The 71,928-nt window shown below is 33.7% G+C and overlaps 1 protein-coding gene and 1 long non-coding RNA gene across 2 annotated transcripts; one reads left to right on the top strand and one right to left on the bottom strand.

The window, feature by feature from the left end:
- The first annotated feature begins 12,672 nt into the window (after positions 1-12,672).
- LOC136033362 (uncharacterized) lies at positions 12,673-32,099 on the top strand. Its single transcript, XR_010618909.1, has 2 exons — positions 12,673-12,856; positions 31,880-32,099. It is a non-coding gene; the product is annotated as an uncharacterized LOC136033362 (long non-coding RNA).
- Positions 19,855-30,839, bottom strand: LOC136033321 (uncharacterized). The gene is made up of 3 exons (XM_065714115.1): positions 30,065-30,839; positions 27,076-28,480; positions 19,855-20,532 (listed from the first exon to the last, which is right to left on the bottom strand). Exons 1-3 carry the CDS (start codon positions 30,109-30,111, stop codon positions 19,855-19,857), a joined length of 2,130 nt encoding a protein of 709 aa, XP_065570187.1. The 5' UTR covers positions 30,112-30,839.
- Positions 32,100-71,928: the final 39,829 nt, after the last annotated feature.

A 71,928-nucleotide genomic window follows, 5' to 3' on the forward strand; every position in this document is an offset into this window, starting at 1 on the left:
ACACCTTAGGCAGGTTGGAGGTAAATTATAGTATAAAGATGCATGTTTTTCCCTTTGGTATGTAGGCTAAGTAGAAGATCACTTGTACCTGATGCTGTCCCTGTTGTTTTTAGTTGGATTGGAAACATCCAAAGAAAGTTTCCTTTGAAAAAGAAAGGTGAGATTGCCCAAAAGTGAGATTGAATTTGTCAAAGCTTGGAGGTTTGCCCCTTCAGTCTGTTTAAAGGAAAATGGATTCATAATTGAAGCTTTGTTCATTTCAATCTTAAGGCTGACCAATATTTGTGACAATTCATTAAATGGTTGTAAAGGGATACTTTTGTTTATTCATTAGTCTTCTTTGTTTTCTAACAGTTTTTTTTTTTAATCTTTAAATTGATATCCATTTCTTACAAATTTTTATTGATACCAGAGGTCCATTTGCAAGTTTTCACCTACTTTGTAATCCCTGGTCTCACAATTACATTTAAATTTACTGAAGCTAGGACACACAGAACTCCTATCTATTTAAAGAAAATCAATGGATATAAGTAGGTTTTATTGTATTTAAGCCCTAGGGCCATGGCAATTAAAAACAAAATAAAGGAGATTAACTTTAAAATACTTGACATTAAATAAGCATAATAGCCACAAAGAAAAACAAATAACAAAATTATACTTCTGTGTTCAGTTGCCAACCTGAGCAACTGTCATAAATTTTTAAATCTTACAGAACATTCACCCCCATTACATTCACAAGCTATCTCTCATGACCCACAAATTTGTCCATACATCCACATTTCAGGGAAATGGAAGGACCATCACATTGGTATTCTTCATTTCTACTTATATTTAATGGGTTTGAAAGAAAGTTTCTATGGCTAAGTCAGTAGGCCAGTAAAGGACCTGGTGGTCCTTTAGCCAGTTAGTGCAATAGGAAGCTAAGGACCAGCCAGCCTATTCTCTTGCATGCCCTTCCTCCTTACTGTCCCTAGATTTCCATCTGTACTCATTTAAAGTTGGGCCAATTCTAGCTGAAGTTAGTCATATCACCAACCCCTATCCAAAACCAAATAAACTGGCAATGCCAGGAATTAAACCTATACACCTTGGACAAAGCATTCCGACCCAAAGCGCCTACCACTTAGCAAGGAACACAAATTTGACCAGAGAACAATAATTATTTGAAAAAAAAATGCTATAGTTGTCCCACTACTGTCCTATAAATGCTATAGGCCCATTTTATTTAGACAAATCAATTTAAGACAGGTATCAACAAAACTCCATCAGGTATTGTATTTGCTTAAAATACAATCAAGCTATGTGAATGCTCAGCTTTGTGATATTCTAGTCTTGAAATAATAAAAAAAAGAGAAAATTTATATTTTCTATTATTTTTCACCAACTCATTTGTGACAGCCAAATGCCCATGGTTGGCTTAGAACCTCTCTAAATGCTCTGAAATAGCAGGAATTAAAAAAAATTATACTAATCAGCATTAAACTGTCCCTTAAATTTGAACACGTGTATTTAATTTGAAAATGATGCTACTGCTAGTCAGGTTACTGTGCTGTTCCCACTGGCTCTACTGCAGTTAAAAATGGGCAGTTACCACGCAGTAACTGCAGTTACTGAAAAACCATCAGCTGGAACACACCCATAAGCAATTATATCTGTATATTATATCAATTATATATCTTATATTATATTATTATATTATATATATATATACATAAGCAATTATATCAATTATATCTTATAGCAATTATATCTGTAAAGAATATACAAAAAGGCATCAAGTAGTATATTCACTTTATTTTTAAGTCAAAATATGAAAAAAACAAAAAATTTACTCCCGACCTGCCTAATTTGCTAATATACAGCCCAAATTATAAATTTTAAATGTATTTTGCCACCTTTTAGCCTACTTATTTTTCTAGTTCTTGTTTTGCCACAGTTGCTTCAATTATCAGGTACTATGGTTGAGGCATAGATTGGCAGAATCAATAGGAAATATGCAATTTCAGCCTTAGATTTCCATATTAGGAGGGTTGGTGCTAAAGTAAAGCAGAGCTGCATGCTTCTCTAGTGCTTAAATATGACCCCTTAGCAATATTGACAAGAAATGAGTAACAGAAAAAATTCAATTTGGACTAAATGGCAATCAGGAACTGGATACAGGCTAAAGGGGGCCAAAAACAGGGCTGTATAATTGGAGTTCAAAGAACTCCAATTATACAGTGATTTAAAAAAAAAATCACTGTATATAAGTGATTTTTTAGTGAACTAAATGCTTCCCTTGCTAATTTAGGACTTTAAATTGATTAGCCTACTGGAATTTACCTATCCTATGCAATTGAAATATTTTACCTTTCCAGAGCATTAAGACAATCCATCACAATAAAAAAAAAAAAAATATCCAAGGCATCTTGAATGGAATGACTAAAAGAAGACAAATGAAAATCACAATTTGCAATCTAACAATTAAACTTCTGGCCACACAAATTGTATTAGGATACCCAGCTCTGAAATAATTGCTCAAGTAGCTTTGCAGTAACTTTAACTAATATTGCAATAACTTTATAAGTTTTTTCTTAACCATTTTATTATCTACCTATCCCCCCACCCAGTAAAAGATAAAACCCACCCACCCACACAAGAAAAAAGCCAGTTTTAACAAGGATAATAACATAGTTTCTAAGTCTGTTTTAGTGCAACCTACCCAAAAACAAAAAATCTGGCTCAATAACTCACCACACTGGTACACAAAAGTGGTGCCTTCATCCTGGATCCATCTGAACACATACTCCATGATTACCTATAATTGAAACTTTTGCCCTCTTTCCGAGTTAACTTGAGACGAACGTACAAAATGTAAAAGTTGTTAAAAGTCAATTTTTCATTAACTTTCAGTCAACTTTTACAAATCGAACACTAAAAGTTAACTCGGAATCACAAATAAAACGTCAGAATTCTGGTTTCGGTCAACTTGGAATGTGATTCGAACGCAACTTTACTTGTCCGATTACTAATCTGATTAATCCAAGTGTTTTTGAGACACATATGACGTCAGAGGTTAGTCGGATTATCCCCACAAACGCTCAGGATTACTTGTCCGAGGGCTGGCACTTTATAACCCCCAAATAAAAAGATTATTTGAGGATTGTGATGTCAATGCTATATATTTTTTTAAATGGATAAACATGTGAAATCGTTAAGTCTAGAGAAAAGACAAGGAAACTGTAAATAATAGAAATAATCTTAGCTTTTCAGTGACCTGTAAGTAATATTATGCATATTGTTTAGTATCTAAAGGGTTTTTGGTGTTCTAGGCCTGTCTTGCATAGGCTAAGCTTCATAAGGAGTCAGAAGAAAAGTTTTTTTGTTATTAAAAAGGTTGATTCTTAGGGAGGCAGCTATCACATTGGTGAGTTAGTCAAATGTTATTATATCAAACAGGCCTAGTTTCTAAACCATCCTATAATTATTAGTTGGAAAAAATTTAGAATGATTAGGCCAATACCTATAGCCTTTTATATAGTCTATATTTGTTGAGATTGCTATTTAAACTGGATTTTTAAGATACTGTAGGGGTAAAATTTTACTTTAGCTACTTTTGGCTATCTTTGAAAGAGGTTAGGCTAGGAAAATGAAACTTTCAGGGATGTGTCTATAGGCTAAAGTATTTCCCAGGAAGGTATTTTGAAGTACCTACTTCTACTTCTTTTCCCTCTAAAGGGTCCTGAAAATTTTGGGTGCCTTATTTTTTGGTTATGAGTTTCTTTTTCTCTGGCCTTAGTTCTTAATTATTGTGGCCTTAGACAACTCCTGTTGATTGAGCAGAACTTTAAGCCATAACACTGTTTTTTTCTAATTCTAGAAATAATCTTTTATGCCACCTCATTATAGGTTAAATATATGGCTTATATTATTTATTCTCCATGAATTTTTGTTTTATTTGATTTCATTGATGTCAGTTGCTTTCTGTTAAAAATATATTTATTTTTTTACATCAAGCTTCTTCTTTTGTGAAAAAATTTGAACTGTTTTTCTTTTTATATATTGTATAAAATGTAAAGGAATACCTGGCCCTTCATTTCACAGATTCAACTGAAAGTATTTGAGGCATCTTACATCAAAATTCATTTGACACATTTTAATGGTTTTTTTTTTAGATGACATAGGACACCATTAAAGTTTTGCATTTGCTTTGCTAAAAATTGTCTTAAAAAGTGCCAAGTTTAAAGAGTTATGTTAATATTTTTCTTGCTGATGAGTATAATTTTTTTTTTAATTCCTTCTGTTTAAAGTATTTTAGAGAGATTCTGAGCCAACCATGGGTATATTGTTGTTACAAATGATTTTTCTCAAATGGGCTTGTGGGAAACAAGTAGAACATATAATTTCTCTTTTTTTATTATTTCAAAACCAGAATATCACAAAACTAAGCATTAATATTGCTGATTGTACCTTAAGTAAATACAATCCCTGATGGAGTTTTGTTGATACCTGTTTAAAAATTTATTTGTCTTAATAAAATACATGTTGTTTGTGGAACAGCAATGAAAAATGGGAGCAACTATGACTTGAGTTGTTTTTTTTCAATATTTTCTTTTTCCAAATAATCTTTGTTCTCTGGTGACATTTGTGTTCCTTCCTAAGTGGCTGGCACTATGTTGAGAATCCTTTATCCAAAGGGCACAGGTTTAATTTCTGGCATTAGCAGTTTATTTGGTTTGGGACAAAGGTCAGTGATGTAACTCTATAAGTTCAGCCAGAATTGGCCCAAACTTAACAGGTTACCTAGAGAAATCTGGGGTCAGTAAGCAGGAAGGACATGCAAAAGCATAGGATGACTGGCCCCTAGCTTCCTATTGCACTTCTTGTCAAAAGGATTACCTGGTCCTTTACTAGGCTTCTGACTTAGCCATAGGAGCTTTCTTTTAAACCCATTAAATATAAGTACAAAGGAAGAAATATTAGTAAGGTGGTCCTTCCTTTTCCATGAATTTTTGATGTACAGACAACAGTGTAGGTCATAAGAATTGGCTGGTGAATGTTTTGCAAGGTTTAAAAATTTAGGGCAATTGCTCAGGTTGGCAACTGAGCACAAAAGTAAAATTTTGTGAATGGTCTTACTTTGTGAATGTTATATTTATTTCATGTCCAGAATTTTAAAGTTAATCTTCATTGTTTTTTTTTTAATTTCCATGGCCCTAAGACTTTAGTGTATTAAAACCTACCTATGTCCATCCATTTTCTTTTAAACAGAGAGGAGTTCTATGTTTCCTAGCTTCAATAAATTTATATGCAATTTTGAGACCAGGGTTACAAAGTAGGTCAAAACTTGCAAGTGGAACTATGATATGACTAATTAATTTGTAAGAAATGTATATCAATTTAAAGATTAAAAAATTATGTAGAAAACAAACAAGACAAATAAATAAAAGTATCCCTTTACAACCATTTAATTAAGTGTAACAAATGTAGATTATCCCTAAGATTGAAATGAACAAAGCTTCAATTATGAATCTGTTTTCTTTAAACAGACTGAAGGGACAAACCTCCAAGCTATGACAAATTCAATCTCACTTTTGATCTCTTTCCTTTTCAATAGGAACTTTCTTTGGATTTTTTTTCAACCAAGTAAAAACAGTAGGGACATGATCAGGTATAAGTGACCTTCCACTAAGCCTACATACCCAGGGGAAAATTGTGCAGCTATACTAATAATTGGTAAATTTTTTGTTGTTCATATGTTTGATTTACAAATAAAGTGAACATACTCCTTGATGCCCTTTTTTATTTTTTACAAACATAATAAGTGCTTCAAGTACAAGTTTTTGAGCTCTGGAAAATGACCAAAGTATACTCAAATAGTTTTTGGGTATAAGAAAGCTTAAAACATTGGTCTCAAACTTACTGTTTCATTATTAATCCATTTTTTACATGTTGTATAATCTATGAGCACTGATTTTCCACAATTAAGTTGGATTAATAAATTTTACAATATTATGCTGTATTTCTTCTTCTTTGATGCCAAATTTTCAATTAAGGTACGTGTTTTTGGTCATTTTTGACAAAATAATGTATGTTTTTCACTGCCAAAATTTGTTAGGTTAAGTAAGGTCAAAAAGTGCTTAAACTTGAACTAGCAAAATAAGCAATTATTATATTTGTAAAGAACATACAAAAAGGCATCAAGTGGTATATTCACTTTATTTGTAAATCAAAATATGAACAACAAGAAATTCACCTCTAACATGCCTAATTTGCAAACATATAGCCCAAATTATATATTTCCAATGTTTTCTGCCACCTGTTACTTGTTTTTCCAGTTCTTGTTTTGCCACAGTTGCCTCAATTAACAGGTACAAGGGTTGAGGGATAGATTGGCAGAATCAATAGGAAATATGTAATTTCAGCTATAGATTTCCATATTCGGAGGGTTGGGGCTAAAGTAGAGCAGGGCTGCATGTAGAAAGCTATAATTATTATGTAAATTACAAAGAATCATCTTTTTTTAACAGGTTTTCTTCTATAGGTCTACAGGTCCTTCTCTTGGCTTATACCACATCAAGCATTATATAACCAAAGAAGAATAAGTAGCAAAAAGCTATATATACATAAGCACATGTTATTTAACAATGACTTCTCTAGTGCTTAACTATGACCCCTTAGTAATATTAACAAGAAACAAGGGTAAAACTGGTGCAAACAGTATTACTGGCTTTCATATAAAGTGAATATACCACTTGATGCCTTCTTATATGCTCTTTACAAATATAATAATTTCTTCTACTGCAAATTCAGATTTAAGCACTTTTTCACCTCTTGACATCTTAAAAATGACCTATAAATGGAGTCATTACAAATCTGTAATAGTTTAGAAACAAATTTGGGCTATATATTTGCACATCAGGGGGGTGGGGGTAAAGCATAGCATATATTTATACGTAAACTAACCATTGCTGTTTTTTTTTTTTTTTAATGTGTTTGTGCACATCAAATTTTTAATGAAAAGAGAAATCACCAGTGCAACAGCACACACATAAAAAAAATTCAAGCAATGGTTAGTTTACATATTTAATATATGCTACACTTTACCCCCACCCCCTGATGTGCAAATATATAGCCCAAATTTGTTTCTAAACTATTAAAGATTTGTAATGACCCCATATATAGGTCATTTTTAAGAGGTCAAAAAGTGCTTAAATCTGAACTTGCAGTACAAGCGATTATTATATTTGTAAACAGCATTACAAAAGGCATCAAGTGGTATATTCACTTTATATGAAAGCCAGTAATACTGTTTGTACCAGTTTTACCCAATGGTAAAACTGGTGCAAACATAAATAGGTAACAGAAAAAGTGAAATTTAGTGTAAATGACAATCAGAAACTGGATCAAGGGGGCCAAAAACAGGGCTATATAATTGGAGTTCAAAGAACGTGGTGATTTTTTAGTGAAAAAAAAAAAAACACTTCCCTGGCTAATTTAGGACTTTGAATTAATTAGCCTACCAAAATTTTCCTATCCTATGCAATTGAAATAATTTTCCCTTTTCAGAGCATTAAGACAATTTATCACAATAAAAAATATCCAAAGCATCTTGAATGGAATGACTTAAAAAGGCAAATGACAACCACAATTTGAAATCTTACAATTAAACTTCTGGCCACACAAATTGTATTAGGCTACCCAGCTCTGAAATAATTGCTGAAGCTGTATTTGCCTGTAAAATTTGAAACAGGCCCAAAGTCCTAGCCTCTTCAACATAACAACATTGACCAATGTTGTTATTATTCGCAATTAATCTTGCCGTTTTAAGTGACATTTGGCCAGACAAGTATTTGTTGCTATCTTTTAGGGGTTAAACCTTGATTAGTAAAAATCCCATTGGACAAGTAAACAAACACACCCATGGGTTTTGTAGATAAGCTATGTTTATAGTGGAGTAGTATGATTAATATTTCTAAGGAAGCCTATCAAGTCCCTTGGGAAGAGGGTGGGATTCAAGTTCTATTTGCAGTTGAACTGTCTATTGAGTTTGTAAGTTCAGTTCAGAAATTTCAGATGGAATATAGGCATACTGACAAGACTTATAAAATTATATGCAGAGAGCATACTAATACAGTTATATTGGAGATTACTTCAGATTTAGGAGTTTGTAAGTAGCATAATCTTATCTGTGCTTATAAAATATTAAGGTTTTCTGGAGAGCTAGGCCTAGCTTTCAAAGGCCAGTAGGCTAGGCTCTGATGCACAGAACAAAGGTTTTTTATCAGTTAGAAAGGTGTGTTATTAGGAATAGAGCTTGGGAATGCACATTTCCTATTACCATTGTTTCTTATTTTACCCTAAATTTTCAATTTAAACAATCTCAATTTTAGATGTATTTTTCCCTCTACTCATTACTTTTCCTAATCTCTCTCTAAGATAACAAAAAGTAGCTTTTCTAATAGTTTACGCTATTTAAAATTTTATGATCAAATCACTAATGGGACAGCTAAGAAATAGCCTAGACATAGACCTATATTTAGAATTAATTTCATCCTGAATCCTAATATAGACCTATCATTTGTTTGTATCAGAGAACTTAAACTGCTCCCCCCTAATCTATATATATATATATATATATATATATACATATAGGCTATATGTGGTAAAATTCTAGTTGTGTGATGACTTTTTGCTATCTTGAAAAGGGGTTAGATTAGGTTAGGAAAATGAAACATTCTGGGATGGGTCTACAGGCTAAAGTATATCCCAGGAAGATATTTTAAAGTACCCACCTCCACTCCTTCTTCCTCTAGAGGGCCCTGAAATTTGCCTACATGACAGGTCTATACCTATTGAAATTTTGACAAAAATTTTTTTACCTTAATTTTCAGTTACCAGTTGCTTTTTCTCTGCCTCTGAAAATGCAATCCCTGTTATTTGAGTAGAATTCTGAGCTAAAATTTTATGACTAAATCACTAATTGGACATCTATGAAATAGCCTAGATGTAGACCTACATTTAGAATTAATTTCATCCTGAATCCTAATATAGACCTATAATTTGTTTTTATCTGAGAACTTCAACTATTCCCCCCCCTAAGCTATATACATATATATCATGAAAAGAAGAATCACCAATGCTACAGCACAAACACAAAAAAAAAAAAAAAAAAAAAAAAAAAAAAAAAAAAAAAAAAAAAAAAAAAAAACAGACAGAAGGAGAAAGGGAAGACTGTTTTCCTAAATTAGTGATTAATATAGACCAGCACTTGAATGAGGCCTTAACCCTACTCATCCATACAATCACATAGGTCAAACAGCATAGCCACACACAATCAACCATAAAGAATAATCCATGGACAGGCAGTCATGTCGTCAATAAGTATAAGTCGTCATTTACCGAACAATAGAAAAAATAATATAGACAAATAATTCAGAGGCAACACCCAACATAAGGGCTCATCAGGAGAATACACTGGCCTATATAGGGTTTCGCCACTCTAAATTCTCTACCCAGCACAGTGTTGTGGCTACCACAGAATATCCATGGCATCCCCGCGTCAGGTATCACCCCCAAAATACATCCCTATGAAAAAAAAAACAGCAAATGTAAAACAACCAAGTAAAACCAAAACAAGCTTATCCTGTTAATATATCCCTCCCTTTAGCAACAATAGGTAAACTAAATATTATAAATTTTACCAAATCACAAATATTAACACATTGCAAAAAACCTGAATGAACTAAACAATTATAGAATTCATCTTTACCATGTGGCTAATTTTTTTAAAAATCCGCTCAATTAGAAACACAATTCAAAATAAATGGCGCTGTGACAACATTTCTCGAACCTCCGAAATTAGTTAAAAATTTCTTTAAGTATTTCTAGATAATTCTTTTGATATTTATTTAAAAGTTCGTTATAATGAAAACTAAATTTTTTAAATTGCCAAGTTAATTTATTTGCAGAAAAACCTCTTGATATCAATTTTTGGCTTAAGATTTTACATCTATTTTTAAAATCAATATAATTACTACAAATCCTTGCATAACGAAGTAACTGTGAGAAAAACGCTGAATATGTGATATTTGAGTGTATATTACTTTCAGGGAATGGGAAACTAATCACTTCAAAATCAAAATCATCCGTTTTATTATACATTTTAAAACTTAATTTATTATTATCACAAATATTAATATTTAAATCTAAGAAATGATCTTCATGACCAGCGCCATGACTAGGCTCAAGAATAAGCTCTGATGGATGTATATTTTTAGAAATATCAATGAAATCCTTACAATTTAAGACCAAAATATCATCTAAATATCTTTTATTATTTGACAAAGCATGTTTTAAATTAATTGGATTATTCTTATCCATCATATATTTATATTCTAGTTGACTTAAAAACAAGTCAGCTATAAATGGGCTGGCATTCCCCCCCCCCCATGGGAATTCCCATAATTTGCTTGTACAAATCACCCCCAAATCTTATATAAGTATTGTATAAAACAAATTCCAATAACTCAAAAATCATATCCAAGCTGTAACATCTCAAGTTAACTGCAGTATTAAAGCAGTTTGTCCATATGGCTTTTTTATTATAACTGTCTATTTTTAAGAACCTTTTACTAGATAAGAGGAAAGATTTCTTTATAACAGTTTTTAAATTATCAAACACTAAATTAAGTGATAAATTAGTATACATTGTCGCAAAATCGAAAGACTCAATTCTTTTAGCTGAAACCATTGTTAAAGAATCTATCACCTGCAGTGAATTATTAACACTCCAATATGGATTAAAATTCGAAAATTTTTTAATGCCAGAACAATAGGTTTAAGTTTATTTACAATTTCCTTTAAAATTAAAGAGAGGTCAGTAGCAGCTATGCAGGTTGGACATTTAGCTGCTCCAGCAATAAACCGTGGTTTAGGGGGATTCTTATGAAATTTTACAGTCCAATATAGGAAAGGGAACTTTTTATCATTGTCATTTATTTTAATATTAAAATTTTTAAAAAGTATTTCTTCAGTCTTTTCAATTAAATTATCATCCTCTATATTTACCTTTTCATAAACATTAGTTGTGCATAACTCCCTTTTTAAGATATCACAATACAGCTTCTGACAAATTATGGCAAAATTATTATTAGCTTTATCCACTGGCACAATTACAAATTCATTCTTTAGATTAGCAATTGCTTGTTTAATCTTTGCATTATAAAATAATGATTTAGTGTTACTATTTTTTAAGTTAGAATATATTTTATTTCTTACTCTACTAATAATTAAATTCTTCCAACTTTGAAAACTCTCTTTATTTTTATTTTCTTTCTTACACCACTTATCAATAAATAAATCAAAATCATTTTCCAAGCCATCAAGAACACTCGATGGTTTCAGATGATGAGAAAGACGGAAATTAGCCCCTTTATTCATTATAATTTGAAGATCATCTTGCTTTATTATTGACAAGTCCCCTGTTATAACATGTTTGTAAGTAGGATTTACATATATATATATATATATATATATATATATATATATATATATGGTAAAATTCTAGTTAATTGACTTCTTCTTATCTCAGAAAGGGTTTAGGTTAGGAAAATGAAACTTTCAGGGATGTGTCTACAGGCTAAAGTATGTCCCAGGAAGGTATTTTGAAGTACCTACCTCTACTTCTTTTCCCTCTAAAGGGTTTGAAATTTTTGGGTGCCTTATTTTTTGGTTATCAGTTTCTTTTTCTCTGGCCTTAGTTCTTAATTATTCTGGCCTTAGACAACTCCTGTTGATTGAGCAGAACTTTAAGCCATAACACTGTTTTTTTCTAATTCTAGAAATAATCTTTTATGTCACCTCATTATAAGGCCAAAAAGTGCTTAAACTTGAACTAGCAAAATAAGCAATTATTATATTTGTAAAGAACATACAAAAAGGCATCAAGTGGTATTTTCACTTTATTTGTAAATCAAAATATGAACAACAAGAAATTCACCCCTAACATGCCTAATTTGCAAATATATAGCCCAAATTATATATTTCCAATGTTTTTTGCCACCTTTTACTTGTTTTTCCAGTTCTTGTTTTGCCACAGTTGCCTCAATTAACAGGTACTAGGGTTGAGGGATAGATTGGCAGAATCATTAGAAAATATGTAATTTCAGCTATAGATTTCCATATTAGGAGGGGCTAAAGTAGAGCAGGGCTGCATGTAGAAAGCTATAACTATTATGTAAATTACAAAGAATCATCTTTTTTTAACAGGTTTTCTTCTATAGATCTACAGGTCCTTCTCTTGGCTTATACCACATCAAGCATTATATAACCAGAGAAGAATAAGTAGCAAAAAGCTATATATACATAAGCACATGTTATTTAACAATGACTTCTCTAGTGCTTAACTATGACCCCTTAGTAATATTAACAAGAAATGAGAGTAAAACTGGTGTAAACAGTATTACTGGCTTTCATATAAAGTGAATATACCACTTGATGCCTTTTTGTATGCTCTTTACAAATATAATAATCGCTTCTACTGCAAATTCAGATTTAAGCACTTTTTCACCTAATTTAAGCACCTTTTTCACTTAATTCAGGGTGCATTCCACGTCGAGTGATTGTCCGAATCAGTCCGAAAGCTGTTTTCGTCGTTTGTTATTTGAAGCTCAAATCTCTACTCAACAGCAACTCAATATTAGGAGAGGAAACAGAAATCAACCATCAGATTGAAAACAGATTCTATGTAGCTCCTAATCACTTTGCTACTTCTGCAAATTAAAGTACTGGACATGCTTTTGCTCTGTCTGATGGAGGAGCAATTTTTCTTTTACAGATAATGCATGCACAATTGTCAAGATTTTGTATAGCTTAGGTCAGACACTGGGTATATCTAGCATTTACCATAGTCTTTGGTAGGCCTATGCCTAACAATAAGTAAGGCCCAAGACTTTCTTATGATGTCAATCAAGATCGAAGATCATCACTAGATTCAAGGATCAAATTTTCTCTGACCCTTGAAATCTAGTGGTCATGCAAATTGGGTGATCATTAGATTTGTAACATAGTGCATATCCACTTATATACTAAATATACCTCTAGAGAAATAAAATGTAAATGTCTCCATAACCATCTAGACCATATCTAGTAGGCTAATAGAACTGAGATTGTCCATTGCCAAGCTGCTGCTAAGAATCAGAAACACAAATAATTCAGAATAGAAAGTTGTTGTTTTTATAGGCATTGATTATTTAGACCATTAAGATCTGTCATATATTTCACCACCTTTTAGCTGAATTCTTATGTTTTGCATTTGCATTGCTAAATAGTAGTCTTAAAAAGTGCCAAGTTTAGAGAGTTATGTTAATATTTTTCTTGGTGATCAGAACAATTGTCTTAACAATTTTTTCTGTTAAAAGCATTTCAGAGAGTTTATAAGTGCACCATGGGCATATTGCAGTCTCAAACGAGCTTTTGAAAAACAAATAGGAAATATAATTTTTCTTATTTTGCATTATTTCAAGACTAGAATATCACAAAATTAAGCTTTCATATTGCTTATTGTATCTTAATTAAATACAATTCCTGATGGAGTTTTGTTGATACCTGTCATAAATTAACTTTGTCTAAATAAAATGCATATTGTTTATGGGCAGCAACTATGACTTGAGTTTTTTCAATATTTTCTTTTTTCAAACAATTGTTGTTCTGTGGTCACATTTGTGTTCTTTCCTAAGTGGCTGGCTCTCTAGCTTGAGAATCCTTGTCCAAAGCGCACAGGTTTAATTCCTGGCATTACCAGTTTATTTGGTTTTGGACAGGGATCAGTGATGTGACTCTGTCAGCTTGGCTAGAATTGGCCCAACTTTAAAAGGTTACCTAAAGAAATGTGGAGCAGGAAGGGCATGCAAAAGTATAGGATGGCTGGCCCCTAGCTTCCTATTGTACTTCCTGGCTAAAGGAACACCTGGTCCTTTACTGGCCTGCTGACTTGGCCATATAAGCTTTCTTTTAAACTTATTAAACATAAGTACAAATCAATTTAAAGATTAAAAAACAATCATTTAGAATTCAAACAAGACAAATAAATAAATAAAAGTATCCCTTTATAACAATTTAATGAATTGTCACAAATGTAGGTCACTCTTAAGATTGAAATCAACAAAGCTTCAATTATGAATCTGTTTTTTTTTTAAACAGACTGAAGGGGCAAACCTTCAAGCTTTGACCAATTCAATCTTACTTTTGGGCTCTTTTCAATGAGAACTTTCATTGGACTTTTTTTTTACCAACTAAAAACAGTGGGGAAAGCATCAGGTATAAGTGACTTAAGAGACTTGACAACATTTAGAAAAAGCTACATGCAACCTGATCTAAATAAGGATGCTATTGTAGAGTATCAAAGAGAAGTCTACAGGTATATCCCAAATACAGTAAAGGCATATTACAAAGAAAAAGAACAGGTTCATAGAATACAATTGAAGTGGTAAAGAAACAAGAAAATTGCAAAAATTGAGATTATAAGATTAACAAGAAACTATAAAAATTGCAAGTCCAGTACTAGCCTCCTTCCAACAGGATAAATAAGGGGATTCACACCCCAAAGCTCTGACTATTTTCAATCACACCTTTAGGAGCCAAAAAAAAATTAAATACATTTTTTCACATATGTCAAATATGACAGTTGACTCAGGAGTTCAGGGTCAGGGATTCAACACTCTGTGATGCCACAAATGGAAGGACCTTTGCTGTCATAAGCATTGCTAATCCTAGCACACATCCACACTCAAATATAACATTCTGTAAAATCGTAAACATCTTAAACAGCAAAAATAAGACTTTTTTTTATTTTTGATAAATATTATTTGAAAAAGGACACTACAAGGCAAATATCAGGTTCATCAGCATGCTAAATTTGATGTGTCAATGATAAGATTTGTTAAATCTTTTCTGGGATCAAATGTGTTAGCTATAGATAACACAGACATTGCAATATCTATTTATCCATCCCTCTGTTTGATTGAGATTCTGAGACTATGACCCTAAGTCAAAAAGACTAAGGCTTTTAAAGTTTTTTTCATTTACCTTAGATCAAATAGGAAAAGAGGAGGGGGTTCTATAAACAAAAAGTAGAATTTTTTGTTGATTTGCTGAAGTTAGTGAAAGGAGTATCAAATTTAAATGAAAGATGGAATAAATGTACATAGCAAAATATCACCAAATTGGATCCTACTAGAATTTGTCAGAATAATAATGGATCCTACTAGAATAATCTAAAAGCTGCTGATAACAAATGATTGTTTTTTTATCTGAGATATTCTTAGCCACTTACAATGGAAGTTTTTGAATTGAAGTGGATGATTCCTCCTCTCGTCCTGCAAGGACTCAGGAGGCTTCTTATACTATGATCACTGTACCACTTGGTTCATATAAGATTTATCCGATTAATATCCTTTAGAAACTTGCATATCAACCTAAGTCCATCAGCACAATCACTGTTCAAGCCTGATCCGCTTAGTATGTCACTATTCTGTCGAATTCTGTTTTCCCTAATAAATTGTCTAATATCCTTCCTCCTGTCTTCTGTTCCTTCAAAATCGAATAAAAGATGTTCTACCGTTTCCTCATTTCCACAAAATGTACATCTCGGATCATCATTATAAAAACGGGCTCTATATGCCTGAGTTCCTGCAAGACCTGACCTTAGTCTAAATATCACCCTGGCTTTAGATTTACATAGGGCTCCATATATTTTCTCTTCAAATCGCCTTTCTTTCTTTTGTATAATTAATTTATTTGTTGAGAACGCACGAGTGTCCTTATTTTCAATTTCTTTATCACTTCTCCAATTTGATTAACCATCCTGGGCGTAACAATTGCAAGTGGTTGCCCGTCTTCTATGGATGCTTGTTTTGCTGCAGTGTCGGCCATTTCATTTCCACTAATGTTCGCATGTCCAGGTACCCAATCCAATGCGATAGTTACTCCTTTTTCCAGTAGTTTCTGTAATTCTTCATGGCAATAAATCACTTCGGGAGCTACTTTATTTTCTACATAAATATTCTTTATTGCCTCCAAACCACTCTTTGAATCCGAGCAAATTCTATAATTTTCACCTGCAGATGCAGAATCTATTAAGTATCTCACTGCTTTGGCTATTGCAACTACTTCTGCTTGAAACACTGTAGTTATGTCACTTAATTTGAACAATTTAACTATATTTTTGGAGGGGATTAAGGAAGCAGCCCCCACTTTATTGTCCACTTTGGATGCATCTGTGAAGATATCTACAGTGTCAAGATATTGCATCTCTTTTGTCATCTTGAATGATTGATCACAATCTAGATTATCCCACTTTTCAAATTCAGTATTGCACTGGTATGGAATGGATTCCCACTGAGGGGTTATGAACATATTGGGCACTCTCAACATTGATGTTAACTGACAATCCATTTGAAACTCTTCCATTATCTCCTTTGCCCTCACAATACCGAAATGTTTTTTCCATGAACACCACAATCTTCCCTCTTTTAGCATTCTTGATTTAATTGGGCTTGACTGGTCAGCTATCCATGTCTTCTGCAAAACCTTTAATGTTGCTATGTCTCTCCTGTTGCCTAGCTTTTCAATTCCACTCTCTGATTCCAGAAAGCTCCGTGGAGTTGTCTTTCTTGCTCCAAAAGCTGTCCTTAAAGCGTTGTATTGAATAGTTTCCAGCTGCTCTAACAACGACTTTGACACTGCCATATAAATTATTCCTCCGTATTCTAATTTTGCTCTTATGTATTTTATATAAAATTCCATCAAAAAGTCGGGTTTTGGGCCAAAATTTGCTCCACTTAACATTTTCATAATATTTAATCTTTTGGCACATGCTCTCTTTAACTGTCTTATATGAGTTTTAAACGTCAGATTTCTATCAATTTTAATTCCAAGCCATTTGAATTCATTCACGATTTCAATTTGCTCCCCATTTAGAAAAAGGAGAGGAGTCGAATACTTTTTCCTTCGCGTGATTATCATTGCTTTTGTTTTATGGACCGAAAACTGCTCACAATTTACCTTGGCCCACATTTCCACTAATTTTATTTTCTCCTGGGCCACCGTTTGCCCCTCCTCAATACTATCACACACTATCCACATTCCAGTATCATCAGCGAAAATTGCAGCTCTATCCTCTCTTGTATCCAATGGTATATCAAATTCACCTATGTTGTAATAATCAGGCCCCAATGAGGAGCCTTGTGGAACACCGCGTTTTCTCAGTACCTTTCTTTCCGAGTATGCTTTGCCCACTTTTACTGTCACTTCTCGTTCTTGTAGATAATCATAAGAAAATCGTAGTAAACGTCCTCTAACATTTGCTGCAATCACTCCTTCTAATATATGTCGATGAACCATACTATCAAAAGCACTACTCACATAGAAGAAAACTACTAAACAGATTTTCTTATTTTCCAAACAATATACTGCGTCATTTACAAACATTTGTAACACTTCTGTAGTAGATCTATTCTTTCTAAAACCACATTAAACATCTTTCAAAGTGTTAGTTTTTTCCACTTTCCATGTAAGCCTCTCCTTAACCATTCTTTCATAGACTTTTCCTAAGACAGGTAGTAGAGTAATCATCCTTAAGTTTTCAATTTTTGAATTATCTTTGCCTTGTTTAGGAATCATAGTCACTACCCCATCCTTCCATTTTTTCGGAAATTTTCCATCTTCCCAGGCCTTGTTAATGATTTCTAACAATGTCTTTATCCATTTGTCACTTAAATGTTTGATATACTGTGGGTAAATCATGTCTAACCCTGGTGCTGTTAATGGTAACTTTCGAATCACTTTGTTTATCTCCTCTACTGTAAAATTTCTATTACAATCTATATCATTTTCTATTTTAGAGAGTCTAATTACCTTAGCAAATGTAAGTTGTTCCTCATCATTAAAATCGTCTGGTCTTCCAATCACTGACTCTACAAAATCTAATGCTTTATTCGCTTTCTCTTGTTCTTCCACTATCTCCTCTCCATTAACGATCAAGGGTGGGTTACGATATCTTCTTTATTCCCTGAAATCAGTTTTTTCACCGTTGAAAAACTCTACTTGCAGGTTGTCTAAAATCTAACTTCTCCAGAAATTCTCGATACGAATGTTTCTTTGCTTCCAATGTTTGGCGCCTAAAGGCTGCATATCGACTTTGACACATTAGAAAGTTTTCAAAGTTTGGAGCTGCCTGTACCTTCTTCTTGCTTCTAATAACTGTTTCTTTGCAATTGTACATTCATTGTTCCACCAAACACTCAGTTCGCGGTGAATAGGAGCTCTTTCACTTTTTGGAGCCAGTTCTTGTGCTATTTCTAGGAGTGAATTTTGAAATGTTTCTATTTTCCCATTGACATCTTCATAACAGTTCACTCGTGACTGAACGTCTGTCTCTTGTAATTTATTCTTAAAAGCTTCCCAATTAATCTTCTTTAAATTAACTTTACTAGATTCTTCATAATTTGCGTATATACTATTATCTTGAGAAATCTCTACCAAAATAGGAAAATGATCACTATATAGGGTAGATTCCTTATCACTTGTTATTGATACTTTTGATGCTAATGAGGCTGACCCTATGGTCACTGATCTTCCTGTTCTGCTATTAATTCTAGTTGGTAAATCCTTTGGGGTAAGCAGGCAGATATCTGAGTTTTTCATTAAAAATTCATAGGTTGTTTTTCCATTTCTATTATCATTTCCATATCCACACCAAAGACCGTTGTGTGCATTTAAATCTCCTATAATCAATACTTTCTCCCCTCCAGGCACTGTATCTAAAAAATTTTCTAGACCACGATCACTTAAGAGTAGGTTACTGTCTGGTATATAAATATTGAATATATTCAGCTTTACTCTATTTTTAAGATATAGTTTACATCCAACAACTTCCATTTGGTAATCCTCCTGCATTGACAAATAAAGTGGGGTATAATTGATTTCCTTATTAATTCCAATAATCACTCCACCTCTCTCTTTATTCCATCTATCTAATCTCACTATTTTATTATCTCTTAATGATGGATTTATATATGGTTTCAGATAAGTCTCTTGAATGCAAAAAGCGTCTATATTATTCTTAATGCAATAGTCTAGTACTAGATCCTTATTCACTTTAACCAATGATCTTGCATTCCAAGACATAATTGTTGTTTGATTTAACAGTCATTTATTCATGCACTGATTCAAAATATGGCTGCTTTTCATTTGCATGATTCCCAAACTTTCAATAAAACTACAGAGTTTATTGACTTTTTCTCTGATAGGCAGGTTCTCTATGCTTAAAATTTCTGGTGGTGACAACACTAGACCAATAACAATCTTATTTATAGTATTACTCACTATTCTTTGCTGCATCTGACTATTTTCATTATCCCTAAAAGGCACGTTGATTTTTGCTTGTTCTTTATATGCTTGTTTGTTAGTCACTTCAGCATATGACCTATAAACTATTTCTGCTCTTCTAAAACTCATTTGACGTCTTTCTGCAACTTTTAGAATCTCAGTATTCCTTTGCCTGACAATACATTGCATTGAAGTTGATGGATGGTTACCATTACAATTGATGCATTTGTATAGTGATGTTTTATTTTGTAGATTGTTGTTCTTCATTTGACACAGTCCAGATGCATGCTTTCCAGCACATCGTAGGCAAATTTCTTCTTTTGCTGGGCAATATTTCTTTACATGTCCATATCTTTGGCACTTATGACATTGTAGCAATTGTCTCTTATATTCATGAACAATCCGCCTCCTCCCCCCCATCCAGACCACTGGAGGAAGGAAATTATTTTCAAATGTTATCAATATTGCTAGACTGTCTTCCATTTTTCAAGTCTCTCTGCTAAATCTTTTTTGCCTTTTGGCCCCAATTATTGTAATTGGGCTATCTAAACTATCTAAAACATCATCCTCTGAAACATCAAGGGATATTCCCTTGATTATCCCTCTTACTGTCTCACCTCTTCTTTTGGCTTCTATTGCCAAACCACACATTTGACTTTGCTTCAAAATTTTCTCAGCTGCCACCTCATTTTTTACAAAAATAACCATTTTCCTTCTTTGTGCAAAAACTTCAAACTCAAACTTGTTTTCTTTTAATAATTCTTTCATGCACTTTGAAAGTCTGGAATCTTCTGGGAATCTTTTTGATTCCTCTTCCTCCTTTACTTCAATGACCATTCCAATCTTGAAAAGTTCTTCTTCTGGTATATCAAATTCTTTATTAATATTTAATTTTGTTGACACCCACTTTCTCTGGTTTGGCTCCATATTTATCCCTTTCTTTCCATCTTTTGGAACCTGGGATGAGAGTCCATCCTTATTAACTACATTATATTTTTTCGATTGAGGTTGTTGACACCCAGTATCTGTAGCTCTTCTTTTTGTAGCTAATTTGTTGTCCATTTCAGTGTTCACACCTTCTACAACATAAGGGTTAACACAATCAAACATGTCTATTTCCTGTTCACTATATGCTTCTCTGCTTCTTGGTAAGGGTGGGTACTCCTGATCAAGTAGTGGGCTCTATCTATTTTGCGTGGGTACCATTGGTACATAGGATGATACAGTAGGCAAGCACATGTTATTAGGGATATTAGAAGGTTGGATTGGTATAAACATTTGCCCGTACTGGTTAATCACAGGCACTGTTGTTAGTCCTTGCATATTTTGGTAGCCATAGGGGATTTTGACTGGAGCCCCTGATGGCTCCATTATTGGTCACTTTCCTCTTCTTGCAAAATATATTCTTTAAGTCTTTCCAATTTAACAATATTTAATTTCATTGGAAGTTTTTTTTTTATCCCACATTTCTGGAATTTGAAATCTCTCTGGAATCAGATCTTTCTTCCTTATACTCTGGTCTTTCTTATGCTTTGGATCGCCACTATCTTTCTTTAGTTTCTTCTGAAAAACCTCAGATAAATGCTGCAATTTCGTAGAATCTTTCGTAGGGTTTTTTGACGTCATAACCCTGCGATAATTATAGATGACATTCTAGTCCAGACTGAGAATTCTTCGAAGAATTACAGAGGGATGCGAAATTTATTCTGCATACTTGAGCTTTCGGACACACTCCTTGCCATTTTAAGTGACACGTGGCCAGACAAGTATTTATTGCTATCTTAAAGGGGTTAAACCTCGATTAGTAAAAATCCCATTGGACAAGTAAACAAACACGGGGACCGTTTTAAGTGACACGTGGCCAGACAAATATTTGTTGCTATCTTTTAGGGGTTAAACCCCGATTAGTAAAAATCCCATTGGACAAGTAATCGAACACGGGGTAAAAAACAAAAGCAAAGGAAGAAGTGAGTACGTCCGATGCTATAAAAAAAATAAAAGAGTGAAACTAGGGCAGTTAAACTTGCTCAATGAGCTTCTCCTGACAGACGATGATGAAAAATTCATGAACTATACACGCTTTTCTAGAATTTAAATAAAAAAAAACCATTTTTTTAAACTGAAAGTAATGAGCGATATTAAAACTTAAAACGAAAAGAAATTACTCCGTATATGAAATTGGTTGTCCCCTCCACAATCCCTTGCTCTTTCCGCTAAAGTTTTTAATTGTTTGAAAAAGTAGAATTGTGGCAAAGATTCAAACTTTAGCGTAAAGAGCAAGGGATTGCGGAGGGGACAACTCATTTCATATACGGAGTAATTTCTGTTTGTTTTAAGTTTTAATATCGCTCCTTACTTCCAGTTTAAAAAACTAGTTTTTTTCTCATATACTTTTGAGAAATAAGGGGTGGGTAAGAAGGCCTAGTTGCCCTCCAATTTTTCTGTTACTTAAAAAGGCAACTAAAACTTTTAATGTTTAACGAACGTTTTTATTAGTAAAAAATATACGTGACTTAAGAATTAACTTACGTAACAAACTTTTATACTCTTATATTTTTTATTATGTATATGAGGGGGTTTGTCCCCTCGTTAATACCTTGCCTTTTACACTAAATCTTAAGTTTTGTCCTATTTTTTTAAGAATGACCACTGAATCAGAAAGGCCATGGAATAAATAGTTGAAATTACTAAAAATACTTTAGCATAAAGAGCAAGGTATTTATCTCCTCCTAAATACCTCGCTCTTTATGCTAAAGTATTTTTAGAACCCCTCATATGGGTAATAATCTCTGTTCGTTTTAAGTTTTAATGCTTCTCCTTACTTTCAGCTGAAAAACTTTTTCGTGTTTTTTTTTCATTGTTTTTTTTTAGTAATGCTAGAAAATCCCGCACCCTTTTCATTGAATTTCTCCTCCCCCATGACACATTCCTCCAAGAGAAGATCCTCCCACATAGCCCCCTCCCCTCAACCCCACCCCAAACCAAAAAAAAAACCCTGAAAACGTCTTTACACATCCCAATAACCATTACTGTATGTAAACACTGGACAAAGTTTGTAACTTGCAGCCCCTCCCCCAGGGACTCTGGGGGAGTGAGTCATGCCAAAGACATAGTTAATATGGTTTTCGACTATGCGGAGCAAAATGACTATCTCAAAATTTGGATCTGTTGACTTTGGGAAAACATGAGCGTGGGAGGGGGCCTAGGTGCCCTCCAATTTTTTGGTCGCTTAAAAAGGGCACTAGAACTTTTCATTTCCGTTAGAATGAGCCCTCTTGCGAGATTCTAGGGCCACTTGGTTGATACGATGACCCCTGGAAAAAAAAACACGCACCCGTGATCTGTCTTCTGGCAAAAAATACGAAATTCCACATTTTTATAGATAGGAGCTTGATTTTTTTGCTATAGGATTCTCTGATACGTTGAATGCGATGGTGTGATTTTCGTTAAGGCTAATGGTCTTTTTTGTTCCCGCCCAATTTCTGAAACAGATTCTAAGAATCTTAATAACGCCACTGCTAGTATCTATTCGATAGCAAACTCGTTTATGAGACTTGACAAAAACATAAACAAGTGGGAGAAAAAAACAAAAGATGTTTGTTTAGCAAAAGCACGTTAGATTCTACGGAGATTAATTTAAATGAACAGGTTATGTAAAAGAAAATATACCCACTGCTGAGCTAAAAATAGTGTTTTCTTTTGCACATCAATTTAAAGGGTAATCCTATATTTTTTCGCTCAGAGATTTTGATTCGATGTGCATTGAATGCAAATGGTAGAACTTGTACGAAAAGTAGACAAATCTTTTATTTTCGAGATGGGTGTCTGTTTTGAAATGTAAAGCGTGAACTCTCCCAAACCTCAACCGAGACCGAGTCCGTTTGGAAATGAAAATTGTTTGGCTATTGGGAGAACCCTTGGGTATTGAGAATTGCAAGCAGTTAGCCAGGTGGGTGAAACACCCACCTGGCTATTTTCTTTTAATCTTCAGTTCTCGAAGTCCACCAGTCCCCAAACTTAAACCTCGTCATGTTACTTCTGAATTCCTTTTTACAAATTGTGATGAAAATGAAATAAATGAAATAATTATGTGTATGAAATAACAATCCTGTGGAGTAGATGAAGTATCGTTAAAGCAACAAAAACAATTGTTATTTCTATTTTGACTCATCTGATTAATTTATCACTTGAAGAGGGAACTTTTCCAGAAAGACTTAAATTAGCCTGAGTGCTACCCCTTCACAAAGGGAAGTCAAAAAATGAACCGAGTAATTACCGATCCATTTCTATTTTACCTTTTTTTCGAAGATTTATGAGAAAGTAGTCCATGAAAGAATGTATGATTACCTCCAGGAGTAGAATCTTCTGTGCGATACCCAACTTGGCTTTCGCAAAGGACTTTCTACGGATATGCACCAGCTATCTGGAATTCAATCCCCTTGGAAATCCGGAACTCAAATAAACTTACTACCTTCAAGCGAGAAGTGAAGGGTCGTTCCAGAAATACTGTTTAGATTTGAATATCATGCGGTCCTCCTCTTTTCGATCTTTTCTTTTATTTTCTTTTCTTTCTCTTCGTCACTCCCCTTTTTTCTCTTTTTTTTTCTTTTTTGATAAATCCAGTTGATTCGTTGTTTCTGTTAGTTGATTGTTTAATTATTCTTTAGTTAAGTTTCTGCCCTAGTCAAGCACTTTTGTGCTTTCCTGGCAGATTATGTACATGTAATTATGTGTTTTTATTTAAATATATATGATTGAATTGAATTGAAGAATTCCTGCGAACAAAACTCTAGCACAGCTTGCATCAAACAATAAGTGCGTAATTGGTAATTTGATGTGTGTGTGTAGACTTGTTCCTGTGTTTGCGTACGTTTGTGTTTTTGTGCTCCTCAATCTCATCCTGCTAAATAACTAAGAAGACTAATCCGCCATTCCATCATAAATTTACTATGAAAAAGTAGCACATAAACAGAATTGATGGAAATAAAACTAATTTATTGGGAAGATAACAAGAGGAAAAGTTTGTGTAAAACGAAAAACTCAATGCATACCCGTACTAATGAACTTATTTTGGAAGAAATATAGCCTCTCAGGCGCATACGGGTTAAAGCACATAAAAAAGAATTTTTATTGAAATAGAAGAAAAGCGATAACAGTAAAAAGTTTGGGATTTCCCAAAAGGAATTTAAAAACCCTTGTCCATCGTATCTGCCCCCATTAAAATACAACAACGAAAACAAACAGTCCGCACATGCAAAAGTAAATTACCCAAAGAAAAAGGATGAATGTTTGAGAGGTTTTTCACTCTCAGAAATCATATACCTCAGGTGGCTAGTACCAAGCATGGCAGAAGTGTGCCAAGCATAGCGGAACTGTGAGAACAGTACTAAGAGTGAATGATCTGTGCCAAGCATGACATAAGTATCCCAAGCATGGCAGATGTCTGCTAAGTCTGATACAAGATCGTGATTTCATAGCAATCTGGGAATGTACATTATACAATTAGGCTAGTGAGTTAAGTAATTGAAAATTAAAGAGCCATTTGAAACAGACGGACAGAAAATAAAATCCTTCAATGATCTAAATGTGAAACGGTCAAACATTACTGTCTATGCATAATTGACTGAAAATGAAGAGAAATAAAAATAAATAATTATACCAAACATAAAAGAAATGGGTACTGCTATATACAAATAATTAAATCCTAAACGATTAAAAATTAAAATGAGTGCTAAAGTTAAACCAAAAAGGACACAAATTACTGCCCATAGGAGTTCGACTAGAGTTCCGTTCTAACCGTAAACCAAAATAAAAAATTGTCGCTAAATAGAATCTGTAAACCTTAATTGTTGATGTTTCCTGTAATTAGTATATTAAACACTAAATAATTATACATTACACATTCAGTTCATTTTCAATATCTTTCCAGTCACCTTGATTTTTATAGCGGTTTTTTTTTGTCAGTATTTTGGAATTAATAAGATGAAAGCTATTTTCCATGTAATAAGATTAGGGCATTAACGTTATTTTGTGTTAGGGCGAGATGCACAAGATTTCGGAAAAAAACTTAAAGACGCTTTAATTAAATACCAAAAATGAACGAATTGTACAGAAAACGTAATAATTGTAGGAAAAACTATAAAAATCACAAATACTAAGCCCAAGTAACATACAAGAAATTTATAAGAAAAAAACTTAAATTGTTTGTATTAAATGTATTTAATATACTTCAGACCAGATAAGAAACTTCATTATTTTTGGACATTGACGAAGAATGAGACAGAAATTTATGGAGGAAAAAATAATTTTCCTTGCCAATATTTTTTAACACATTTTTTTTTATCAAACACGAAGATTTATCTATTCCAAATCAGACCAAATTATTTCTTCAAAATCACTGTTTTCATGCATTGAGTTCCTGGTAAATTCACTGTTCTCCCCCGATCCCTTCTGTGCGTTTTTTTTCTTGCTGTTCACTTCAACTCGACTCAACCTTCTTTTTTTTCCTCTTTTTATTTCTTGAGACAAGCTTGAGTCCTTCGGTTGGTGGGCTGTTGTACATTTTACAGACACAGGTTCTCTGATTTCCATATTCCTTGCAACCCTTGAGTCTAAAATTTCAGGAAGTAAGGATTCATTCCAGAAGGCTTCAAGCTTCGGAAATATTTTTTCCCAGTAGTCTTTCGATCGGTGAACTGTAATTATTTCCCAATCCTCAATAGAGTTATAAACTATTAAGTGGCATACCATTTTATCCAGTATCTCGAGTTGGCCTTGTATCTGGGCGAAATACCTGTGATTTTTTTTTAGCTGAAGACCTTCACTGGATAATTCAAGAAAAAATGCTTTAACTAAATTTTTTGACTGGGCCACATCATAAATGGTTTTGAACTCTGGTATATTATGCACCGTTTTTATCTCTATAGGTGTGCCATTAGGGAGCAGCCCATCTACAGATGCAGCAAGATACTGATACTGTGGATGCACACTGAGTCCTATTTGATCTCCCTTTACGACTTTTAAGTTGAATTTGTTTTCATATGCTTCTAGTGCCACTACTTCTAAATCTAAGCCCTTTTTCATTAGGGCAGAGCAGAATCTAGGTCCCAAGTTTCGAATTTGCTTAACAATTGGGGCAACTCTGGTGCTGTTTTTTCTGGTTGCAATTCTGTGGAAGTAACTACTAGTTATTCACTTAGATCTTTCTTCAACCCAAGTGTCATTTTTGGATTGGCCCTTGGTACTGTTGAACAAACAGCTTATACTGGCAAAATCCAATTTTAAATTCTCGTCAGTATATTTTTGTATGGCCAAATTCATTTCATCAGAAGTCATGTCTGGCTTATTGCAATTTGGTCCATAGTCACGATTACCAAAGTTATAGTTTCTATTTTTTAACTTAGCAACGTGTTTTCCTCCAAGAGCACTATAATAACTGGTCAAATTACGTTTAGATATTACACGGAGTTTAGCCGTTTTATTACAATATTTTTTTGTTACGCTAGAAGGACTAAGCCCAAAAATATTTTTCCAAGCTAATTGATGCCATTTTGGACCTGAATTATAAGCAAGACTTGCTCCATGAACTCTTGCATGATATGAACCTCGTTTAGACCGGCTTATTTGCTTTCCTCCGATGAATTTAGCAACAACTGACATGTAGCTTTCAGCTAAGTTTGTAGTTGCGTCATTTCGAAGCTGCTCTGCTTTTCGACACACAATATCGACCTCTGTCATAACATCTTCAAACACGTGCAGGGGAAAATTATTCCACCGATCTTCTATTTTACTATTCACGGTCAATTCAGCAATCTTAGGACATCCAGAATCACATTTTGTGTGGTTTCCGAAAACATGGTACGGACCTCTTTTTAACAAGATTTTCAATTCTTCTGCTGTTCCATTATTTTCAGAATTTATTTTTATCGCACCCCTTAAATTTTTTGTCAGTTGCTGGATAATTCCTCGGGGAAGACATTTTGTGTACAAACCTTTTTTATTTTTGCACAAATTATATAGATGGGCTGTATAGTTTTTTGTGACGTGATTTGCACATTCATGTTTCCGTATGTTGGAACCGTAGGAAACACTTTGTTTTAGCTTATAAAAAACACTGGAATCACCGTCACCGATAAACTCTAAAAACTGTAATCCGTGCATCTCCTCACTGGAACGAAAGCCTTCAACTAGAATATCTGTTTCCATGCTCCTTGAATTTCCGTTATAATTCAGAAAGCAGAAATGATCTTTGGGAATTACTTTGGCGTTTGCAGAAGAAAAACATATATAACAGTATTTATTTTTTATTCCAACATATAACAGTTTTTTCGTAAATGCATCTATGATAACTGCAACACATCCTTTGGCCGAATAATCGTGTCCTTTGCTACGCTTATTCCAGCCTCCATCACATATCACTTTTGTCCAGTATGAGTCCTCCTTATACCTATCATCATGAATGGCTGATTTTAAGGCCTCTCGTCCATTTTCTAGCACAATTTCCGATAAACTATTCATCCAAGCATTACCAAGCTGCCTTTCAATACGGGAATAAACTATTCGTGACATTGGTTTCACTCCAAGCACCCCGAAGAATTCACACAGTGTAGAATACCCTCCTCCACTACCCATGGCTCCCCAAACAGCCTTCGAATTCAAGCAGCCTTTAAGACTTGATTTTTTTTCGGAAAAAGCAACCTGTGTCTGGTCCGTAAAACTTGAAAGATATTCTTTTACGCTTGTTGCTGGACATTCTGGTTCACCTTTAATCCTCTTTTCCCAGTTACACTTATTACACTTAACTTTCAGTTCAGTTTTCAGGCCTTTCTTTTCTAATTGCTTTATAATCAATTTTCCGTGATCACAACTGATTTTGTGTCTGAATGCTGAAATTACTTCAGCAAGGAAATACCTTAGATTCACAATGCAGTTTCCATCTGGAATTCCAGATAAGTCTATCTCAGTATTCGTATCGGGGCAATCAACACCGTGAGAACCACTACCGTTTCCCAATTTATTTGAATCGTCTATGAGAGGATTTGCTGAAAATTCTTCTGAAATTTTCGATCCATTTGACAAATTATCTTTATCTTGTTCTCCAAGCAGCACCTTTCTAAAAAAAATGAAAAGAACCATAGAAAAACAAAACAGCGACCCGGCTCAATAGTAAACGAAAGTCTAAAAAACGAAATTTTAATACTAATAAATACGTCAAAAGAATCGGATTTTAATTAAATTTATTCCTACCCATCAAAAGATAAGAGCCTGAGAAAATTTGTCTTATTTTGGAAAAAAGGGGGAAACACGCCCTAAAAGTCATAGAATTGTTTTGCCAGAAGACTGATCAAGGGTGCGTGTTTATTTGTTTTTTGTTTTCTTTTTCCCAGGGGTGATTGTATCGACCCATTGGTCCTAGGGTGTCGCAAGAGGGCTCATTTTAATGAAAATGAAAAGTTCCAGTGCCCTTTTTAAGCGACCAAAAATTGGAGGGCACCTAGGCCCCCTCCCACTTTCATTTTTTTTCTCAAAGTCAACAGATCAAAATTTTGAGATAGCCATTTTCTTAAGCATAGTCAAAAAACATAATAAGATGTCTTTGGGGACGACTTACTCCCCCATAGTTCCCGGGGGAGGGGCTACAAGTTATAAACTTTGATCAGTGTTTACCCTGACCTGATGCCCACTTAATTGGACAATCTGTCTTGGCTTTTTCTACAATTGGCCATGACTTGACTTTTCCCACAACTATTCCTTTTAATTAAAAGTCAACGGTTGAGGGGTTTTGGCTGAGGGGGGGGGGGTAGAGGGGAGGGAGCTACGTTGAAGGATCTTTACTTAGAGGAATTTGTCACGGGGGAAAAGAAATTCAATGAAGGGGCATAGGATTTTCTAGAATTATTAAAAAAAACACTGAAAAAATAATAATGAAGAAGTTTTTCAACTGAAAGTAAGGAGCAGCATTAAAACATAAAACGAACAGAAATTATTACGCATATGAGGGGTTCATCTCCTCCTAAATACCTCGCTCTTTCCGTTAAAGTAATTTCAACTATATATTCTACGGACTTGGTGATTCTAGGGTCATTCTTAAAGAACCGGGAGAAAATTTAAGCTTTAGTGTAAAGAGCGAGGTATTGACGAAAGGGCAAACCCCCTCATATATGTAATACAAATATACAAAGTTCTAGGTGCTTTTATAAGTTACCAAAAATTGGAGGGCAACTAGACCTCCTCCCCCACCCCATTTTCTTCAAAATCGTCAGAACGAAAATATGAGAAAGCCATTTAGACAAAAAAAGATATGCAAATTTCGTTGTGCGGTTAGCCAAATCAAAACATGCATTAATTTAAAAACGTTCAGAAATTACATAAAAAAAACAGTTTTTTTTTAACTTCAAGTAAGGAGCGTCATTAAAACTTAAAACGAACAGAAATTATTCCGTATATGAAAGGGGTAGTCCCCTCCTCAACGCCTCGCTCTTTACGCTAAAGTTTCTTATTGTTTTAAAAAGTATAGTTGTGAGAAAGAGTCAAACTTTAGCGTAGAGAGCGGGACATTGAGGGACTACCCCCTTTAATAAACGGAATAATTTTTGTTCGTTTTAATGTCGCTCCTTACATGCAGTTAAAAAAAACTTGTTTTTTTTTATTTAATGGACAAGAGGGAATGAAACTTGTATATGTAATTTTTACTTACCGGTATTTTAAATTCAGCCACCTTTTGTTGATAATTTTCTTCCTCATATCTCAAATGTCTTATTGACTTCAGTTGACAAGTCAACTAATCAGAGACACAATGCCTTGGAGGCGTAATGCCTAAAATTGGATAAGAATCCCGCCTTTTTTTCTATTGGCTGATGAACAACGCTATTAAGCCGGAAACAGGGGTAAAATAAGTAAAAAGTAAGCACATTTTGAAATTGTATTTTTCTGATTTTGCTTTCAAACTATTTATGATAAACATCAGAAATTTTCTGTAATGGTTGTAGATTATAAAATCTACATATGATCCAAAATTCTACCCTCTGGAGCCAACTTCATACCTTCTAGCAAGAAAAATGTTGAAAATTAAAAATAATTTTTTGCACCGTTAAAAATAAAAATATAACAATTCTGCAACCAACATTTTTTTTTAAATACTGGCAGGATGAACTAAAAAAAAAATCTACTGTCATTTCCCATCCACTAAATTTTTATTCACCAAACTAAAATAACTTGATTTCTTTTTTTTGCACAATAGGTAAAGCATATACAGAAAAAGTGAAACCAACATTTTTTTCCTTTTTAACTCGAGAGTCATCAAAAAAAAAATCAGTTCAAAATCACCAAAATCGCAGAAGTTATTCATGATTTTCTATCATAGGAGAAATAGCATTGGACACAAATTAAAACCATTAGCCTTAAGATTCGTTGACTTTTAAGGGTTTTTCCCCCTATTTTCCAAAATAAGGCAAACTTTCTCAGGCTCGTAACTTTTGATGACAAAGATTAAATTTGATGAAACTTATATATTTAGAATCAGCATGAAAATTCAATTCTTTTGATGTATCTTTTAGCATCAAAATTCCGTTTTTTAGAGTTTCATTTACTATTGAGCCGGGTCGCTCCTTACTACAGTTCGTTACCACGAACTGTTTGATTATTTTATGATTTGCTAAGTAAAGTGCAGACAAAAATAACACAGAAAAACACAAATCATAGACAAGCCATATCCCTTGAGGCTCGCCTAGCCCTGAAATAAAGCTATTTAGCTACAGGAAGCAGCATGACAACTTAACACCATGAGTTTAGAGTTGGAATTTCTACTGTGTCAGAAATTTTGACAGAGACTGTACAGGCCATTTTTGACATTCTCTCTCCCAATTTAAAGCTGGTCGGTCTAAGGAAGACTTAAAAGCTACTGCAACACAGATATTTACCCAATGGAAAAGGCCAGATTGCATAGGTGTTATAGATGGTAAGTACATGGACTTCAATGCCCTTACAATTCTGGTTCACAGTTTTATAACTATAAGGACTATTTTAGCATTATTTTACTTGAAACATGTGATGCAAACTACAAATTTTTGCTTTATGATGTGGGTGCCTATGGATCTGAGAGTGAAGGTGGTGTCTTCTCTTTGTCTAAATTGGGGAAGTACCCTAATAGTGGAGGTATACAGCTTCCTACACCCAAAAAACTCCCTGGAACCAACACTCTGTTTCCTCATTTTTTCCTAAGGTATAAAGCCTTTCTGCTCAAAGACTATATATTGAGGCTTGCTCCTGGTAAAAACCCTACTGAACTCCAAAAATATATAATTATAGTTTCCTCAGTTTGTAGGTTAATTGAGAACACTCTTGGTATTTTTGTGCAAATGTTCAGTTTAGATCAGAAATAATTGTGCAACCTGAGAATTTGGTGACAATTATTGAATGTGCACTTTGTCTTCACAAAAATATGATTACTCTACTTGTTACCTAAAATACTGTAGCAGAGCCTGCAGATTCTATTTGAAATGTCTCATTCTAGGAGATAGGTTGTACATCAAGTAATAATGATTCAAGACAATCCAGAAATCTTAGAAAAATACTTTCCAAGTACTTCTTGTCTTCAGAAGGGAGTGCTACTTGGCAGAGAGATCACGCAATGCAAGTTTCCTTCTAAAGCAGCAACCTTTTTATATTCACTTTTGTTTAACATTAGTTTTTTTTGTTAGAAAATAGTTTCAATAAATTTCTGTCAGTCTCCATATTTTCTTTAATTTCTTCCCTTTTTTTGTCTTCTTTTATCCATCTTTCTGAACTAAACAATCAAATTCACACAATAATTATTTTCACTCTCACTTCTTATTTCTCTCCAATCTCAATGACCCATCATCACCTTAAAAATTTGTTATCTCCATTCGCTCCTATCCTATCCTTTTCAATGCCACAAACTTTCCTAGAAAATGTATTTTAAGCTTTTCTCACAATTTTTTCTTCTATGCATTTCTTTCTATCCATTTAATCAGTTTAGATGATACATTACAATATACTGAAACTCTAATAATCATAATAACAAACTAACCAACTAATTTATTTAATTAACCAAAAGATGTAGACCTATTAGTTTGTCATTGGTTGAAAACTATTAGCATGTTATTATGCACATTGTCAGAGAGAATGAATCTATTAAATGAATAGTGAACAAGAGAGAATTAAGAACATGAGCAAACTAAGCAGAAAAATAATCTAAAGGCATTTTTAGCCACCTTGGACAAGTAATCTTGCTGGACAGATATGCAACTTTTATATGCTAAAACATGCTAAAGCTAACACATTTTTCATTGGAGTATTATATCTTTCTTGATACCCTGGTGGAATTAAGTAGTGTCTAACCATGATAGTAATCTTCCTAATCTTCAACATACTATCTGATTATGAAAAAAACACCTCTGGGAAGTAGTGCAACTGTGAATAAAGTAATCCTGATACAAACGAATTCTTTGATGAGGATTGTCGGAGGCTGAAAGTAAACCTTATTCAACTTCTCAGGAAAGTGAAAGGAGCACTAAATGACCAGGAAATGAATAAACACTTATCGGAGTACCGAACAGAGAGAAAAATCTACAAGAGGTTATTAAAAATGAGAAAAAAACAAGTAGAAGAGATTAGGGCTATAAAGATCAGCGAGGAATACTTGTCAAAAGACCCAAAACAGTTTTGGAGTGAAGTAAGGCGGGAATTCAAGGCCGACGACAAACTCATACCTCCAGCTGAGTCGTGGAAAACATACCTGGAGCAGGACACTAGCAAAAGGGAGCAATATGGAGACGGTATAGGGAGTTTAGTAGAGGAGCTACGAGAGCAGAATGGTTTCCCCTTAAGACAAGAGGATTATAGTCTATTAGAACCGATTAAGGTAGAGGAAGTTTGTGCAAGCCTAAAAGGAATGAAGGGATCTTCGGCGCCGGGGGTGGATGGAATACCAGCAAAGATTTGGAAAATGGGGAAAACAGTTCTAGTACCAGTTTTAGCAGCAATTTTCAGTTTTGTGACTGAAAATAGGAAATGGCCTGACCAGTGGAATGTGTCAGTAGGAATACCAATTTTCAAAAAAGGTAACAGACAGGATCATAGTAATTATAGAATAATTAGTTTAGGAAATGTGATGAGTAAGATTTTCTGCAAGGTTATAGACTCAAGATTAGGGAAGTGGTTGGAGGCAAAGGAACTGCTATCCCCTTTTCAGGTAGGGTTTAGAAAAAATCATAGTGCAGTAGATCATATTTTTACTTTGAGAATTATGGTAGAGAAGTATAGGAAAGGAAAACGGGGGAGGTTATATGCAGCTTTTTTAGACCTGAAAGGAGCATATGATAATGTCGATAGGAACCTGTTAATGTTAAACCTGTTATCTTTAGGACTGCCTCACTATTTCGTATTGTTGCTGTGCGAAATGTATAAGTACGTGAACTTAGTAGTGAAAGTCGCGGGAAAGTGCTCAACTCCGGTGCAATCTTTATTGGGACTAAAGCAGGGATGTGTGCTGTCACCAAAATTGTTTAGCCTTTATTTAAATGATGCCAATGAATTTTTCGTTAAGAATAATGCACCAATGTTATCGATAGATTTGCTTAAACTGTGCTTACTACTATTTGCTGACGACATCGTATTACTGGCTGAAACAAAGGAAAAACCGTAACAATTATTAGAGATTACGGAGGTTTATTTGGAAGAGAAGAAGTTAATCCTGAACACATCGAAGTCAGTGGTGATGGTATTTGGTCGAAAAGCCATGGAAAGTGAAGATGTGAATTTTTTCTTTAAAGGTGAAACTATACCAGTGAATAATGAATTTGTTTATCTTGGGGTAAAGTTTACTAGTAATGGGAAATTCAGTGGGCATCTGGATCTAGCGAATGCAAGGGGGAGGTATATTAGCGGTGAAATAGCGAGGAGTAGTCTTAGACGGGTGAGTGATATTAGAGTACATAAGAGGATTTGGACAAGTAAGATAGTACCGGCGATGCATTATGGAGCAGAGATCTGGGGCTATCGGAAAGGTCCAAAACTTGAGGTGGTTATGATGAGATATTATAAGAGGATGTTAGGACAATGGGATTCGTTTAGTAATTTGGTAATCCAGGGGGATTTAGGGCTAGTATCGCTGCGATCTATGAGGCTAGTGACCATGGTGAGATATTGGGTTAGGATACTGGGTATGCAGAGATTTACGGTAGCAAAGGCAGCATACTTAGAGGCGTTGAGACAGAATAGTAAAACAGGGTGGCCGGCGGAGATTAAGGACATCTTAGATAAGTGTGGATTAGGGGAATGGTGGAATGAAGGAAAGGGGATTATGGGTATGGAGGAAATAGTAATAAGGGAGGTACAAGAGAGATTGAAGAATCAAGAAATATAGATATGGTGGGCAAGTCTGGATCGTTCTGGGTCGTTAAAATTGTATAAACAGATAAAGAGGAGGTGGGGGGAGGAGGTATTTTGGAAGGTTGGGTTAAGTAGAGAGGATTTGAAGGCGTATTTGGATTGGAGGGGAAATGGATTTTTGATTGGGGAGAAAAGAAAGTATCAAGGGAGAAAAGGGGAGAAGGTAGAATCTATTGCTTGTTCTATGTGCGGATCTCAGGATGAAAGTTTAAAACATTTTGTGTGTGAATGTGTCGAATTGAATGATTGGAGGCGTGAGATGTATGGTAAAGAAAAATTGAATGAGATATGGATGGTAGATAGAATGAATGATACAAATTTCCTGAGTATTAAAAGGATAGCAAGGTTTGTCAGGATTGCAGCGGTGCATCGGGAGCGTTTTCTTTAAATAGTTTTAATTTAATGTAGTTAATTTGTTGTTTGTGTATTATGTAATTTTCCTATGGCCCACGGGCTTTTTTTCTGGAATAATTTATTATTAATTATTATTATAAGACACAATATGAATTATTATTATAAGACACAAAGACAGCGAGTCTAAATAATTTGAGGCCTAGATCTGGAGAATTGCCTAAGCAAATTCTTTCTTCTCGCCACGTTCCGGAATAGAATTACACTAAATTTCCTCCGTTGAATCCTAGTTGAGAGTCAACTCTTTCCCATCAAGATTGGAAGTGCTCTCTCTTTCCCGATATAAGATACAAAACACAAGAATTTCTTTTTCTCTTCTTTTTTCTCTCTCTTTCAATCGGGAAAGCGGAAGATTTATGGGACGACCAATTAAGCGTGGGGGGTCCTTGGCAATATTTTTAGAATAGGTTGTTAAGAGTGAAAATGTTATTAATAAAGGGGAAAAGTCTGTAAATCCTTAGTAAGAAGAAAAGTTTATATGATTAACTTATTTTGTCGTTAGATTAGGTATTTTCGCGCTGTATTCTGTTCCTGTGCGTGCTTGTAATTTGTACTGTTGTTTTATTTTCTTGCTTGTTTGTTAGTTATTTATATTTTTGTGTGTATATGGCCCTTAGGCTTTTGAAATACACTTATCTATCTATCTATCTATCTATCTATATGTAAGCACTAGTCAAAGTTTGTAACTTGTTGCCCCTCCCACGGGGACTGTGGGGGAATAAGTCGTCCCCAAAGACATAGTTATAAGGTTTTTCGACTACGATGAACAAAATGGCTATCTCAGAATTTTGATCCGTTGAATTTGGTAAAATAATTAGAGTGGGAGGGGGCCTAGGTGCCCTCCAATTTTTTTGGTCTCTTGAAAAGGGCACTAGAACTTTTCATTTCCGTTAGAATGAGCCCTCTTACAACATTCTAGGACAACTGGGTCGATACAATCACCCCTGGGAAAAAAAAAACAAACTAATGAACACGCATCCGTGATCTGCCTTCTGGCAAAAAATACAAATATCCACATTTTTGTAGATAGCAGCTTGACACTTCTACAGTAGGGTTCTCTGATACGCTGAATCTGATGGTGTGATTTTTGTTAAGATTCTATGACTTTTAGGGGGCGTTTCCCCCTATTTTCTAAAATAACGCAAATTTTCTCAGGCTCGTAACTTTTGATGGGTAAGACTGAACTTGATGAAACTTATATGTTTAAAATCAGCATTAAAATGCGATTCTTTTGATGTAGCTATTGGTACCAAAATTTGACGTTTTTTTCTAACGTGACCAGATTCGTCCTGCACCCTGCGCCCTTTTCATTGAATTTTTTCCCCTATGACATATTTCTCCAAGGAAAGATCCTTCCACATAGCCCCCTCCCCTCAACCCTACCCCCAAAACCAAAAAAATCCCCCTGAAAACGTCTGTACACTTCTCAATAACCATTATTATATGTAAACACTGGTCGAAGTTTGTAACTTGCAGCCCCTCCCCCAGGGACTGTGGGGGAGTATGTCATCCCCAAAGACATAGTTTTTATGGTTTTCGACTATGCTGAACAAAATGGCCATCTCAAAATTTTGATCCGTTGACTTTGGGAAAAAAATGAGCGTGGGAGGGGGCCTAGATGCCCTCCAATTTTTTTGGTCACTTAAAAAGGGCACTAGAACTTTTCATTTCCGTTAGAATGAGCTCTCTTGCTACATTCCAGGACCGCTTGGTCGATACGATGACCCCTGGAAAAAAAAAAAAAAAATACGCACCCGTGATTTGTCTTCTGGCAAAAAATACAAAATTCCACATTTTTGTAGATAGAAGCTTGAAACTTCTACAGTAGGGTTCTCTGATACGCTGAATCTGATGGTGTCATTTTCGTCAAGATCCTATGACTCTTAAGGGGTGTTTCCCCTATTTTCCTAAATAAGGCAAATTTTCTCAGGCTCGTAACTTTTGATGGGTAAGACTGAACTTGATGAAACTTATATATTTAAAATCAGCAATAAAATGCAATTCTTTTGATGTAGCTATTGATACCAAAATTCAATTTTTTAGAGTTTTGGTTACTATTGAGCCGGATCGCTCCTAACTACAGTTCGTTACCACGAACTGTTTGATAGTTGTTCTCAGTAAATTACAAATGTCCGTTTTTTAGAGAAAGTTCCTATACCAGAGAGCTGATCGAGCAAATCATAGGACAGATGTGTTGGAAAAGGAGGGGGCTTATAAAACAAACAAACAGTATCACATGCAAACTGGCTTTTCAGATCAATGACAAAAGAATAAACTGTCCTACTATTAGACACCACCGATGTAAACAAGGATTCAAGGTCAGATCGCCTACAAAATTCAATATTAGATTTTATATATGAAGAAATACCCCAGAACACTTTTACCATTCTAGGGACATGAGTAGCAATAAAACCATGCATATCATAAGCTGTTACATTATCACTATCAGATAACCATGTTTCTGTTAACGCTATGACACCAAAAGGGCAAGAATTATCAAACCATAAATACGATTTCAGACTGTCCCACTTATCTCTTATGCCACGCACGTTCAAACAAAATACATTAAAGCTACTATTTAAAGAGAGTGAGGGCATAATTTTATCACAATAATCAATGGTGGTGTGATAATTGCAGCTAGAATTAACCATAGATTCAAGGAGAGTACCTGGGAACAACTTATATGCAATTATTTTCCTTGGGGGAAGGAATTTGTCATGGAGGGGAGCCAGATTTCTCGTAGAAATTGCTATGTATATGAAGGATTATCCTCTCCTCTATACCTCGCTCTTTGCGTTAAACTTTGGTTTTTTGTCCCAATTCTGTTTATGGAAAACCGTTCCATTATGGCAATTTTTTCGGTGATTAAATCTCATGATACCACAGATTTTTGATAAATAAAGTTAACAACAAAGAGAGATAAAACTCCTCAAAAAAAAAAAAAACCTCAAACGAGACTGCGGCCAGTAGAGAGAAAATATATGAAAGACTAAAAATAACGCGGATATTTCGCCTGTATCTAAACTAGGCGTCCTCAGCACAAGATAAAAAGAAAAAACAATAAACTAAAAACAAATAAAACCACCACCAATAATAATAAATACAATTGTCGCTACTGATCCACGTAAGGAAAAGAAGCTATAAAGAGTTACTTCAATGAGAACATCAATGCAACTGAGGAAAAATTATGAAAACTGAAACTAAGTTATCTATTCTGTTGCGAAATAATCCTCTTATTAACTATTATTGAAGCAACTCTTTTGTAGTAGGTGATCTTGTCCCCTGGTGATTTTGTAAAATTTGAATTCCCTTATTGACTATTGGTTTATTTTTCAAAAGACAATCATAAATTGGGTCAATATTTAAATTCCCTGTGTTTTATGAAAGATTAACAAACATGTGTTTTTTAATTTCTGTAGCCTCCCTCGTCCACTGAGAAAAACTCCTATCAGTAGAAATAGCTGTTGCTGTTGTCAAGTTTAGAATTTAAAATTTTACTTGAGCTTTTACAGATTCCTTGGTAAGCCGCAAAACTTACTTTTTTTATGTGTAAGCTTGTTTCATGTCCAGATGATATTTTGGATAATCAATTTTCCTCTTATTAAAGCTAAGACTATGCACTGTAATTTGTTATCCTTACCTAGTACATCTTGTTGTGGAACCCATCGCACAAGAACCACATTTTCTGGAACTAATTCTTTTTCTTCACGATCAGGATCAAAAGCAATCACAGCCTGAAAATACAGTAATTGTATCAATTTATATAGCCTAAAAAACTGTCAAACTTTTACTTTGGACTATGTAATAACCTTCCTTGGGGAGTCTAAACTCAAAGTCAAGTCTTTATTTTTTAGTGATTCTGTCGTTCGTGTCTAAAATTGAACCACCTTAACGAAAACCTTATCCACAATCTTTGTAACGAACTCCACCATCTGGACAGTATCAAAATCTATATGAAACCTTCAATTATCATCATCTTAAATAGCCCTGCGGAGAGAAGTGTACCGGTACTTTAGCAACAACAATAATTAGCAAACACTATTAAACCCATCGCCAAACTTTTTGAGGAATTCGTATATAATGTTGAGCAGGTTATGATATGACGGTCAATGTTATAATGCGGCATAGAAACCAGGTGCTTAACATCGAAAATTACAGGGTAACGCAATTGATATATCCTATTTGTGGCTAAATACTCAAGCAGCGGAAAGCAGTAATTGAGACAGAAGATCAATTTATTACGCAGAATGAGTGGGCCATAAAAAACTGTTGTTTAAGTAGTAACCAAATTAGTTGATACTATAAAGTATCAAGTATATCAAAACATAAACATTTTCTGCACCCCCTTGAATAGACCTTGGGTCTATTCAAACCTGATAACCGCGATTTTCTAGGATTTCCCCTTTGGTTGTTTAAAAATTATGGAGTATTTAGGGCAGTACAACATTTTTGTCAGCGTTGGCACGTTAAACTATCAAAATAAATTATGAAAACTCTTTAATTAATTTTGATCCCATTTTTATCCGTAAAAATTTTAATATTAACTATCTGTGGATTGCAAAGGACAGCAACATCTTCAAATGAAACATACGCTTTCATGAGCTATTTCATGTCTTATGCTTTTAGCTTATTTTTCACCAGCGTTCCTTTTTTAAATTTGGCGCCCGCGACAACACGAATCAGCATAACTACATATGCAGGTTTTCTTCGTAGAAAATCGAATTTCCAATTCATTCCTTTTTTTAAATATGCAGGGATGTGTGAATATTCATTTGGACAACCCAAACAATAATATGTTGTTTTCGTTGCCCTTCGGACTTTAACAATATTTAACCTTTAAAAATGAATTCGCTGCTCCATCAGGTTGAAAAGATCAAATGAACTATTTTCCTTAAATACAAAGCGTGGGTATGATCACCAAAATTGAAATTAGCCGAAATTACCATTGAAATCAACGAAGGTACTTCAGTCGAAAGAAAGCCAGTCGAAAGAAAGCGTATATTGTATCTTAAATGACACCATAAATAGGAGAAATTTTTCTATCATGAAGTGAGAGAAGTGACCGCGTTTGTTGGCTTCCGAATCAGGACTGCAATGCATTGAAACAACTTTTCTCCCAGATTCTAACCTAGTCACTTTTTACAGTGACCAGCCGTTAATAGAATAGAATCGGTTTTATTCGCACAATCTCTCGTAGTCATAAAACTAAATGGCGCTTGTGCTTACAAAAAAAGGATAAAATCAACAATTGTTATACTTTGATACAAAGAAAGGGATGAATGAGTTGGAAAAACGATTTGTGCGTGAAGGAGGTGCTGCTAATCTGTCAATTTTCTTCAACCTAGTACTTTGATGTTTCACTAAAACTGGTGGTACTATCGATCTGTATTTATCACTTCTGAGAAAAGATTGGCCAGATTCAAGGATCAATCTGAGACTACGATCTTAAAGAGAAGGAATTTGTAAAGTCGATAATGCTAACTTATATTCGGTAAAAGCATCGCACAATATTACTTCGACTGCTCTTTTTTGTATTGACTCAAGCTGGTCACTTAGGTAAACAATGCTATTGACTTGTGGGCCCCATACGGGACATGCATACTCTAAAATTGGTCGAATGTAAGTGAGATAGGCTATCCTTAGTTGTGTCACTGAGAAACCAAATCGACGCATTAGTATATCGACATGAAGGCTGAAAGAGCAGTCGATGCTAAACTTGACACCAAGCAATACTGCCGAAGATTCACTAGGATAAGGAGGAAGAGGGTACACAAAGTCTCTCTTCAGGGGATTAAAGCGAAGGATTTTAGTCTTTCCTTCGTTGATTTGGAGGCTGTTCGCAGTACATTCATCTTTAAAGTTGTTGATTATTTCGTTACAGAATTGGGGGACAGCCTCAGACTTCTCAACAATGTACTTCAGTAGGACTGACACGTCGTCTACATACTTAAATTTTTCTTCATAGCAGGAAAAGATGAAATTTATCACTACCAAAAACAGTAGACTAGCAAGCTTAGTACCTTGTGGGGCTCCGCATGTAAGCTCGACCCATTCGGAGTCGGTATCTCCTGGGAAAAGACTGTAAACGCACTGATATGATATTAAATAGTATGGATACCTTAGAAGAGGGAAACTGGCATTAGCAGTTGACAAAATTAGCTACCAGCGCTATCGACTGTTTGGCATTTCAATGAATTTAATTCAAGCTTTGTAATTGTTTTTTTTCTCAGAAGCTGAGATCAGACAGTTATTACTACAAAAATTTCGCTAGTTACCATAACTACGCTAATTTTACCGTAATTACACTGATAAAATGCCAAGAGACGCCTACTAGACGGGGTTGGTGATTTATTTTATTTTTTCTTTCGATCACTAACGCCAGTTTTATCTCTTATAAGTTACCCATGCTTGTTGGATGAGACATGGATCTACTGTTAAACAATTAAGACCAAACAATAACCAAAAGAGAGGGGGGGGGGGAATGGCAACAGAAAATGAAAACCGTCCAACTAACACTTATTCCTTATTCTTGGGCTAGAGCGCCTAAAAAAAGTTAACAGTGCAAATTTAGACACTTTTGAGGAGGAACAGGGAAACCACTTAGGTCAATGTAATCGGGTCAGTGAATCGGTACAGATAGAAAGAGTTCAAGCAGGGCATCGATAAATCTCATTTACAAAAATTCCAAGGGAGCAATTGAATTAGAGCTGACTTATCTATAAAACAAGAATTTAAAACTTACTCTGACTGGTAGATCTTTGACTGCCTTCATGAGTTCACGGAAAAGTTTTCGCTGATAGATACCATTATTCGCCATTGTATAGCCAAATGAAGCCAGAATAACAGGAAAGGGCGATGTATCGAGAAACTCCCTTAAAACCTAAAAACACGACAAACTTAGATCAATAAGAGATTTTAAAATGACAGGGGCGTAACAACATAGTTTTTTGGGGTAGGGTGGGGGAGAGGGAGTGATATTCAAGTGGTAGTGGAAAAAAGTAACTATAAAACAAACACATCCCTCCATTTCGCTCGATTTCGACGCCCAGGAGAGGATGCTCAATCTCATAATTGAGCCAAGCTCTATTCTAATAGCCCCGGGTATCGGATTTTTGATTTTGAATGGACGGATTTTTTAATTTTAAATGGATTCTGACCAATGGATGGATGACGCGATTTATTGAAATATTATTTACGATATTTAACAAAATCATAGGCGGCGCAATAGCGCTGTCTAAGCAAAGATACAGGATAAGTCGATAAGTCAAAGATATTACCACAGATTGTGTAAAATTATATTGTGACGTATTCTCCACACTTAAATAGCGATCGTACTTCAAATTTAAAAGTATTCGAAATTAAAGTTAAAATTATTGACTTATCCGTTGCGCGTTGTTTGACAAAGAAAATCCATAAAATCTGAACAATTTTTAGCATCATTGCGGAAGAAACCTTAAATTAATTTGAAATTGTCAGGGATGCCAATTGGAAGAGAAAATTGAATCATAGGAATTGAATATTACCTTTCTTTTGCATCTTCGTTAAAATACAAATTCCATAAAAACTAAGCAAAAATTTTTCTTGTGTAAATCAGGGTTACACTGAATGTCGTTTTGTGTCTCTAATTCCCTTCACAAGCGAACCTCGGTCCCCTAGTGCTGCATGATGAAACTGATAACGATAGAAAAGAGAGTGCGTTTACACATGCCCACAAAATTTCCAAATTGTAAGAAAGATATACATATTCTGGTTTAAATTCACTTTATTCTATTCTCAGTAGAGATCTTGTACAATATGCTGATGCAGAGATAAAAGTCCCTCAAGTAGCGCTGGTGCTGTCTGAAATGTGACTAATTTCAGTCATAATTTTTAGCATATTTAAGTCTCTGGTTAAAAGAAATATTTAGAAAAGCGAAAATAGCGAGTAGTCAGCATGGTATTGAACATAGAGGCAGTTCAATATTTATGTGCCAGTATGTGAATCCAAAACGCAAGGAATAGGATGCTATCAGTGTTTGTTAGGCATTCAAATTACAGACAAGAATTGGAGTTTCAATCAAATACTAGAAATAAAAATTGAACAATTGAATGATTCCCGGAAAAGATCCCCTTCTACCAAATTCCATGACCAAAATACAACCGATTTGACATATCTAGTTTTAGTACGACTATAACTATAAAAAGCAGTAAGTCTTTCTCAGTGAATTTTCTTATTCAATGATTCCTTCTTCATCGAGGATATACCTTCTTATTCTTCAAGGATTCCATTTCTGTCCTATTTGCAGATGTAGAGGACCGGGACACCAGGACACAAATGACGACCGGGACTTTCAACTCTATTTTAGACGGGTTGAAAAAAGGAGGATCAACCAAGATAACTCGGCCAGATGAATATGACAGAAACGAAGCAAAAGTACTCCCTCGTATCCCTCGTATACGGGATAGTTTCCAAAGAAGAATCTTGTTTGCCATTAAATTAGATGCCTTTCGTGCATCGAGAAAAGAGGAACAGGTATCAGACGAGAGTCAAGAGATGCATGTAAATAATTCAAGAGATTCGCATATGCATGTTCAGTTGAATGCTATGCCCTAAAACTAAACTGGGAATCATGAAAAAAAAATTTAGAAGTAAGAAAATCAAGAAGTCGAGAAAGTATAGCTTTTTTCAAAAATTTTACTGAACACTGATAAGGGAGATATAGGATGATAACGAGCAGGATCATTCTGTAAACCACCTTTGAAAAGTATAATAACACGAGCAGGCTTTAAAGCACTTGGGAAGACACCATTTTCAAAAGACATATTGATAAGTCTCTTAAGACCAGAAACGATTACAGGAAAAACGAACTTATAAGTCTGGCATCATTCAAGAGAATGGTTAAATTCCATTTTTTAAAAGGAGAGAAGTGTGATAAGAGGAAAGAGTATTTATTTATTTAGTATTTAATATTAATTATTTTGTTTTTTTACCCCCCCCCCCCAAGGATTTTTTTTCTTCAAAATCATTTGAGGAAATGATTTAGCAGATCATGGTGGTTAGAATTTGTGGCCACAGTCAGGACTCTCCTGTCTTAAGAGTAGCCGTCAATGGTAAATTCTTTGTTTAATTTATACGTTTTGGATGAAAATAAAAAATGTCTATGTGTCTATGTGTCTATGTGACAGCCTTAATAGAAATACGGTTTGGGCCAGAGATGAAGATCCCTTCAGACCATTAACAATTCGGGCTTAATAGGTAGGCTCTAAGCAGGTCCAAGATAAGACCTGAAATTATTTAGAGAAGAAGAAGAACTTACAGAAGAGGCTGTAGTTTTCCCGATTTTAGCAAAGTAAGAAGTAAGCGCGTCTTGCACTTTCAGCTCACCCTCCACGATTTTGCCATCAATCAAAGCGCTTGAAGGGACAGAAGGGGGCTAAGAAACTGGCCCGATGGGGAACTGATAACAGAATTGATTACGTGCCATGTTTTCCTAGTGTCTTTATCACACGCAGAGAATTAATTATAGTAAAATAACGATTTGGCCCTCAGGCAAAGCGAATTATAAACTCTTGTATAAGCTTTTAAAAGTTGAAGTCGATAGTCATGCGAAGATTGCTTAGAGGACCTTTAAGCCTTCCAAAGTTGTTTTTTTTTACCAGCTTTTAAGGAGTCCAGTAGTCATCCAATGATTCAAAGGGGCTGTTCTCTTCGATCCCGGGTTCAACTGGGACGCATAACAAGTATCCAATATAATTTCTTTCAAAGAGTCATAAAAAGAATCAAAAAGAGAATCTACATCAGATTTATTTTCAAAAATACCCCACAAATGACTTGCCAACCGCGATCTAATCATTAAATTTTAAAGATGAAAAAGCAGCTCCTTGCTGCCTCCTAGGTAAGGAGTGAGGAAAATCATACATGGAAAAAACAGGTAAAAGCAAGGCCACCTTTAGCCATCCTACTACGGTTCAAATACTCCGTCTTATACCCAGGGAGATGCAATAGAGATTCGATTTTCGAATCGAGGAAAGTCTCACAAAGACCATTAAATCGGGTTGGCCGCTAGTACTATGTGTTTTAACTCATCAAATGAAAAACTACGACCTTGAACATTTAGCTGAAGCACAAAAAGCAGCCACCTTGCTTAGAAATTTCATCTAAATCTGAAATACACTTACTAGCAGCTGAAAAATGGGGATTTGATGTAAATTTATTATACTAAACTATTGAATTATTTATTAAACTAAGAACATCATTTGGATAATTTTGAAACTGAAGTAGTTGCTTCACTCAAGGAGAGGACTTGACCGTAGCTAGAGTCGGGCAAATTCAAATTACCTTCAAACTAGGATTCATCATGTACCACCTACACCACCCTCCCCCGGCTTGGAATACCCCAATCTTTTAAGCAAACAAAACAGAAAAGAAAAAACAACAATAAGACAAACAATACAACGATAGAACAACGATAGCCAACAATAAATAAAATTCTCTTGCTACCCAATCAAAGCTTAGGCCAAAAAGTAAGACATATTTGTCTATTCAAAGAAAACTGGTGTAGCTAAGGGTTTATAGAGAAAACATAACATTGTGTGCAAGACATTGAGTACGTCTTATCAAAACATTATTTTACCAAAATGTGGAAAGACAAATATGCCTTCCCAAAGATTAGGCATATTTGTCTATTTAGAAAAAAAACTGCAGTAAGCGAAGTGTTTATAAAAAATCAGTAATAAAATAACAAACTATTATTGTGGATAAGGCATTAAGATCGTCTTACCAAAGGTAAGACATATTTATATATTTCAACAAAATAAAAATAAGCTAAAAATCTGTAAAAAAAAAATGCATAACAGTGAAGGTACCTGGAATCGATATGAAGTTTCTTTGAGGTTTCAATTTCAAAGACATGAATAGGGGAATTACCTAGGTGGACCTAGAGTCATGGATCTCCACATGATTTTTTCAGGGATGACGAGGACATGCGTGGTATGTTTTTCAACCAGGCGTAAATGAAGAAGATACGGTGGCCAGTCTAAGTGCTATCACAAGGACGCAAATGATGACGAACATAAGCACTAGTCGAACAGTGCCTATATATATTATATCTTCTATATATATAAAAATAAGTTGTCTGTCTGTCTGTGGATGGATCAGGTGACGTCACCTGAAAAAACTGGATCAGGTGACGTCAAAACTGAAAAAACTAAAAAAAGGCAAAAACTACAAAAAAACTAAAAACTAATAAAAAAAAATAAAAAAGCTAAAAAACTAAAAAAACTAAAAAAAAGGCAAAAACTACAAAAAAAACTAAAAACTAATAAAAAAGCTAAAAAACTAAAAAAACTAAAAAAAGGCAAAAACTACAAAAAAAACTAAAAACTAATAAAAAAAATAAAAAAGCTAAAAAACTAAAAAAACTAAAAAAACTAAAAAAAGGTAAAAAACAAAAAACTAAAAACTAAAAAAAAACTAAAAAAAAAGGAAAAAACTGAAAAATGAGCTAAAATAAAGGTAAAAACCAATAAAAAACTAAAAAAAAAACTGAAAAAACTAAAAAAAGGCAAAAACTACAAAAAAAAACTAAAAACTAATAAAAAAAGTAAAAAAGCTAAAAAACTAAAAAAACTAAAAAAACTAAAAAAAGGTAAAAAACTAAAAAAAATAAAAAATAAAAAAAAAACTAAAAAAAAGGAAAAAACTGAAAAATAAGCTAAAATAAAGGTAAAAACCAATAAAAAACTAAAAAGAAAAAAAGGAAAAAACTAAAAAAAATTTTCATCTAAAAAACTAAAAAAAATAAAAAAGGTAAAAACTAAAAGAACTAAAAAAGAAAAAAATAAATGACGACACTCAAAGAGAAAGCGACCAGGACAAAAGGAATGTTCGATTAGCAATCAACAAAGCACCGGGACACAGGGAGTATAAATGACGACCAGGACATAAGTAAAAAAAAAACTATCTATATATATAAAAATAAGTTGTCTGTGGATCTGTGGATCGTGGATCAGGTGACGTCACCTGAAAAAACTGGATCAGGTGACGTCAAAACTGAAAAAACTAAAAAAAGGCAAAAACTACAAAAAAAACTAAAAACTAATAAAAAAAATAAAAAAGCTAAAAAACTAAAAAAACTAAAAAAAGGCAAAAACTACAAAAAAAACTAAAAACTAATAAAAAAGCTAAAAAACTAAAAAAACTAAAAAAAAGGCAAAAACTACAAAAAAAACTAAAAACTAATAAAAAAAATAAAAAAGCTAAAAAACTAAAAAAACTGAAAAAAGGTAAAAAACTAAAAAAACTAAAAACTAAAAAAAACTAAAAAAAAGGAAAAAACTGAAAAATAAGCTAAAATAAAGGTAAAAACCAATAAAAAACTAAAAAAAAACTGAAAAAACTAAAAAAAGGCAAAAACTACAAAAAAACTAAAAACTAATAAAAAAAGTAAAAAAGCTAAAAAACTAAAAAAACTAAAAAAACTAAAAAAACTAAAAAAAGGTAAAAAACTAAAAAAAATAAAAAATAAAAAAAAAATAAAAAAAAAGGAAAAAACTGAAAAATAAGCTAACATAAAGGTAAAAACCAATAAAAAACTAAAAAGAAAAAAAGGAAAAAACTAAAAACTGAAAAATAAGCTAAAATAAAGGTAAAAACCAATAAAAAACTAAAAAAAAAACTGAAAAAACTAAAAAAAGGCAAAAACTACAAAAAAACTAAAACTAATAAAAAAAGTAAAAAAGGTAAAAAACTAAAAAAACTAAAAAAACTAAAAAAACTAAAAAAAGGTAAAAAACTAAAAAAATAAAAAAAAAAAAAAACTAAAAAAAAGGAAAAAACTGAAAAATAAGCTAAAATAAAGGTAAAAACCAATAAAAAACTAAAAAGAAAAAAAGGAAAAAACTAAAAAAATTTTCATCTAAAAAACTAAAAAAAACTAAAAAAGGTAAAAACTAAAAGAACTAAAAAAGAAAAAAATAAATGACGACACTCAAAGAGAAAGCGACCAGGACAAAAGGAATGTTCGATTAGCAATCAACAAAGCACCGGGACACAGGGAGTATAAATGACGACCAGGACATAAGTAAAAAAAAAAAACTAACAAAACTAAAAAGAAGGTAAAAACTACAAAAAAACTAAAAAGAAAAAAAACTAAAAACTAATAAAAAAACTAAAAAATCTAAAAATCTAAATAAACTAAAAAAGAAAAAAAAGGAAAAAAATAAAGGAGAAAAACAAAACTAAAAAACGAATGTATATACAGACCGGTACACCGGGATACAAATGCAAAGATTTGAGAGGGAAGTCGAAACCCTTTGGCAGCACATTAATATTGCTTGTGGGAGATTTCAGGCAAACATTACCTATAATACCTAGATCAACTCCTGCAGACGAAATGAATACTTGCCTGAAAAAATTCTAATTTATGGGCACACGTAAAAATATTAAAATTAACTACAAATATGCGTGTCCGATTGCAAAACGATGACTCTGGTCAAACATTTTCAGATCAATTGCTGGCAATTGGAAACGGAAAGCTCCCAGTAGACTCAATTTCAGGACGTATACAACTACCTGCTGATTTCTGTAATTTAATGACGTCCAAAAATGAATTGATTGAAAAAGTATTTCCGAATATTCTAAAAAAATTATAAAAATAATAAATGGCTAAGTGAAAGAGCGATTCTCGCACCCAAAAATATAGACATCCACGAAATCAGCAATATTGTTTTGACCAAGATTCTAGACCAGGCAGTCCTTTACAAGTCAGTCGACACAGTTTTGGAACCAAATGAAGCGGTTAATTATCCATCTGAATTTTTAAATTCCATAGATCTTTCAGGGTTTCCACCACACGTGCTACAACTAAAAATAGGCGTACCAATAATACTTTTAAGAAATATCAACCCACCGAAGCTTTGCAATGGCACGCGACTTGCCGTAAAAAAAACAATGGAAAACCTAATAGAGGCCACAATCTTGACAGGGCCTTTTGAGGGTGAGGCTGTTCTTATTCCTCGCATTCCCATGATTCCAACGGATCTGCCTTTTCAATTTAAAAGATTGCAATTCCCAATTCGATTAGCATTTGCAATCACCATTAACAAAGCTCAAGGTCAATCATTAGAAAAATGTGGTATAGATCTTAATACTAATTGTTTTTCCCATGGACAATTGTACGTTGCATGTTCGAGGGTCGGTAAACCTGACAATCTATTTATATGCAGCGACAATTGGACAGCGAAGAATGTTGTATATTCGCAAGTTTTACGCAGTTAATTTGTATTGTATCTATCTATCTATCTATCTATATAAAAACGAGTTGTGTGTATGCATGTTTGTTTGTTTGTAAAAAGAGCGTTTGCATATGACGTCATTATTAGTACATAAGGCTTTGTATATGCACAGACAATGGGAAAGTCAAGAATGTTGTATATTCGCAATTTTTACGTAGTTTAACTCCTGCAGACGAAATGAATGCTTGCCTGAAAAATTCTAATTTATCGTCACACGTAAAAATATTAAAATTAACTACAAATATGCGTGTCCGATTGCAAAACGATGACTCTGGTCAAACATTTTCAGATCAATTGCTGGCAATTGGAAACGGAAAGCTCCCAGTAGTGGGAAAGCCAAGAATGTTGTATATTCGCAATTTTTACGTAGTTTGAAACACATATATAAATCTATCTATATTCACAGGTGGGACACAGGGACACAACTACAATGGCACGTAACTAATATGGCGCGTAACGACTTACGCGCGCGGGGGGGCTTGGGGGGGCGCGAAGCGCCCCACCAACTAGGTGTTGGGGTGGCGCGAAGCGCCACCCCAACAGCTAGTATATATATATATATATATATATATATATATATATATATATATATATATATATATATATATATATATATATATATATATATATATATATATATATATATATATATATATTATCTAGCCTATATGAGGGTCAGTTTCATTATCAGATATCGGGAAGGAAATGCCAGTTATCGGTCCATATGCTTTTTTTTATGTGCAACTTTTCCAGAAGATTGCGCCAGATTTCTTCGAGTAATTTTGCTTGTTCAGTCATTGGGGGGGGGGGGGCTGGAGCAACTAGCTAAGCCTGAGTGAAGAGAGCACCAGATGCGAGTCAAATGAAATCAAAGTATGCTTGTTGTCAATACTTATCAGTTTACACCTGGTGCAGCAATGTTCTAAATGTTTGGTGACTTCAAGAACGCACATTTTCTTCAAAAAAAAACAACAAAAAAATACAGTAAACCATACATTTATGTTTCATGAATGTTAACTTGCTTGGGTGAATGATTAAAGATTCATTCAGTTAAAACCATGGTATCCAGGAAGGAGTCCAGCTAAGGGGGAGAGGGGGTGTTGTAGGGTGGGGAGAGGGACGATTCCAAGGTGTCGCCACTGCGTATCAACACTTTTGAAAATTTACATATTACCTTGTTTCCGTATTTGTTGGCATACTGGACAATTCTGTCTACAAATTCTTTAAATCCTACTCTATTCAATCAGATTTTCATGTAACTTCTTTGATTAAGTTTTTTCTTATTCGTCACTACAGCCATTTCTGCCAAATATCAGGCATTTCTTTTGTGTGTTCAGAAGCTACTAATGAGAAAGAGTAAATTAAATCAAACAAATCTTGAAAACGGCTTAATTTTTGGAATCGTAAGTGAATTATTGAGGGTGTTCTTTATGCGTAATAGCACAAGGACAAATACATGAGTATGGATATTGGCAGAGAATGGGGGGTTTAAACTTTAGTTAAGGTCTTTTTTCGGAGGGAAATTTATCGGCAAATTATATTGGTGTCATATCGGTGCGATACCGATGTATCAGTATCGGTGCGATACTGATATATCAGTATCGGTATTGGACCCAAATATCTATATCCGTCGGGCCCTAATATATATATATATATATATATATATATATATATATATATATATATATAATATATATATATATATATATATATATATATATATATATTGCATCATAATAAAATGGTGTTTAAGCTCACCTTAACTATTGGTGATAGACTGATAAAATTAAACATGGAAATAATTTTTGAAATAATGGAAAAACAAGTTGACACCTATCAATTTTTACAGTTTGCTGGTCAATCAGGTCGAATTTAAGGATCCTTGTTCAATTTAATATGGTGTTTCGAATATAATTTGTTTCTTGTAGATGACAAAAGAATGGGGCACAGATCATTTCTACAATTGTGACATGTTTAATGAAATTAGACTGTCAATGACACACCTGAATACATTTGAAGCGTTGGACAGTCCGTATTTACTGGGATGAAATTAGCGGATTCCAAAGCAATTTGGTAAGTATTAACTCTTAATATATGTATGATAATCATAGCCTAAATTTGGCCTTAATGGAGTAATGCTTGAACTAAGCCTGCACAGCGAATATTTTATTGCAGAAATATTTCAATTTAAGACAAGGTACAACAATTATATACTACGCCATATTTTCTGGGATAAAATTAGCAGATTCAAAAGCAATTTGGTAAATTCTAACTCTTAACATACATATGATCTTTATAGCATAAATTCATCCCATATAAATTTATCCTGAATGGGATATTACACGGCCTAAGCCTGCTCAGTGGGTGTTTCCAAGGTAAAAGGTGCAAGTCTAATATTGCAAAAATGTTTTTATTATTAGACAAGAGCTCTCATATATCATAATGTAATTGTATAATTATTGCACATATACATATATCATAATTATATTATCACAATGTATCGCAGTATTATTACATAATTATATGTGTTACCGTGAATGTCCGAATTCTGGTTAATATTAAATAAAAAAAACTAGTTTTTTTAACTGAAAGTAAGGAGTGACATTAAAACTTAAAACGAACAGAAATTACTCCGTATATGGAATGGGTTGTCCCCTCCGCAGTCCCACGCTCTTTACGCTAAAGTTTGACTCTTTGCCACAATTCTACTTTTTAAAACAACTAAAAACTTTAGCGTAAAGAGCGTGGGACTGCGGAGGGGACAACCCATTTCATATACGGAGTAATTTCTGTTCGTTTTAAGTTTTAATGTCGCTCCTTACTTTCAGTTAAAAAAATAGTTTTTTTTATTTAATTTCTGAACGTTTTGAATTAATGCATGTTTGATTTTGGCTCTCGCACATAAATTATTGAAATGAAATTAGTATATTAATTTTTTTTTGGCTAAATGGCTTTCTCTTAGTTTTGATCAGACGATTTTGAGAAATAAGGGGTGGGGAAGGAGGCCTAGCTGCCCCTCCAATTTTTCGGTTACTTAAAAAGGCTACTAGAACTTTTAATATTCAACGAATGTTTTTATTAGTAAAAAATATACGTAACTTAAGAATTAACTTACGTAACAAACTTTTATATTCTTATATTTTTATTATGTGTACGAGGGGGTTTTTACCCTCGTTAATACCTCGCTCTTTACACTAAATCGTAAGTTTTGTTCCAATTCTTTAAGAATGACCCTGAATCAAATAGGCCGTAGAATAAATAGTTGAAATCACTAAAAATATTTTAGCATAAAGAGCGAGGTATTATCTCCTCCTAAATACCTCGCTCTTTATGCTAAAGTATTTTTAGAACCCTTCATATGCGTAATAATCTCTGTTTGTTTTAAATTTCAATGCTATTCCTTACTTTCATTGAAAAAACGTTTTCATGTTTATTTTTTCATTGTTTTTTTTTATAGTAATGCTAGAAAATCCTGCGCCCTTTTCATTGAATTTTTTTCCCCCATGGCATATTTCTCCAAGGAAAGATCCTCCCACATAGCCCCCTCCCTCAACCCTACCCCCAAAACCAAAAAAATCCCCTGAAAACGTCTGTACACTTCCCAATAACCATTATTACATGTAAACACTGGTTGAAGTTTGTAACTTGCAACCCCTCCCCAGGGACTGTGGGGGAATAAGTCATCCCCAAAAACATAGTGATTAAGATTTTCGACTATGCTCAACAAAATGGCTATCTCAAAATTTGATCCGTTGACTTTGGGGAAAAAATGAGCGTGGGAGGGGCCTAGATGCCCTCCAATTTTTTTGGTCATTTAAAAAGGGCACTCGAACTTTTCATTTCCGTTAAAATGAGCCCTCTTGCGACATTCTAGGACCACTTGGTCGATACGATGACCCCTGGGGAAAAAAAAAATACAAAAAAACAAACAAATAAACACGCACCCGTGATTTGTCTTCTGGCAAAAAATGCAAATTCCACATTTTTGTAGATAGGAGCTTGAAACTTCTACAGTAGGGTTCTCTGATACGCTGAATCTGATGGTGTCATTTTCGTTAAGATCTACGACTTTTAGGGGGTGTTTCCCCTATTTTCCTAAATAAGGCAAATTTTCTCAGGCTCGTAACTTTTGATGGCTAAGACTAAACTTGATGAAACTTATATATTTAAAATCAGCATTAAAATGCGATTCTTTTGATGTAGCTATTTATATCAAAATTCAATTTTTTAGAGTTTTGGTTACTATTGAGCCGGATCGCTCCTTACTACAGTTCGATACCACGAACTGTTTGATTGACATTCGCCGGTGAATGTCCGGAATTTCTGTTTTTCTGCTTGGATTCAATTAGCTTTGCGAGTCTGCTCTTTCAGTCTTATGCAAGCTATGATATTAAAAGTTAAAGTTAGGTTAGATTATGCTAGTTTAGGTTAGGTTAAGTTAGACTACGGTGGGTTAGGTTAAATTTGGGTTCGAAATGTCAGAAATGGGTTAAAAACCTAACCCAAGCTAACCTAACCCAGCCTAACCAAAGCTAATCTAACCTAACCATTCATCTTCAAACCTTTTATTAAAGTGAAAAAGTTGACCTGCAACACTAACTAAATCCAAGGAGGATTTCGGATTTTAATTTTGGACTTACACTAGTGAATGTCGACATTCACCATATATTTGTTATATACATTTGCTTATATTTACGGTAACATGTGTACATGTTATCGTTAATGTTCGCTATTCATGAATGTCGACATTTACCGGTGAATGTCCGTAATGCATTTTTCCCTTTTGATTTAGTCAGCGTTGCCAGTTAACTTTTCCAATTTAATACAAGGTTTGAGGATGACAAGTGGTGTTAGATTAGGTTTGGTAAGGCTGGGTAAATTTTGACAATAACCAAATTTTGGACATTCACGGTAACATATACATATATAACAATAATCGTATATCGAAAACTTAGAAATTCGCAAACCTTAAAAAAGAAACAAAAAGTTTGAAGCTTAGTAGAAATTATTGTTAGAAATCTTACTTGCGTTGATAATCAAGTATCTTTGAACAGATTCCAGTATGATAAGACATTAAATTGCGTAAGAGCAAACAACTGGGAATTGCAAAAATATTTGTATATATTTTAACAAGGGATTACAATAATTTAAAAACCTTAAAAAAGAAAACTAAAAGTTTGAAGCTTAGTAGATATCGTTGTCAGAAATTGGACTTGCTTGAATAATCAAATATTTAGAAAAGACTTCAATATGAAAAGACAGCAAATTGTCTCAAATTGTCTGCCGTTAGTACACAATAGACAATGAGAATCCATATATAGAAACCTGCCGCGTGCCGAGTGCCGGAGCCCGACGGCGAGGCCACCGGGCTCCCGGTATTTTATATATATATATATATACTAGCTGTTGGGGTAGCGCTTCGCGCCACCCCAACACCTAGTTGGTGGGGCGCTTCGCGCCCCCCCAAGCCCCCCCGCGCGCGTAAGTCGTTACGCGCCATATTAGTTACGCGCCATTGTAGTTGTGTCCCTGTGTCCCACCTGTGAATAGAGATAGATATAAATATATGTTTTTAACTACGTAAAACATGCGAATATACAACATTCTTCGCTGTCCCATTGTCTGTGCATATAAATAGATTGACAGGTTTACTGACTCTTGAACATGCAACATATAATTGTCCATGGGAAAAACAATCCGTATTCAGATCTATACCTCATTATTCTAATGATGTGTCCCTGTGTCCCGGTGGTCATTTATATTCCCTGTGTCCCGGTCGTCATTTGTGTCCCGGTGTCCCAGTTTGTAATTTCTCTTTGAGTGTCCCAGTCGTCATTTATATTCCCTGTGTCCCGGTGTCCCGGTCTGTAATTTCTATTCGAACAATCCCTGTGTCCCGGTCGTCATTTATATATCCCGCCTGTGCCCCCGGCGTCCCCGTTGTAGTTGTGTCCCTGTGTCCCGGTCGTCATTTATATTCCCTGTGTCCCGGTCGTGATTTGTGTCCGGGTGTCCCAGTCTGTAATTTCTCTTTGAGGTTCCCGGTCGTCACTTATATTCCCTCTGTCTCGGTCGTCATTTGTGTCCCGGTCTATAATTTCTCTTTGAGTGTTTTTTCTTTTTAGTTTTTTTTTAGTTTTTTTACCTTTTTTCTTTTTTCAGTTTTCTTTTTCTTCTTTATTTTTCAGCGTCACTATGAAGTACATATCGACGAACCTTAGTTTTTTTAACTTAAATCTGGTAGGCATTGATGACCTTATCCAAGTCAAAATCCCAAACCCAATCATCATCGCTATCATTTTCAGTTTTGATATGTTTTGACTCTCGCTGTCCAGGTGGATTTTCATCTAACTGCGCGGTTTTGCGTTCAAATACCGTTAATGACGTCACCGTCAAAGCAAAAATGACGACAACTAATTTCATGACGTCAGTCAACACAGAAACATGACGTCACCTGATCCACAGACAGACAGACAGACAACTTATTTTTATATATATATATATATATATATATATATATATATATATATATATATATATATATATATATATATATATATATATATATATATATATATATATATAAATAAGTTGTCTGTGTGTGTCCAGTGACGTCATGTTTGTCGACTGACGTCATTATAAGGATTGAGCTGTATACGTCATGAAGTTGTTTGTCGACTGACGACATGTTTGTCAACTGATGCAATTACATACCGGGACACCGGGACACAAATGACGACCGGGACACAGGGAATATAAATGACGACCGGGAACCTCAAAGAGAAACTGCAGACTGGGACACCCGGACACAAATGACGACCGGGACACAGGGAATATAAATGACGACCGGGACACAGGGGCAAAACTGCAACGGGGACGCCGGGGGCACAGGCGGGATACAAAAATGACGACCAGGACACAGGGATTGTTCGAATAGAAATTACAAACTGGGACACCGGGACACATATGACGACCGGGACACAGGGAATATAAATGACGACCGGAACATATGACGACCGGGACACAGGGGATATGAATGACGACCGGGACACAGGGACACATCATTAGAATAATGAGGTATAGATCTGAATATGGATTGTTTTTCCCATGGACAATTATATGTTGCATGTTCAAGAGTCAGTAAACCTTAAAATCTATTTATATGCACAGACAATGGGACAGCGAAGAATATTGTATATTCGCATGTTTTACGTAGTTAAAAACACACACATATATATACATATATCTATATATATAAAAATAAGTTGTCTGTGGATCGTGGATCAGGTGACGTCATGTTTCGGCTGACGTCATGAAATTAGTTGCTATCATTTTTGCTTTGAAGGTGACGTCATTCAAGTTATATAAGACATATGTTCGCGTAGAATTCTATTAATGTTTAAGTTTACAATGACTGATGAAGATGCTCAAAGAGTCTATGCCAAAAAACTTGCTGCTGATAGAGAAAGTCAGAAAAGAAAGCGTGCCGAGGAATCAAAAGAACAGCAAGGAAACAGGCTTGAGGCTAAAGAACGCAAAACCGCGCAGTTAGATGAAGATCCACCTGGACAGCGAGAGTCAAAACATATTAAAACTGAAAATGATAGCGATGATGATTGGGTTTGGGATTTTGACTTGGATAAGGTCATCAATGACTACCAGATTTTAGTTAAAAAAACAAAGGTTCGGCGATATGTATTTCATAGTGAAGCTGAAAAATAAAGAAGAAAAAGAAAACTGAAAAAAGAAAAAAGAGAAATTACAGACTGGGATACCGGGACACAAATGACGACCGGGACACAGGGAATATAAATGACGACCAGGACACAGGTATTTAAGAATATCGTTCAAAGACAAATTTTTAATTGTAAGAAGACCGTTGAAAGAGAAATTTCTAATTGTAAAATGACTGAAAAACCTACAATGGCAACGGTACCACCATCGAAGTAGATAACCAGTGGGTTTACGGCCAACCTACCATCTTCAAAGATACCACGATAGGAAGACTCTACACCGTTCACCCCAATCAACATGAATCGTTCTTTCTACGCCTGCTTTTGGTGAATGTACCCGGTCCGACATCCTTTGAGTATTTGAGAACTGTAAACGGTACTATACATGACACTTACCGTAGTGCATGCCAAGCTCTGAATTTATTGGAGAATGACCAACACTGGGATAACTGCATCAATGACGCGTGCGAAACGTCAACCCCAAGTCAAATTCGTACACTTGCTCTCCATCAGCTCCTACAGAGTTATGGGAAAAATATAAGTCAAAAATGTCCGAAGATATACTCCATCGAAAACAGTTAGAGACGTCAGAAATGACTTTTGATTTTACATCAGAAATTTATAACGACACTTTAGTTATTATAGAAGATTTGTGCGTACGTATGGCAAACAAACCTCTTCAGGATTTGGGAATGCCTTCACCTAACCGTATCGCTGCTGTTTCGACATGTGTAGAATTGGATCGTGAACAAAGTTACAGTACGAGTGATCTATTGTCGTATGTACAAAATAACATTTACAAGTTAACGTCGGAACAAAAAGACATTTATGATACGATAGACTCAATTTCAGGACGTATACAACTACCTGCTGATTTCTGTAGTTTAGTGACGTCCAAAAATGAATTGATTGAAAAAGTATTTCCGAATATTCTAAAAAATTATAAAAATAATAAATGGCTTTTAGTTATTATAGAAGATTTGTGCGTACGTATGGCAAACAAACCTCTTCAGGATTTGGGAATGCCTTCACCTAACCGTATCGCTGCTGTTTCGACATGTGTAGAATTGGATCGTGAACAAAGTTACAGTACGAGTGATCTATTGTCGTATGTACAAAATAACATTTACAAGTTAACGTCGGAACAAAAAGTCATTTATGATACGATAGACTCAATTTCAGGACGTATACAACTACCTGCTGATTTCTGTAGTTCAGTGACGTCCAAAAATGAATTGATTGAAAAAGTATTTCCGAATATTCTAAAAAATTATAAAAATAATAAATGGCTAAGTGAAAGAGCGATTCTCGCACCCAAAAATATAGACGTCCACGAAATCAACAATATTGTTTTGACCAAGATTCGAGACCAGGCAGTCCTTTGCAAGTCAGTCGACACAGTTTTGGAACCAAATGAAGCGGTTAATTATCCATCTGAATTTTTAAATTCCATATATCTTTCAGGGTTTCCACCACACGTGCTACAACTAAAAATAGGCGACCCACCAAAGCTTTGCAATGGCACGCGACTTGCCGTAAAAAAAACAATGGAAAGCCTAATAAAGGCGACAATCTTGACAGGGCATTTGAGGGTAAGGCTGTTCTTATTCCTCGCATTCCCATGATTCCAACGGATCTGCCTTTTCAATTTAAAAGATTGCAATTCCCAATTCGATTAGCATTTGCAATCACCATTAACAAAGCTCAAGGTCAATCATTAGAAAAATGTGGTATAGATCTTAATACTGATTGTTTTTCCCATGGACAATTGTACGTTGCATGTTCGAGGGTCGGTAAACCTGACAATCTATTTATATGCAGCGACAATTGGACAGCGAAGAATGTTGTATTCGCAAGTTTTACGCAGTTAATTTGTATTGTATCCATCTATCTATCTATCTATATAAAAACGAGTTGTGTGTATGCATGTTTGTTTGTTTGTAAAAAGAGCGTTTGCATATGACGTCATTATTAGTGCATACGGCTTTGTATATGCACAGACAATGGGAAAGCCAAGAATGTTGTATATTCGCAATTTTTACGTAGTTTAACTCCTGCAGACGAAATGAATGCTTGCCTGAAAAATTCTAATTTATGGGCACACGTAAAAATATTAAAATTAACTACAAATATGCGTGTCCGATTGCAAAACGATGATTCTGGTCAAACATTTTCAGATCAATTGCTGGCAATTGGAAACGGAAAGCTTCCAGTAGTGGAAAGCCAAAAATGTTGTATATTCGCAATTTTTACGTAGTTTGAAACACATATATAAATCTATCTATATTCACAGGTGGGACACAACTACAATGGCGCGTAACTAATATGGCGCGTAACGACTTACGCGCGCGGGGGGGCTTGGGGGGCGCGAAGCGCCCCACCAACTAGGTGTTGGGGTGGCGCGAAGCGCCACCCCAACAGCTAGTATATATATATATATATATATATATATATATATATATATATATATATATATATATATATATATATATATATACTAGCTGTTGGGGTGGCGCTTCGCGCCACCCCAACACCTAGTTGGTGGGGGCGCTTCGCGCCCCCCCCAAGCCCCCCCGCGCGCGTAAGTCGTTACGCGCCATAATAGTTACGCGCCATTGTAGTTGTGTCCCTATGTCCCACCTGTGAATATATATATATATATATATATATATATATATATATATATATATATATATATATATATATATATATATATATATATATATATATATATATATATGGTTTTAACTACGTAAAACTTGCGAATATACAACATTCTTTGCTGTCCCATTGTCTTTGCATATAAATAGATTGTCAGGTTTACCGACTCTTGAACATGCAACATATAATGGTCCATGGGAAAACAATCTGTATTCAGATCTATACCTCATGATTCTAATGATTGCCCTTGAGCTTTGTTGATGGTGATTGCTAATCGACCATTCCCTGTCCCGGTGTCCCGGTCGTCATTTATATCCCCCTGTTTCCCCCGGTGTCCCCGTTGTAGTTGTGTCCCTGTGTCCCGGTCGTCATTTATATTCCCTGTGTCCCGGTCGTCATTTATATTCCCTGTGTCCCGGTCGTCATTTGTATCCCGGTGTCCCGGTCTGTATATACATTCGTTTTTTAGTTTTGTTTTTCTCCTTTATTTTTTTTCATTTTTTTTTCTTTTTTAGTTTATTTAGATTTTTAGTTTTTTAGTTTTTTTATTAGTTTTTAGTTTTAGTTTTTTAGTTTTTTTAGTTTTAGCTTTTTTACTTTTTTTATTAGTTTTTAGTTTTTTTTGTAGTTTTTGCCTTTTTTTAGTTTTTTCAGTTTTTTATTGGTTTTTACCTTTATAGTTTTTTAGTTTTTTAGCTTTTTTATTTTTTTTATTAGTTTTTAGTTTTTTTTGTAGTTTTTGCCTTTTTTTAGTTTTTTCAGTTTTGACGTCACCTGATCCAGTTTTTTCAGGTGACGTCACCTGACCCATCCACACATCCACAGACAGACAACTTATTTTTATATAGATAGAAGATATATATATATATATATATATATATATATATATATATATATATATATATATATATATACTAGCTGTTGGGGTGGCGCTTCGCGCCACCCCAACACCTAGTTGGTGGGGGCGCTTCGCGCCCCCCCCCAAGCCCCCCCGCGCGCGTAAGTCGTTACGCGCCATATTAGTTACGCGCCATTGTAGTTGTGTCCCTATGTCCAACCTGTGAATATAGATAGATATATATATATATATATATATATATATATATATATATATATATATATATATATATATATATATATATATATATATAATATATATATATATATATATATATATATATATACTTGCGTAAACTTGCGAATATACAACATTCTTGCTGTCCATTGTCTGTGCATATAAATAGATTTTCAGGTTTACCGACTCTTGAACATGCAACATATAATGGTCCATGGGAAAACAATCCGTATTCAGATCTATACCTCATGATTCTAATGATTGCCTTGAGCTTTGTTGATGGTGATTGCTAATCGACCATTCCCTGAGTCGCCATCGTCATTTATATATCCCCCTGTGCACCCCGGCGTCCCCTTTGTAGTTATGTCCCTGTGTCCCGTCGTCATTTATATTCCCTGTGTCCCGGTCGTCATTTGTGTCCCGGTGTTCCAGTCTGTGATTTCTCTTTGAGTGTCCCGGCGTCATTTATATTCCTTGCGTCCGGTTTCCCGGTCGTCATTTATATCCCCCTGTGCCCCCCGGCGTCCCCATTGTAGTTGTGTCCCTGTGTCCCGGTCGTCATTTATATTCCCTGTGTCCCGGTCGTCATTTGTATCCCGGTGCCCCGGTCTGTATATACATTCGTTTTTTAGTTTTGTTTTTCTCCTTTATTTTTTCCTTTTTTCTTTTTTCTTTTTTAGTTTATTTAGATTTTTTAGATTTTTTAGTTTTTTTTATAGTTTTTAGTTTTTTTGTAGTTTTTACCATTTTTTTAGTTTTTTTAGTTTTTTTTTTACTTATGTCCTGGTCGTCATTTATACTCCCTGTGTCCCGGTCGTCATTTGTGTCTCGGTGCTTTGTTGATTGCTAATTTATATTATATTTATATTTATATTTTTTATATTTATTAATATTTTTTTAGTTTCTTTTTCTCTTATTTTTCAGTTTTTTCCTTTTTTTAGTTTTTTCTTTTTTAGTTTTTAGTTTTTTTTTGTTTTTACCTTTTTTTAGTTTTTTTAGTTTTTTTAGTTTTTTAGCTTTTTTAGTTTTTTTATTAGTTTTTAGTTTTTTTTTTAGTTTTTGCCCTTTTTTAGTTTTTTCATTTTTTTTTAGTTTTTAGTTTTTTACCTTTTTTTAGTTTTTTTTAGTTTTTTTAGCTTTTTTAGTTTTTTTTCTTTTTATTTTTTTTGTAGTTTTTACCTTTTTTAGTTTTTTTCTTCTTTTGTATTAGTGTGAAATAATTCAGACGTCATATGCGGACAAACACGACGTCACTCGACAGACAGACAGACAGACATAACCCACAAACAACTTATTTTTATATATATTTATTCATATTTTTTTAGTTTTCTTTTTCTCTTTTATTTTTCAGTTTTTTCTTTTTTTTAGTTTTTTTTTTTTAGTTTTTAGTTTTTTTTAGTTTTTTACCTTTTTTAGTTTTTTTTAGTTTTTTAGTTTTTTAGCTTTTTAGTTTTTTTATTAGTTTTTATTTTTTTTGTAGTTTTTGCCTTTTTTTTATTTTTTCAGTTTTTTTAGTTATTAGATTTTTACCTTTTTTAGTTTTTTTTAGTTTTTTAGCTTTTTTAGTTTTTTTTTCTTTTTAGTTTTTATTGTAGTTTTTACCTTTTTAGTTTTTTTCTTCTTTTGTATTAGTGTGAAATAATTCAGACGTCATATGCGAACAAACATGACGTCACCTGATCCACAGATCCACACACAGACAACTTATTTTTATATATAGATTTATTAGTTTTTATTTTTTTTGTAGTTTTTGCCTTTTTTTTATTTTTTTCATTTTTTTTTAGTTATTAGATTTTTACCTTTTTTTAGTTTTTTTTAGTTTTTTAGCTTTTTTAGTTTTTTTTTCTTTTTAGTTTTTATTGTAGTTTTTACCTTTTTTAGTTTTTTTCTCTTTTGTATTAGTGTGAAATAATTCAGACGTCATATGCGAACAAACATGACGTCACCTGATCCACACACAGACAACTTATTTTTATATATATAGATATATATATATATATATATATATATATATATATATATATATATATATATATATATCTTCCATATATATAAAAATAAGTTGTTTGTCTGTCTGTCGACTGACGTCATTAGGATTGAGCTGTATGTCGTCATGAAGTTAGTTGTCGTCATGTTTGTTATGACGACGACATGTTTGTCAACTGATGAAATTACAGATCGGAACACCGGGACACAAATGACGACCAGGACAACAGGAAACAGGGAATATAAATGACGACCGGGACACTCAAAGAGAAATTACAGACCGTGACACCGGGACACAAATAACGACCGAATCTATCTATATATATAAAAACTACCGTTTGGGGACATATAAATAGATTGTCAGGTTTATCGACTCTTGAACATGCAACATAAAAAAAAAACTAAAAACTGAAAAACAAAAAAAAACTAAAAAAAGGAAAAAACTGAAAAATAAAGGAGTCATTTGTGTCCCGGTCTGTAATTTCTATTCAAACAATCCCTGTGTCTCAGTCGTCAATTATATATCCTGCCTGTGCCCCCGGCGTCCCCGTTGTAGTTGTGTTCCTGTGTCCCGGTCGTCATTTATATTCCCGGTCGTGATTTGTGTCCGGATGTCCCAGTCTTTAATTTTTCTTTGAGGTTTCTTTATTTTTCAGACGTAAATACATATCGCCCAACCTTTGTATTTTACTAAAATCTGGTAGGCATTGATGACCTTATCCAAGTCAAAATCCCAAACCCAATCATCATCGCTATCATTTTCAGTTTTGATACGTTTTGACTCTCGCTGTCCAGGTGGATTTTCATCTAACTGCGCGGTTTTGCGTTCTTTAGCCGCAAGCTTTTTGGCATAAACCCTTTGAGCAGATTCCTTGGCTGTTTCTTCTGCCATTGTAGGATTTATACTAAAATTTCTCTTTAAATTAACTATTTGAGCAGCTTCCTCGGCTGTTTCTTCTGTCATTTTAAGATCTATACTAAACATTCCTCTTATGCCAAGCTTGCTAAAGCTCAAAAATTTATAATAAACCTCAAATTTTAGGTATCTGTTTTAAGGTTTCCGAATTACTTTAATCTATTGTTAAAATATTTCGAAATATTTATGCAATTCCCAGTTTTTACATTTTAGTTTGTTTTCGTTTATATATATAGAAGATATGATCTGGCGTAACGGACAGACAACTTATTTTTATATATATAGATATATATATTTATATATATATATATATATATATATATATATATATATATATATATATATATATATATATATATATACATATATATTCACAGGTGGGACACAGGGACACAACTACAATGGCGCGTAACTAATATGGCGCGTAACGACTTACGCGCGCGGGGGGGCTTGGGGGAGCGCGAAGCGCCCCACCAGCTAGGTGTTGGGGTGGCGCGAAGCTCCACCCCAACAGCTAGTATATATCTATATATATAAAAATAAGTTGTCTGTCTGTGGATCTGTGGATCAGGTGACGTCATGTTTCTGTGTCGGCTGACGTCATGAAATTAGTTGTCATCATTTTTGCTTTGACGGTGACGTCATTAACAGTATTTGAACGCAAAACCGCGCAGTTAGATGAAAATCCACCTGGATAGCGAGAGTCAAACATATCAAAACTGAAAATGATAGCGATGATGATTGGGTTTGGGATTTTGACTTGGATAAGGTCATCAATGCCTACCAGATTTAAGTTAAAAAAAACAAAGGTTCGTCGATATGTACTTCATAGTGACGCTGAAAATTAAAGAAGAAAAAGAAAACTGAAAAAAGAAAAAAGGTAAAAAACTAAAAAAAACCTAAAAAGAAAAACACTCAAGAGAAATTACAGACCGGGACACAAATGACGACCGAGACAGAGGGAATATAAGTGACGACCGGAACCTCAAAGAGAAATTACAGACTGGGACACCCGGACACAAATCACGACCGGGACACAGGGAATATAAATGACGACCGGGGACACGGGACACAACTACAACGGGGACGCCGGGGGCACAGGAGGGATATATAAATGACGACCGGGACACAGGATTGTTCGAATAGAAATTACAGACCGGGACACCAGGACACAAATGACGACCGGGACACCGGGAAACAGGGAATATAAATGACGACCGGGACACTCAAAGAGAAATTACAAACTGGGACACCGGACACAATGACGACCGGGACACAGGGAATATAAATGTCGACCGGGACACAGGGACACATCATTAGAATAATGAGGTATAGATCTGAATACGGATTGTTTTTCCCATGGACAATTATATGTTGAATGTTCAAGAGTCAGTAAACCTGACAATCTATTTATATGCACAGACAATGGGACAGCGAAGAATGTTGTATATTCGCATGTTTTACGTAGTTAAAAACATATATTTATATCTATCTCTATTCACAGGTGGGACACAGGGACACAACTACAATGGCGCGTAACTAATATGGCGCGTAACGACATACGCGCTATGTATGCTAATATACTAATATACTAATATGGCGCGTAACGCCATATTAGCATATTAGTAAAAATATACTAATATGGCGCGTAACGACATACGCGCGCGGGGGGGCTTGGGGGGGCGCGAAGCGCCCCACCAACTACAACAGCTAGTATATATATATATATATATATATATATATATATATATATATATATATATATATATATAATATATATATATATATATATATATATATATATATATATATATATATATATATATATATATATATATATATATATATATATATATATATATATATAAATATATATATATATATATATATATATATATATATATATATATATATATATATATATATATATATATATATATATATATATATATATATATATATATATATATATATATATATATATATATATATATATATATATATATATATATATATATATATATATATGTATTTTTGGGTTGAGGGTTTGCATATGACGTCTGAAAAATAAAGAAAAAAAAAGAAATTAATAATCTAAGTATGGGAGAATTTACCGTCTTTATTTGATTCTGTGCTCTCCTATTGCCTTTATCATTGCGTATTTTTCAATTCCGCTTTGTCGTCCCAGAAATAAAATCTTGCTGGTGTACCTGTCAATAAGATTGTTTTTGCTATTTTGGCAGGTCTTTTTTGCTTTCATTTTTGACACCGACGCACAAAGACAAATTTCTAGCGGGCTAAAAGTATGATTTTGACAGGACAAGTTACGATTTTTTACTTGGAAGTTTTCGCCTTTTTAACAGTGCTAAAATAAATCTTGATTTATATAGAAGTTTCACAAAACCACTCTTTCCTTTTCAATTTTTGTCTATATTTAAGAAAGCAGAATTTAAGAAAGCCTGACATGAATACCAAAGTTGTTTTCCTCTAAGTATTTATCCACAGTACTTTGCTTCACTACAATTTATTTATTTCTACAAAAATGGCTCAAGTGAATCAGTTGAAATTGCTAAGCTGTGTTTCTCAAATTATTTGTCGATAAAATTTTAAGCCGCTGCAATTCATTTTCTTTCTGCAATAAAACGCGTATTTCTTGGTTCAACAGCTAACATTCGCTAACTTCTCAAAACATTTATCCATAGAATGTTGAATTATTTTAATTTTTCTTTTGCAAAATATGCGTACTTGTCGATTCAAATGTATGTTCATGTTTCTAATTTCCTTTACATGGTCAAAAACTATGCAACGCAGAGGTACGGAGAATACAACGAATTCACCGACAGAGCTTGGTTATTGCTAAAGGTATGTCCATTTATATAGAATTTAAATTTGTGTTTTTTCTAGATCAGGTTTCTAGAGTGCTAGTTAGAGCCAATAGTACTGTTAATAGTAGTTTAGGGTTAGAATAGTAGTTTAGGGTTAATTAAAATATTAGTTTAGGGTTAATAGTAGGGTCAGCGTACTCTTTATACAACACTGCCTTTCCATTTTTAATTAGAATGAAATCAAAATAAAATTTTGTGTGACTTACCATATTGGACTTCTTTACAAACAATAGTGAAAACTATAGAACTAAAACAATAAAAACTATAGTTTATGAAATGTGGGTTCCTTCCGTTTTTCCTGTTTTTTAGGTTTTGTATGCTTTCTCATCTTTTTATGTGTATGCTAATTTGCTTGAGCTAGTTCTCTCCCCTCCCCCCCCCTTTTTCTTCTGTTGATTAAGGCATCTGGATCTGAAGCCAAAATATTTAGACTCTTATTAGTGGGCTATTTGTTTAAATAAGTTTTTTCCTTTCAACTTTCTTTGCATTACTAAAAGTTTTACATGTTTTCAATATTTTCGTTTTTAATTAGTTATAAGATGGGGACCAAAAACTATATATACAAAAAAATAGAGCATGTAAGGAACACCCGTGGAGCAAGTATTTCATAATAACTGGAAGGAGGTCTATTTTACTTTGTATCGTTTTGCGTCACCTACAATATACTATGAAATGAGTTATTAGAAACTTGAGTTAGAAGTATCGAATGAGTATGGAAACACAATAGTGGAAACTAGCCCGCCAATGCTATCTAACATTGGCTGATTTAATCTATTTGTACTATACCCGAAGCTATTGCTTAATTGCCTTTTCAGGTACTTTTAAAGTAAAATTTTGTCACGTAACCCACCAGCCTAGAATCAACTAGCCCAATTAACTTGCCATCATTTTCTCATTGTAATGAAGGCCTATTTTGCACTGGCTGGACTTTGATTAGAAATATTTTTTAAAGCAAATAACTTATGGAATAATTATCGCTTAAAGAGAAATTTCAGCGTTAATTTTATGATATTGCAGACTAACTATAACAAATTTATAATTTTTCTTTGAAATTTTTCACTTTTTTCATTAATATATATATATATATATATATATATATATATATATATATATATATATATATAATATAAAAATAAGTTGTCTGTCTGTGGATGTGTGGATGGATGTGTCAGGTGACGTCACCTGAAAAAACTGGATTAGGTGACGTCAAAACTGAAAAAACTAAAAAAAGGCAAAAACTACAAAAAAACTAAAAACTAATAAAAAAAATAAAAAAGCTAAAAAACTAAAAAAACTATAAAGGTAAAAACCAATAAAAAACTAAAAAAAAAACTGAAAAAACTAAAAAAAGGCAAAAACTACAAAAAAACTAAAAACTAATAAAAAAAGTAAAAAAGCTAAAAAACTAAAAAAACTAAAAAAACTAAAAAAAGGTAAAAAACTAAAAAAAATAAAAAATAAAAAAAAACTAAAAAAAGGAAAAAACTGAAAAATAAGCTAAAATAAAGGTAAAAACCAATAAAAAACTAAAAAAAAAAAGGAAAAAACTAATAAATGACGACACTCAAAGAGAAAGCGACCAGGACAAAAGGAATGTTCGATTAGCAATCAACAAAGCACCGGGACACAGGGAGTATAAATGACGACCAGGACATAAGTAAAAAAAAAAAAAAACTATCTATATATATAAAAATAAGTTGTCTGTGGATCTGTGGATCGTGGATCAGGTGACGTCACCTGAAAAAACTGGATCAGGTGACGTCAAAACTGAAAAAACTAAAAAAAGGCAAAAACTACAAAAAAAACTAAAAACTAATAAAAAAAATAAAAAAGCTAAAAAACTAAAAAAACTAAAAAAAGGCAAAAACTACAAAAAAAACTAAAAACTAATAAAAAAGCTAAAAAACTAAAAAAACTAAAAAAAAGGCAAAAACTACAAAAAAAACTAAAAACTAATAAAAAAAATAAAAAAACTAAAAAACTAAAAAAACTAAAAAAAGGTAAAAAACTAAAAAATAAATAACGACCGGGACACAGGGACACAACTACAACGGGGACACCGGGGGAAACAGGGGGATATAAATGACGACCGGGACAAAAAAACTAAAAAGAAATAAAAACTAAAAACTAATAAAAAAAACTAAAAAATCTAAAAATCTAAATAAGCTAAAAAAGAAAAAAAAAGGAAAAAAATAAAGGAGAAAAACAAAACTAAAAAACGAATGTATATACAGACCGGGACACCAGGATACAAATGATGACCGGGACCCGGGACACAGGGAATATAAATGACGACCGGGACACAGGGACACAACTACAACGGGGACACCGGGGGGAAACAGGGGGATAACCTGACAATCTATTTATATGCAAAGACAATGGGACAGCAAAGAATGTTGTATATTCGCAAGTTTTACGTAGTTAAAACCATATATATATATATTTCTATATTCACAGGTGGGACATAGGGACACAACTACAATGGCGCGTAACTATTATGGCGCGTAACGACTTACGCGCGCGGGGGGGCTTGGGGGGGGGTGCGAAGCGCCCCCACCAACTAGGTGTTGGGGTGGCGCGAAGCGCCACCCCAACAGCTAGTATATATATATATATCTATATATATAAAAATAAGTTGTCTGTCCGTTACGCCAGATTATATCTTCTATATATATAAAAGAAAACAAACTAGAATGTAAAAACTGGAAATTGCATAAATATTTCGAAATATTTTGACAATAGATTAAAGTAATTCGAAAAAGAAAAAATGGTAAAAAACTAAAAAAAAACTAAGAGAAAAAACTAAAAAAAAAAATTAAAAATTAAAAAAATTAAAAAAAGAAAAAACCTAAAAAGAAAAAATGTACAAAAATAAAAAAGATAAAAAACTAAAAAAAAAACTAAAAAAAGCTAAAAAACTAAAAAAAAGAAAAAAAAAAAACTGGGAATTGCACAAATATTTCAATATATTTTGACAATATATATAAAAATAAGTTGTCTGTCCATTACGCCAGATTATATCTTCTATATATATAAAAGAAAACAAACTAGAATGTAAAAACTGGAAATTGCATAAATATTTCGAAATATTTTGACAATAGGTTAAAGTAATTCGAAAAAACAAAAATGGTAAAAAACTAAAAACAAAACTAAAAAGAAAAAACTAAAAAAAACTAAATAAAAATTAAAAAAAGAAAAAAACTTAAAAAGGAAAAATGTAAAAAAAATAAAAAGGTAAAAAACTAAAAAGAAAAAAAAACTAAAAAAAACCTAAACAGCTAAAAAAAAGAAAAAACTAAAAAAACTGGGAATTCCACAAATGTTTCAATATATTTTGACAAAAGATTAAGGTAATTCGTAAACCTTAAAACAGATACCCAAAATTTTGAGGTTTATTATCAATAAAAAGAAGAAACTTAAAAAAGAAAAACTAAAAAAGAAAAAAATAAGAAAAGAAAAAACTAAAAAAGAAAAAAAACTGTAATGAAACTGTATCTATATATCTATATAAATGACGACTAGGACACTCTAAGAGAAATTACAGACTGGGATACCGGGACACAAATGACGACCGGGACACAGGGAATATAAATGACGACCTAGACACAGGGATACAACTCCAACGGGGACGCCGGGGGCACAGGGGGATATATAGATGACGACGGGGACACAGGGAATGTTCGATTAGCAATCACATCAACAAAGCTCAAGGGCAATCGTTAGAAAAATGCGGTATAGATATGAATACGAATTGTTTTCCCATGGACAATTATTATGTTGCATGTTCAAGAGTTGGTAAACCTGACAATCTATTTATATGGACAGACAATAGGACAGCGAAGAATGTTGTATATTCGCAAGTTTTACGTAGTTAAATATATATCTATATATATAAAAATAAGTTGTCTGTGTGTGGATCTGTGGATCAGGTGACGTCATGTTTGTCCGCATATGACGTCTGAATTATTTCACACTAATACAAAAGAAGAAAAAAACTAAAAAAGGTAAAAACTACAAAAAAATAAAAAGAAAAAAAAACTAAAAAAGCTGAAAAACTAAAAAAAACTAAAAAAAGGTAAAAATCTAATAACTAAAAAAAAACTGAAAAAAATAAAAAAAGGCAAAAACTACAAAAAAAATAAAAACTAATAAAAAAATAAAAAAGCTAAAAAACTAAAAAAACTAAAAAAAACTAAAAAAAAGGTAAAAAACTAAAAAAAACTAAAAACTAAAAAAGAAAAAAACTAAAAAAAAGGAAAAAACTGAAAAATAAAAGAGAAAAAGAAAACTAAAAAAAATATGAATAAATATATATAAAAATAAGTTGTTTGTGGGTTATGTCTGTCTGTCTGTCTGTCGAGTGACGTCGTGTTTGTCCGCATATGACGTCTGAATTATTTCACACTAATACAAAAGAAGAAAAAAAACTAAAAAAGGTGAAAACTACAAAAAAAACTAAAAAGAAAAAAAACTAAAAAAGCTAAAAAAACTAAAAAAAAGGTAAAAAACTAAAAACTAAAAAAAACTGAAAAAACTAAAAAAAGGCAAAAACTAAAAAAAAAAACTAAAAACTAATAAAAAACTAAAAAAGCTAAAAAACTAAAAAAACTAAAAAAAGGTAAAAAACAAAAAAAAACTAAAAACTAAAAAAGGAAAAACTAAAAAAAAAGAAAAAACTGAAAAATAAGAGAAAAAGAAAACTAAAAAAATATTAATAAAAATAAAAAATATAAATATAAATATAATATAAATTAGCAATCAACAAAGCACCGAGACACAAATGACGACCGGGACACAGGGAGTATAAATGACGACCAGGACATAAGTAAAAAAAAAAACTAAAAAAACTAAAAAAATGGTAAAAACCACAAAAAAACTAAAAACTAATAAAAAAACTAAAAAATCTAAAATCTAAATAAACTAAAAAAGAAAAAAAAGAAAAAAGGAAAAAAATAAAGGAGAAAAACAAAACTAACAAACGAATGTATATACAGACCGGGACACCGGGATACAAATGACGACCGGGACACAGGGAATATAAATGACGACCGGGACACAGGGACACAACTACAATGGGGACGCCGGGGGGCACAGGGGGATATAAATGACGACCGGGACACCGGGACACAAGGAATATAAATGACGCCTGGGACACTCAAAGAGAAATCACAGACTGGAACACCGGGACACAAATGACGACCGGGACAG

This window comes from Artemia franciscana, chromosome 11, assembly GCF_032884065.1.
Source record: "Artemia franciscana chromosome 11, ASM3288406v1, whole genome shotgun sequence".
In the NCBI taxonomy this organism is placed as follows: Eukaryota; Metazoa; Arthropoda; class Branchiopoda; order Anostraca; family Artemiidae; genus Artemia; species Artemia franciscana.

What these genes read in the sequence shown, in the direction of transcription:
- LOC136033321 (XM_065714115.1), bottom strand. Translation starts at nt 30,111, where the DNA reads ATGAGGAAGAAAATTATCAACAAAAGGTGGCTGAATTTAAAATACCG. An exon ending in TGGCTGAATTTAAAATACCG is followed by an intron (nt 28,481 to 30,064) that starts GTAAGTAAAAAT and finishes CATTTTTTTTAG; the next exon opens with AAAGGTGCTGCTTGGAGAAC. An exon ending in TCGATATTGTGTGTCGAAAA is followed by an intron (nt 20,533 to 27,075) that starts GCAGAGCAGCTT and finishes CTACTTGATCAG; the next exon opens with GAGTACCCACCCTTACCAAG.